The sequence below is a fragment of the Doryrhamphus excisus genome, linkage group LG18, assembly GCF_037039965.1.
Source record: "Doryrhamphus excisus strain RoL-2023G ecotype Guam linkage group LG18, RoL_Dexc_Guam_v1.1, whole genome shotgun sequence".
NCBI classification, from domain to species: domain Eukaryota; kingdom Metazoa; phylum Chordata; class Actinopteri; order Syngnathiformes; family Syngnathidae; genus Doryrhamphus; species Doryrhamphus excisus.
Window position 1 is genome coordinate 408,985 of NC_136374.1, and position 69,364 is coordinate 478,348.

Here is a 69,364-nt window from a genome sequence, read left to right on the forward strand (position 1 = left end):
GCTGGCCCTCTAAGGCTGGCCCTTTAAGCTGGCCCTTTAAGGCTGGCCCTTTAAGCTGGCCCTTTAAGGCTGGCCCTTTAAGGCTGGCCCTTTAAGCTGGCCCTTTAAGGCTGGCCCTTTAAGGCTGGCCCTTTAAGGCTTGCCCTTTAAGGCTGGCCCTTTAAGATGGCCCTTTAAGGCTGGCCCTTTAAGGCTGGCCCTTTAAGCTGGCCCTTTAAGGCTGGCCCTTTAAGCTGGCCCTTTAAGGCTGGCCCTTTGAGGCTGGCCCTTTGAGGCTGGCCCTTTAAGCTGGCCCCTTAAGGCTGGCCCTTTAAGCTGGCCCTCTAAGGCTGGCCCTTTAAGCTGGCCCTCTAAGGCTGGCCCTCTAAGGCTGGCCCTCTAAGGCTGGCCCTTTAAGGCTTGCCCTTTAAGGCTGGCCCTTTAAGCTGGCCCCTTAAGGCTGGCCCTTTAAGCTGGCCCTCTAAGGCTGGCCCTTTAAGCTGGCCCTTTAAGCTGGCCCTTTAAGGCTGGCCCTTTAAGGCTGGCCCTTTAAGGCTGGCCCTTTAAGGCTGGCCCTTTAAGGCTGGCCCTTTAAGCTGGCCCTTTAAGTTGGCCCCTTAAGGCTGGCCATCTAAGGCTGGCCCTTTAAGCTGGCCCTTTAAGGCTGGCCTTTTAAGCTGGCCCTTTAAGGCTGGCCCTTTAAGCTGGCCCTTTAAGGCTGGCCCTCTAAGGCTGGCCCTTTAAGACTGGCCCTTTAAGGCTGGCCCTTTAAGCTGGTCCCTTAAGGCTGGCCCTTTAAGGCTGGCCCTTTAAGGCTGGCCCCTTAAGGCTGGCCCTTTAAGCTGGCCCTCTAAGGCTGGCCCTTTAAGCTGGCCCTCTAAGGCTGGCCCTTTAAGGCTTGCCCTTTAAGGCTGGCCCTTTAAGCTGGCCCTTTAAGCTGGCCCTCTAAGGCTGGCCCTTTAAGCTGGCCCTTTAAGCTGGCCCCTTAAGGCTGGCCCTTTAAGCTGGCCCTCTAAGGCTGGCCCTTTAAGGCTGGCCCTTTAAGGCTGGCCCTTTAAGGCTGGCCCTTTAAGCTGGCCCTTTAAAGCTGGCCCTTTAAGCTGGCCCTTTAAGGCTGGCCCTTTAAGGCTGGCCCTTTAAGCTGGCCCTTTAAGGCTGGCCCTTTAAGCTGGCCCTTTAAGGCTGGCCCTTTGAGGCTGGCCCTTTAAGCTGGCCCTTTAAGGCTGGCCCTTTGAGGCTGGCCCTTTAAGCTGGCCCCTTAAGGCTGGCCCTTTAAGCTGGCCCTCTAAGGCTGGCCCTTTAAGCTGGCCCTCTAAGGCTGGCCCTTTAAGGCTTGCCCTTTAAGGCTGGCCCTTTAAGCTGGCCCCTTAAGGCTGGCCCTTTAAGCTGGCCCTCTAAGGCTGGCCCTTTAAGCTGGCCCTTTAAGCTGGCCCCTTAAGGCTGGCCCTTTAAGGCCGGCCCTTTAAGCTGGCCCTTTAAGGCTGGCCCTTTAAGCTGGCCCTTTAAGGCTGGCCCTTTAAGCTGGCCCTTTAAGGCTGGCCCTTTAAGGCTGGCCCTTTAAGCTGGCCCCTTAAGGCTGGCCCTTTAAGGCTGGCCCTTTAAGCTGGCCCCTTAAGGCTGGCCCTTTAAGCTGGCCCTCTAAGGCTGGCCCTTTAAGCTGGCCCTCTAAGGCTGGCCCTTTAAGGCTGGCCCTTTAAGCTGGCCCTTTAAGGCTGGCCCTCTAAGGCTGGCCCTTTAAGACTGGCCCTTTAAGGCTGGCCCTTTAAGGCTGGCCCTTTAAGCTGGCCCCTTAAGGCTGGCCCTTTAAGCTGGCCCTCTAAGGCTGGCCCTTTAAGCTGGCCCTTTAAGGCTGGCCCTTTAAGCTGGCCCTTTAAGGCTGGCCCTTTAAGCTGGCCCTTTAAGGCTGGCCCTTTAAGGCTGGCCCTTTAAGGCTTGCCCTTTAAGGCTGGCCCTTTAAGCTGGCCCTTTAAGGCTGGCCCTTTAAGCTGGCCCTTTAAGGCTGGCCCTTTAAGGCTGGCCCTTTAAGCTGGCCCTTTAAGGCTGGCCCTTTAAGCTGGCCCTTTAAGGCTGGCCCTTTAAGCTGGCCCTTTAAGGCTGGCCCTATAAGGCTGGCCCTTTAAGCTGGCCCCTTAAGGCTTGCCCTCTAAGGCTGGCCCTTTAACCTGGCCCTTTAAGGCTGGCCCTTTAAGGCTGGCCCTTTAAGCTGGCCCTTTAAAGCTGGCCCTCTAAGGCTGGCCCTTTAAGACTGGCCCTTTAAGGCTGGCCCTTTAAGGCTGGCCCTTTAAGCTGGCCCCTTAAGGCTTGCCCTTTAAGCTGGCCCTCTAAGGCTGGCCCTTTCAGCTGGCCATCTAAGGCTGGCCCTTTAAGGCTGGCCCTTTAAGCTGGCCCCTTAAGGCTGGCCCTTTAAGCTGGCCCTCTAAGGCTGGCCCTTTAAGGCTGGCCCTTTAAGCTGGCCCCTTAAGGCTGGCCCTCTAAGGCTGGCCCTTTAAGCTGGCCCTTTAAGGCTGGCCCTTTAAGCTGGCCCTTTAAGGCTGGCCCTTTAAGGCCGGCCCTTTAAGCTGGCCCTTTAAGGCTGGCCCTTTAAGCTGGCCCTTTAAGGCTGGCCCTCTAAGGCTGGCCCTTTAAGACTGGCCCTTTAAAGCTGGCCCTTTAAGGCTGGCCCTCTAAGGCTGGCCCTTTAAGGCTGGCCCTTTAAGGCTGGCCCTTTAAGGCTGGCCCTCTAAGGCTGGCCCTTTAAGACTGGCCCTTTAAGGCTGGCCCTTTAAGGCTGGCCCTTTAAGCTGGCCCCTTAAGGCTGGCCCTTTAAGCTGGCCCTCTAAGGCTGGCCCTTTAAGCTGGCCCTCTAAGGCTGGCCCTTTAAGGCTGGCCCTTTAAGGCTTGCCCTTTAAGGCTGGCCCTTTAAGCTGGCCCTTTAAAGCTGGCCCTTTAAGCTGGCCCTTTAAGGCTGGCCCTTTAAGGCTGGCCCTTTAAGCTGGCCCTTTAAGGCTGGCCCTTTAAGCTGGCCCTTTAAGGCTGGCCCTTTGAGGCTGGCCCTTTAAGCTGGCCCCTTAAGGCTGGCCCTTTAAGCTGGCCCTCTAAGGCTGGCCCTTTAAGCTGGCCCTCTAAGGCTGGCCCTTTAAGGCTTGCCCTTTAAGGCTGGCCCTTTAAGCTGGCCCCTTAAAGCTGGCCCTTTAAGCTGGCCCTCTAAGGCTAGCCCTTTAAGCTGGCCCTTTAAGCTGGCCCCTTAAGGCTGGCCCTTTAAGGCCGGCCCTTTAAGCTGGCCCTTTAAGGCTGGCCCTTTAAGCTGGCCCTTTAAGGCTGGCCCTTTAAGCTGGCCCTTTAAGGCTGGCCCTTTAAGGCTGGCCCTTTAAGCTGGCCCCTTAAGGCTGGCCCTTTAAGCAGGCCCTCTAAGGCTGGCCCTTTAAGCTGGCCCTTTAAGCTGGCCCTCTAAGGCTGGCCCTTTAAGGCTTGCCCTTTAAGGCTGGCCCTTTAAGCTGGCCCCTTAAGGCTGGCCCTTTAAGATGGCCCTTTAAGGCTGGCCCTTTAAGGCTGGCCCTTTAAGCTGGCCCTTTAAAGCTGGCCCTTTAAGGCAGGCCCTTTAAGGCTGGCCCTTTAAGCCCTCCCCCTTAAGGCTGGCCCTTTAAGCTGGCCCTTTAAGCTGGCCCTTTAAGGCTGGTCCTCTAAGGCTGGCCCTTTAAGACTGGCCCTTTAAGGCTGGCCCTTTAAGGCTGGCCCTTTAAGCTGGCCCCTTAAGGCTGGCTGTTTAAGCTGGCCCTCTAAGGCTGGCCCTTTAAGCTGGCCCTCTAAGGCTGGCCCTTTAAGGCTGGCCCTTTAAGGCTTGCCCTTTAAGGCTGGCCCTTTAAGCTGGCCCTTTAAGGCTGGCCCTTTAAGCTGGCCCTTTAAGGCTGGCCCTTTAAGGCTGGCCCTTTAAGCTGGCCCTTTAAGGCTGGCCCTTTAAGCTGGCCCCTTAAGGCTGGCCCTTTAAGCTGGCCCTCTAAGGCTGGCCCTTTAAGCTGGCCCTTTAAGGCTGGCCCTCTAAGGCTGGCCCTTTAAGACTGGCCCTTTAAGGCTGGCCCTTTAAGGCTGGCCCTTTAAGCTGGCCCCTTAAGGCTGGCCCTTTAAGCTGGCCCTCTAAGGCTGGCCCTTTAAGCATGCCCTTTAAGGCTGGCCCTTTAAGCTGGCCCTTTAAGGCTGGCCCTTTAAGGCTGGCCCTTTAAGCTGGCCCTTTAAGGCTGGCCCTTTAAGGCTGGCCCTTTAAGGCTTGCCCTTTAAGGCTGGCCCTTTAAGGCTGGCCCTTTAAGGCTGGCCCTTTAAGGCTGGCCCTTTAAGTTGGCCCCTTAAGGCTGGCCATCTAAGGCTGGCCCTTTAAGCTGGCCCTTTAAGGCTGGCCTTTTAAGCTGGCCCTTTAAGGCTGGCCCTTTAAGCTGGCCCTTTAAGGCTGGCCCTCTAAGGCTGGCCCTTTAAGACTGGCCCTTTAAGGCTGGCCCTTTAAGCTGGTCCCTTAAGGCTGGCCCTTTAAGGCTGGCCCTTTAAGGCTGGCCCCTTAAGGCTGGCCCTTTAAGCTGGCCCTCTAAGGCTGGCCCTTTAAGGCTTGCCCTTTAAGGCTGGCCCTTTAAGCTGGCCCCTTTAGGCTGGCCCTTTAAGCTGGCCCTCTAAGGCTGGCCTTTTAAGCTGGCCCTTTAAGCTGGCCCCTTAAGGCTGGCCCTTTAAGCTGGCCCTCTAAGGCTGGCCCTTTAAGGCTGGCCCTTTAAGGCTGGCCCTTTAAGGCTGGCCCTTTAAGCTGGCCCTTTAAAGCTGGCCCTTTAAGCTGGCCCTTTAAGGCTGGCCCTTTAAGGCTGGCCCTTTAAGCTGGCCCTTTAAGGCTGGCCCTTTAAGCTGGCCCTTTAAGGCTGGCCCTTTGAGGCTGGCCCTTTAAGCTGGCCCTTTAAGGCTGGCCCTTTGAGGCTGGCCCTTTAAGCTGGCCCCTTAAGGCTGGCCCTTTAAGCTGGCCCTCTAAGGCTGGCCCTTTAAGCTGGCCCTCTAAGGCTGGCCCTTTAAGGCTTGCCCTTTAAGGCTGGCCCTTTAAGCTGGCCCCTTAAGGCTGGCCCTTTAAGCTGGCCCTCTAAGGCTGGCCCTTTAAGCTGGCCCTTTAAGCTGGCCCCTTAAGGCTGGCCCTTTAAGGCCGGCCCTTTAAGCTGGCCCTTTAAGGCTGGCCCTTTAAGCTGGCCCTTTAAGGCTGGCCCTTTAAGCTGGCCCTTTAAGGCTGGCCCTTTAAGGCTGGCCCTTTAAGCCTGCCCCTTAAGGCTGGCCCTTTAAGCAGGCCCTCTAAGGCTGGCCCTTTAAGCTGGCCCTCTAAGGCTGGCCCTTTAAGGCTTGCCCTTTAAGGCTGGCCCTTTAAGCTGGCCCCTTAAGGCTGGCCCTTTAAGCTGGCCCTTTAAGGCTGGCCCTTTAAGGCTGGCCCTTTAAGCTGGCCCTTTAAAGCTGGCCCTTTAAGGCAGGCCCTTTAAGGCTGGCCCTTTAAGCCCTCCCCCTTAAGGCTGGCCCTTTAAGCTGGCCCTTTAAGCTGGCCCTTTAAGGCTGGTCCTCTAAGGCTGGCCCTTTAAGGCTGGCCCTTTAAGGCTGGCCCTTTAAGGCTGGCCCTTTAAGCTGGCCCCTTAAGGCTGGCTGTTTAAGCTGGCCCTCTAAGGCTGGCCCTTTAAGCTGGCCCTCTAAGGCTGGCCCTTTAAGGCTGGCCCTTTAAGGCTTGCCCTTTAAGGCTGGCCCTTTAAGCTGGCCCTTTAAGGCTGGCCCTTTAAGCTGGCCCTTTAAGGCTGGCCCTTTAAGGCTGGCCCTTTAAGCTGGCCCTTTAAGGCTGGCCCTTTAAGCTGGCCCCTTAAGGCTGGCCCTTTAAGCTGGCCCTCTAAGGCTGGCCCTTTAAGCTGGCCCTTTAAGGCTGGCCCTCTAAGGCTGGCCCTTTAAGACTGGCCCTTTAAGGCTGGCCCTTTAAGGCTGGCCCTTTAAGCTGGCCCCTTAAGGCTGGCCCTTTAAGCTGGCCCTCTAAGGCTGGCCCTTTAGGCTGGCCCTTTAAGCTGGCCCTTTAAGGCTGGCCCTTTAAGGCTGGCCCTTTAAGCTGGCCCTTTAAGGCTGGCCCTTTAAGGCTGGCCCTTTAAGGCTGGCCCTTTAAGCTGGCCCTTTAAGGCTGGCCCTTTAAGCTGGCCCTTTAAGCTGGCCCTTTAAGGCTGGCCCTTTAAGCTGGCCCCTTAAGGCTGGCCCTTTAAGCTGGCCCTGTAAAGCTGGCCCTCTAAGGCTGGCCCTTTAAGCTGGCCCCTTAAGGCTGGCCCTTTAAGCTGGCCCTCTAAGGCTGGCCCTTTAAGCTGGCCCTCTAAGGCTGGCCCTTTAAGCTGGCCCTCTAAGGCTGGCCCTTTAAGGCTGGCCCTTTAAGGCTGGCCCTTTAAGGCTGGCCCTTTAAGCTGGCCCTTTATGGCTGGCCCTTTAAAGCTGGCCCTTTAAGGCTGGCCCTTTAAGGCTGGCCCTTTAAGCTGGCCCTCTAAGGCTGGCCCTCTAAGGCTGGCCCTTTAAGGCTGGCCCTTTAAGCTGGCGCTCTAAGGCTGGCCCTTTAAGGCTGGCCCTCTAAGGCTGGCCCTTTAAGGCTGGCCCTTTAAGGCTGGCCCTTTAAGGCTGGCCCTTTAAGCTGGCCCCTTAAGGCTGGCCCTTTAAGCTGGCCCTCTAAGGCTGGCCCTTTAAGCTGGCCATCTAAGGCTGGCCCTTTAAGCTGGCCCTTTAAGCTGGCCCCTTAAGGCTGGCCCTCTAAGGCTGGCCCTTTAAGCTGGCCCTTTAAGGCTGGCCCTTTAAGGCTGGCCCTTTAAGCTGGCCCCTTAAGGCTGGCCCTTTAAGCTGGCCCTCTAAGGCTGGCCCTTTAAGCTGGCCATCTAAGGCTGGCCCTTTAAGCTGGCCCTTTAAGCTGGCCCCTTAAGGCTGGCCCTCTAAGGCTGGCCCTTTAAGCTGGCCCTTTAAGGCTGGCCCTTTAAGCTGGCCCTCTAAGGCTGGCCCTTTAAGCTGGCCCTTTAAGGCTGGCCCTTTAAGCTGGCCCTCTAAGGCTGGCCCTTTAAGCTGGCCCTTTAAGGCTGGCCCTTTAAGCTGGCCCTCTAAGGCTGGCCCTTTAAGGCTGGCCCTTTAAGCTGGCCCTTTAAGGCTGGCCCTTTAAGCTGGCCCTTTAAGGCTGGCCCTTTAAGGCTGGCCCTTTAAGGCTGGCCCTTTAAGCTGGCCCTTTAAGGCTGGCCCTCTAAGGCTGGCCCTTTAGGACTGGCCCTTTAAGGCTGGCCCTTTAAGGCTGGCCCTTTAAGCTGGCCCCTTAAGGCTGGCCCTTTAAGCTGGCCCTCTAAGGCTGGCCCTTTAAGCTGGCCCTCTAAGGCTGGCCCTTTAAGGCTGGCCCTTTAAGGCTTGCCCTTTAAGGCTGGCCCTTTAAGCTGGCCCTTTAAGGCTGGCCCTTTAAGCTGGCCCTTTAAGGCTGGCCCTTTAAGGCTTGCCCTTTAAGGCTGGCCCTTTAAGCTGGCCCTTTAAGGCTGGCCCTTTAAGCTGGCCCTTTAAGGCTGGCCCTTTAAGCTGGCCCTTTAAGGCTGGCCCTTTAAGGCTGGCCCTTTAAGCTGGCCCTTTAAGGCTGGCCCTTTAAGCTGGCCCTTTAAGGCTGGCCCTTTAAGGCTGGCCCTTTAAGCTGGCCCCTTAAGGCTGGCCCTTTAAGCTGGCCCTCTAAGGCTGGCCCTTTAAGCTGGCCCTCTAAGGCTGGCCCTCTAAGGCTGGCCCTTTAAGGCTTGCCCTTTAAGGCTGGCCCTCTAAGGCTGGCCCTTTAAGCTGGCCCTATAAGGCTGACCCTCTAAGGCTGGCCCTTTAAGCTGGCCCTTTAAGGCTGGCCCTTTAAGCTGGGCCTTTAAGGCTGGCCCTCTAAGGCTGGCCCTTTAAGGCTGGCCCTTTAAGCTGGGCCTTTAAGGCTGGCCCTCTAAGGCTGGCCCTTTAAGGCTGGCCCTCTAAGGCTGGCCCTTTCAGGCCAGAAACATGTAGCAACATGTCAGTCCACTTTACAAAATTTACCGGTAAATAATCCAACACTTATACATCCAATTCAAGATGGCCATCCTTCATAGTTGCAGTAAAAGTTCACTATTGGCATTCATCCCACTCTACTGTCTAGCAATGTGTTTAGCAGTTGAAATATGCATGTGCTGGAAATGGTGTGTTCCTAACGTCCGAGTGTACTCGGAAGATGAAAACTTGAGCTTCGTTGTCCTTCACATTGTCCCGGAACACATTGGGAGCGTTGTCTCCGTCAAAGGCAATATTAGCGACATCTGGTGGAAGAAGGAAGGCAAAGCAATCTCGCTACAACGAGTGAAAGACAGATCGCCATTACAAACAAAAATGCTTTAATTAGTTCATGTCATTAACAGTTCAATTGCTTGGTGGTCATTATATGCACAAGTTAGCGCCAAAATAACCAGTCCGTTTCAATGCGCGCTGTGACGTAAGATGCTCATGACGTCAGCGGTCACGTGATGAAATGGTCACCATTTGGAAGCAGTGTGACTCAGGAAGACTTGACACACTTCGAGGCTTCGGGCTCATTTCACCATCTCTACTAAAAACAAATAGTTGATGGAAAAGCAGAAATCATGAAAATAATGCGTGTAACATCTATTCGCCTTCTTACAGTGTGCATGTTCATCGTTTCGTCGCATGCTTGAGCTTCATGGCCAATTTTTACACGGATTTACGCACCACATTTCCCAAAACGGTGGAAACTTTGGGTCTTGGGAGTTAACTCGGAGTTATGAGGGTGTTAGCGGAGCAATGCTGTCACCTAGTGGCGTTATGGCAGTACTGCAGTGATTTCAAATTGTCACTTTGTTCCAACGATTGAGGGAAGGTTGTCATGTAGCTATGATACCTATTAAGTATCCTCCCTGCTGCGTTAGGAACCTTGGGGGCTGGTCTACAATTGGGTGTGGAGGGGGTGAGGGGTTTCCTTGGGGCTACTCCTTTGCCCTCGGCATGGTTCTGGCTCGGTCACCCTTCTATTTTAACCGCACTAGATACAGGCACGGGACCCACCATAGCCCAGCTGTCCTCCACCTTGAACTACTTGACCAACCCATATATTCATACCGTATATAAACCACATAGAGGCCAGCCCTTTGGAGTGGGTCTCTTTAGTTGACTTATTTTTTATTGCATAACATACACAATGCCATTTCATCACACACATGGGTGAGGCGGGCTTGGCTGGGGTTCCAAGCAGCAATTGAAGACAAGGACAATCCTCCATGTCCAAAGCAGGGATGTCAGAGAGCGGGCGGCAGCAAAGATACGTCCAACAGTTGAGAGTCAGTGAAAGGGCTGCTGGAGTACACGACATCCTCGTCTGAGTTTGCAGCAGAGTCGTACAGCATGGGGTCCACGTCGAGATCCAAATGAGTCTCTAGGGTGTCATCGCTCAGTCCTGAACCAACCACAAGAAAGACAGAGGAAGCAAAGTGCACAGTACGGGTCAAAGGTCACAACAACTAACCTTACATGAGACGTCAACACACGTTTGTCTCCATGAAGGTACAGTGCATCCGGAAAGTATTCACAGCGCTTCACTTTTTCTACATTTTGTCATGTTACATTCATGTTTTGAATATATTAAAAATAGAAAACCAAAAAAATCACATTTACATAAGTATTCACAGATCTTTCTACAGCTCAATTGGAGTCCACCTGCAGTAAATTCAGTTGATTGGACATGATTTGGAAATACAATAACTGTCTATATAAGGTCCCACAGTTGACTGTGCATGTCAGAGCACAAACGCCAAGCATGAAGTCAAAAGAACTGTCTGTAGACCTGCGAGACAGGATTGTCTTGAGGCACAAATCTGGGGAAGGATACAGAAACATTTCTGCTGCTTTGAAGGTCCCAATGAGCACAGTGGCCCCCATTATTCGACTAGTCAGGATAGAAGGAAAAATGAATGCAGCAATATATAGAGATATCCTGGATGAAAATATTGTGGGACCTTATATAGACAGTTATTATATTTTCCAAATCATGTCCAATCAACTGAATTTACTGCAGGTGGACTCCAATTACGCTGTAGAAAGATCTCAAGGATGATCAGTGGAAAAAAGATGCACCTGAGCTCAATTTTGAGCTTCATGGCAAAGGCTGTGACTACTTATGTAAATGTGATTTTTTGTTTTCTATTTTTAATAAATTCAAAAAAGTAAAAAAAAAACTTTTTCACATTGTCATAATGGAGTATTTTGAGGTAAGAGATTAAATTAATACAATTGGGAATGAGGCTGTAACTTGACAAAATGTGGAAAAAGTGAAGCGCTGTGAATACTTTCCGGATGTACTGTATGTGCCCTGGGATTGGCTGGCCACCGGTCCAGGGTGTACCCCGCCTCTCGCCCCAAATCAGGCTCCAGCATACCCCCACCCTAGTGAGGATAAGAGACATAGAAAATGAATGAATAACTAAACCATGTTGGTGTCATTCAACAGCTGTACTGTAATCTTACCTTGTCTAAGCTGTTGGGACCAAATTCTTGAGCGTCAACATCCTTCAGTATTCTGTTAAATGGATGGAGAATGCTGCACATGTAATTCATGTGGCAGCCAGAATATCTGTATTCATTAGTGCAGTCCAAAAAAGGAAAAGCAAGGCGATGGGGGCAGAAGGCATACCATGGAGCAGTCCAGAGACAAAAGAACTCCCAAAAACAGCTGGAGGAGGTCGCGGTCCACTGGGCAGTACACTGAAAAAAAATTTGGAGTGCCATTTACTTGAGAAAAGCTAGGTAACAATTTGCACGCACAATTCCCAAGCAACTTTTCCTTGGGAAATACTCTGGTCAAATTTACTTTTTTTGAATGAAAAAGGTACTCTTTGCTAGTAAATTTGACCCCAAACTACCTTTGAATCTACTTCAAAATCCATATAAATGTACTCGCTTTTCAGGATTGTTTAACTAGTTTTCCCTGACTTTATTTGAATATGATTGTGTAGTATTTTTTAAGATGGCCTTCTTTGAATGAAATGATCTTAACACATCTTCTACAAAACATTATTTCAAACCAGAACAGCTTCACTGCATTTGTACTAAAGCTGTATTTACTTCCAGATGACGGTGCACAAAAACGCAACACAGCCACAGGTTGAGGTACCTGTGAAATTAATTCAACATTTCATAACTAAACCAAAGACCTGGGATTTATTCCCTTAATTGGGAATCGTATTATTAGAATGATTATTTTTTGACTTCCACTTTCCTCATGCAGGTATGGACTTCCCACACTAGTGTGCCAGTCGCCTCCTTCTGGACTTTTGGTGTCTACTATACACTCAATTGGAGTCCACCTGCAGTAAATTCAGTTGATTGGACATGATTTGGAAATATAATAACCTTTTTCACATTGTCATAATGGAGTATTTTGAGCTAAGAGATTAAATTAATACAATTGGGAATGAGGCTGTAACTTGACAAAATGTGGAAAAAGTGAAGCGCTGTGAATACTTTCCGGATGCGCTGTATGTGCCCTGGGATTGGCTGGCCACCGGTCCAGGGTGTACCCCGCCTCTCGCCCCAAATCAGGCTCCAGCATACCCCCACCCTAGTGAGGATAAGAGACATAGAAAATGAATGAATAACTAAACCATGTTGGTGTCATTCAACAGCTGTACTGTAATCTTACCTTGTCTAAGCTGTTGGGACCAAATTCTTGAGCGTCAACATCCTTCAGTATTCTGTTAAATGGATGGTCAAATTTATATCTGGCCCTAACGAGCCCTAGCCAGCCCTAAAGAGCCCTGGCCCCAACTCGCCCTAGCCAGCCCTGGCCCCAACTCGCCCTAGCCCCAACTCGCCCTAGCCAGCCCTGGCCCCAACTCGCCCTAACTCGCCCTAGCCAGCCCTAAAGAGCCCTGGCCCCAACTCGCCCTAGCCAGCCCTGGCCCCAACTCGCCCTAGCCAGCCCTAACTCGGCCCTAAAACCCTCCTCCAACCATAGCCCTAAAACCCTAACCCAAACATTCAAACGAGATCTATGTTGACTACTTACCCAACGGCGCAGCGCAGACTACTCATGTTTCCTTCGGTTAGCTGGTCCGTTGATACCACCATTCTCTGCCAGTCTGTCTTCTTCCTCTTTTGTTTCAACGCTCCAAGGCGTATTACTGCCCTCCACAGGTTGGGCACAAGTGTAAGAAGGCTGGGGGGGCTGGGGCGAGGGAGTGGGGGGCTGGGGTGTGGGACGGGGGAGGCTGGGCCTAAATGTAGAAGGCTGGGGGGCTCGGGGACTGGGGTGTGGAAGGCTGGGCCCAAATGAGGAAGGCAGGGGGTGAGGGAGGGGGGAGGCTGCTATTTCTACTTGCTATGTACTGCCAACTAGGGGTCACTTTAAAGTAATGCTATTCTACTCGGTAAATACCACCATCTCGTGGTCACTTTAATGGACTGCTGCTTCCAACAATGCAATCTCAATGGGCGACGTTTTTCGCCAGTAACTCCCCAACGAAAGGTCGTATAAACATAGAACCGACTTCTGCCTACACAAATTCAGCTGCAAGCTTTCCGTTGAGACCCCCAAGCCAAACAAACTTGGGTGCCCTCATTCCATCCCAAGACCTGCAAAACATCCTTACCGCCAAAGGACAAAACCCCTGAGACTCCAGCGCTACCCCCTGGGTCAGCACCCAGCGCAAACGCACGAGGAAAGAGAAAAACCTTGACCAAGGTCAGCCACCGGGAGAGGAATCCGGCGATTACGGTGACCAGCTGTCCCTGCTCTTGGATCTGATGGCGCGAGGGGAATCGGTTCCCCCCACTCCCCCACCAACCCGGGCCACAGAGGCCCTTCGGCGTTGGGAGTCAGAATTCGCTTTCTGTTGAGAACCCTAAGAAATTGAAAAATAGAATCCAGGAATATGAACCTGTAAAACCTGTAAAACCTCATCCCAAGACCTGCAAAACATGCTTACCGCCGAAGGACAAAACCCCTGAGACTCCAGCGCTACCGCACGAGTAAAGAGAAAAACCTCGACCAAGGTCAGCCACCGGGAGAGGAATCCGACCATTACGGTGACCAGCTGTCCCTGCTCTTGGATCTGATGGCGCGAGGGGAATTGGTTCCCCCCACTCCCCCACCAACCCGGGCCACAGAGGCCCTTCGGCGTTGGGAGTCAGAATTCGCTTTCCGTTGAGAACCCTAAGAAATTGAAACCTGTGAAACCTGTGAAACCTGTGAAACCTGTGAAACCTGTGAAACCTGTGAAACCTGTGAAACCTGTGAAACCTGTGAAACCTGTGAAACCTGTGAAACCTGTGAAACCTGTGAAACCTGTAAAACCTGTGAAACCTGTGAAACCTGTGAAACCTGTAAAACCTGTAAAACCTGTAAAACCTGTAAAACCTGTAAAACCTGTAAAACCTGTAAAACCTGTAAAACCTGTAAAACCTGTAAAACCTGTAAAACCTGTAAAACCTGTAAAACCTGTAAAACCTGTAAAACCTGTAAAACCTGTAAAACCTGTAAAACCTGTAAAACCTGTAAAACCTGTAAAACCTGTAAAACCTGTAAAACCTTATCCCAAGACCTGCAAAACATCCTTACCGCCGAAGGACAAAACCCCTGAGACTCCAGCGCTACCGCACGAGTAAAGAGAAAAACCTCGACCAAGGTCAGCCACCGGGAGAGGAATCCGACGATTACGGTGACCAGCTGTCCCTGCTCTTGGATCTGATGGCGCGAGGGGAATCGGTTCCCCCCACTCCCCCACCAACCCAGGCCACAGAGGCCCTTCGGCGTTGGGAGTCAGAATTCGCTTTCCGTTGAGAACCCTAGAGAAATTGAAAAATAGAATCCAGGAATATGAACCCTGTGAACCCTGTAAAACCTGTAAAACCTGTAAATCCTCATCCCAAGACCTGCAAAACATCCTTACCGCCGAAGGACAAAACCCCTGAGACTCCAGCGCTACCGCACGAGGAAAGAGAAAAACCTCGACCAAGGTCAGCCACCGGGAGAGGAATCCGACGATTACGGTGACCAGCTGTCCCTGCTCTTGGATCTGATGGCGCGAGGGGAATCGGTTCCCCCCACTCCCCCACCAACCCAGGCCACAGAGGCCCTTCGGCATTGGGAGTCAGAATTCGCTTTCCGTTGAGAACCCTAGAGAAATTGAAAAATAGAATCCAGGAATATGAACCTGAATATGAACCGACATTGCTTCAAACAATATTATGTGTGTTAGCCTGTTAAACTATTCAATCTGCAACATTTTACACACACACACTGAATGTTGAACCTGAATTTGCCAACAAATAGTTTAACGTCTGTCACCCCCTTGTGACAGCTCTTAGTTTTCCTCAGTTCCTCGTTCATGCCCTTGTTTTGTATTTCCTTCCTGTGTTGCTCTGCTGTGTTTTCAGTTGATGTCCATTATCTCCCGCACCTGTTTCTCATTATTTGTGATGCCTATTTGGTTCAGGTGCGCGCTCCTTTCTTTGTTGGGTCATTGATGTTGTTTTCTCTGTTGAACATGCTAGTGCGTTGGTCTGCTGCATAGTATCAACAATAAATGCCTTTTTACCTGCTATTGGGTCCTCATCTCTGCATCCTGGGGTCGTGCCGTAAAGCTCCCAAGCCGGAATGTGACAACCTCTCTGTGCTAACCACAAAAAAGAAAAATAATTATCTAACCAGATCATTTAACTTTGAGACAGACAACATGTGGTGCTAAAGTTAGCTTTCTGCTTGTTTAAAGCATCGGCAGCTTACCGGAGCAAAGGTAGCTTAACACACAGCCAGTGCAATCCTAGCCTCAAGAGGCTGACACTGCACTTCCTGCAAGCCCTCCAAAATGCACGCCAGGTCCTCAACAACCAACCCCGCTGCAAATTAAAACAACCATGGCTGCGGTCACATGATGCACCGTCACCGGTACACGCCCAGTAATTTTATGCCTACCTTTCACATACGCTGCTGATGGCACGACAGACCAGAGCCCGCCACCGGAGCGCGCCAACACAGCCTCGACAGGTGAACAGCAAGGAACAATGAGCGCCCCGGTGACGCCAAGACCCATCAATAACCCTGGCACCGCCTCGCAATCGAGCCCCAACAGCTGATGCCAATTCAGGTGGAAGCGCAACAACGCTCAACCTACCAAAAATGCTGCACATGTAATTCATGTGGCAGCAAGAATATCTGTATTCATTAGTGCAGTTCATTAGTGGAGTGGAGTATTTTGAGGTAAGAGATTAAATTAATACAATTTGGAATGAGGCTGTAACTTGACAAAATGTGGAAAAAGTGAAGCGCTGTGAATACTTTCCGGATGCACTGTATGTGCCCTGGGATTGGCTGGCCACCGGTCCAGGGTGTACCCCGCCTCTCGCCCCAAATCAGGCTCCAGCATACCCCAACCCTAGTGAGGATAAGACATAGAAAAGAGTTTCTACCGGAGTGTCCACCAAACTTGACCTAAGAACCCAATGTAGCATGAAAACCAAATAAGACCTGAGACTAGTGTGCTTGGATATACGCAGCGCTCACTTTTGCATCACATCTGCCTCCCGTTTCTGCTGCTCAGTCGAGCGGTCGGAGTCTTTGGAAGTGAATTTAGCCTCATGATCACCACGAGGACATTTGCTCGGAATCAGCATCTGCAACAATTGCATGTGAAGTCTGGTGCGAGTTAAGACTAGAATGAGAGATCGCCTACCTTGAGTTCAGCTCGAAGAAGAATCTGACTCTCTGGGGAGGCGCCATCCAGATGGAACCACTGATCCAGGACCAGTTCTGGTTCCGAGAGCAGCTCTCTGATTGGGACGACTAAGGAACCCATGGGCAACGTCCAGCTGTGAGAGAGCTGGAGAAACAAAGTGTAAAGGTAGTAATACAAGTCAAGTTTGTTGATATCACATGGTGGAAATACTAAAAATAATATTGTTAACTTACCTTGACAACAACATTCTCTTCTCTAGGGTCATGAACCAGGAAGCAGAACGCCTCATTCCACTGAGGTGATGTCGTGCGATCACACACCTACAGCAAAGATGGACGTGTTAGTCCTGGATGCCAATACCCTGGTTATTATTTGGCTAGTTGCCACGCTTAGTAGTCTCACAGTAGTTTTGTGGGATGTTTTTCCAAGAAGCATATCCGCTCCCACTTTTGGCTCTTTTCCACTCTTTTCCACCTGTTGACACGCCACATGGGTCATAATAAAACACAGATCATGCCTCCTCAGTACCTCCTCGACTCACTTACTGGTAAACCATCTGCTTGTTCGATGAAGACAAACAAAAGTCCCACAGATGGAACGGCTTTGTTCTGGTAGGACTGCCTGGAGTAGAACTTGAGAATCTGAAGAGAATGGTTCGATATTAGTATTTTTTATAGTTGAATGAAGCATTAGTACGCTTTTTCTTCTTCTGGAAGCACCCCCCTTATCCAGTTGGTCTGCCTCCGAGGCTGTTGGAAGCCATTCCAGGATCAGGTGAACGCGACCTGACTTGACATCACTGAGCGTGTACTGATACACTGATACATAAAACACACACAATCCTTTGAATGCTTGAACAATTCAATGACAATAATATAAGCCGTTTCCATACCTGATCCGTGTACTGAGAATCAATTATGTCCTTCAGTTTGACCTTCAGCCTGCATGTTGAGAAACATGACAATTATTTCAACCACTTGATAATGGAATGGATTTCTTTTCTCTAATTCATGTTTATTTTTATTTATTTACACTGCAATATTTGATATTTATACATATATATTTAATATCATTTGCGTTCTACATGAATGTTCTAAATGATTCCAACCATATCAAATTCTACAACCTGTCTTTAATATACTGTAAGTGTGTGACATAATTTTTCTTGTGAATCGGACAATAAAGTGTAGATAAAGGAGGATGGCGGTGCTCTTCTCAATACTGGCATCGCTGCGCTGGAGGTAGTAAGCAGTATTATCAAGCAGTTGCAGTATGTGACAGTATCGATAATAACAACACTACTAATGTGTACTGGAAGCAGTACCTTCCCATAAAGTCATCCTTCATGTCCATGTCTTTATCAAACACCTCCAGATGTAACCTGATGGAGCAACAAAACTCATCATTTATCATCTGGTACATGTATTCATAATGTGACGAGTTGCTACTTTACTGTGGCCAGCAAGCTTTCTACAAATGGATTAAGGATTAAATATTCTAAAACAAAAGATGCAGATTGGGCATTGATACTTTTATGTTGAAAGAACTCAATTGTACATCAATAACTCCTGTAACCACAAATCTCACTCTCTCAATTTCTGCGGCAGTTTTTCCTTGTGTATGGAAGGCATCAGCTGTCATTCAATATATAAGAACGTAGATCCTTGTCCGTTTCCAATTTCAAACCAATCTTCGACTTGAAAAAAGGTTTTGACACTGTAAAGCATAGAATAACCTAAACCATGTTGGTGTCATTCAACAGCTGTACTGTAATCTTACCTTGTCTAAGCTGTTGGGACCAAATTCTTGAGCGTCAACATCCTTCAGTATTCTGTTAAATGGATGGAGAATGCTGCACATGTAATTCATGTGGCAGCCAGAATATCTGTATTCATTAGTGCAGTCCAAAAAAGGAAAAGCAAGGCGATGGGGGCAGAAGGCATACCATGGAGCAGTCCAGAGACAAAAGAACTCCCAAAAACAGCTGGAGGAGGTCGCGGTCCACTGGGCAGTACACTGAAAAAAAATTTGGAGTGCCATTTACTTGAGAAAAGCTAGGTAACAATTTGCACGCACAATTCCCAAGCAACTTTTCCTTGGGAAATACTCTGGTCAAATTTACTTTTTTTGAATGAAAGAGGTACTCTTTGCTAGTAAATTTGACCCCAAACTACCTTTGAATCTACTTCAAAATCCATATAAATGTACTCGCTTTTCAGGATTGTTTAACTAGTTTTCCCTGACTTTATTTGGAGCAATTTATAAGTAATATTTACATGATTTAAGCTACCACCTACACCACTTTTCTAATATGATTGTGTAGTATTTTTTTTAAGATGGCCTTCTTTGAATGAAATGATCTTAACACATCTTCTACAAAACATTATTTCAAACCAGAACAGCTTCACTGCATTTGTACTAAAGCTGTATTTACTTCCAGATGACGGTGCACAAAAACGCAACACAGCCACAGGTTGAGGTACCTGTGAAATTAATTCAACATTTCATAACTAAACCAAAGACCTGGGATTTATTCCCTTAATTGGGAATCGTATTATTAGAATGATTATTTTTTGACTTCCACTTTCCTCATGCAGGTATGGACTTCCCACACTAGTGTGCCAGTCGCCTCCTTCTGGACTTTTGGTGTCTACTATACACTCAATTGGAGTCCACCTGCAGTAAATTCAGTTGATTGGACATGATTTGGAAATATAATAACCTTTTTCACATTGTCATAATGGAGTATTTTGAGGTAAGAGATTAAATTAATACAATTTGGAATGAGGCTGTAACTTGACAAAATGTGGAAAAAGTGAAGCGCTGTGAATACTTTCCGGATGCGCTGTATGTGCCCTGGGATTGGCTGGCCACCGGTCCAGGGTGTACCCCGCCTCTCGCCCCAAATCAGGCTCCAGCATACCCCCACCCTAGTGAGGATAAGAGACATAGAAAATGAATGAATAACTAAACCATGTTGGTGTCATTCAACAGCTGTACTGTAATCTTACCTTGTCTAAGCTGTTGGGACCAAATTCTTGAGCGTCAACATCCTTCAGTATTCTGTTAAATGGATGGTCAAATTTATATCTGGCCCTAACGAGCCCTAGCCAGCCCTAAAGAGCCCTGGCCCCAACTCGCCCTAGCCAGCCCTGGCCCCAACTCGCCCTAGCCCCAACTCGCCCTAGCCAGCCCTGGCCCCAACTCGCCCTAACTCGCCCTAGCCAGCCCTAAAGAGCCCTGGCCCCAACTCGCCCTAGCCAGCCCTAACTCGGCCCTAAAACCCTCCTCCAACCATAGCCCTAAAACCCTAACCCAAACATTCAAACGAGATCTATGTTGACTACTTACCCAACGGCGCAGCGCAGACTACTCATGTTTCCTTCGGTTAGCTGGTCCGTTGATACCACCATTCTCTGCCAGTCTGTCTTCTTCCTCTTTTGTTTCAACGCTCCAAGGCGTATTACTGCCCTCCACAGGTTGGGCACAAGTGTAAGAAGGCTGGGGGGGCTGGGGCGAGGGAGTGGGGGGCTGGGGTGTGGGACGGGTGAGGCTGGGCCTAAATGTAGAAGGCTGGGCCCAAATGAGGAAGGCAGGGGGTGAGGGAGGGGGGAGGCTGCTATTTCTACTTGCTATGTACTGCCAACTAGGGGTCACTTTAAAGTAATGCTATTCTACTCGGTAAATACCACCATCTCGTGGTCACTTTAATGGACTGCTGCTTCCAACAATGCAATCTCAATGGGCGACGTTTTTCGCCAGTAACTCCCCAACGAAAGGTCGTATAAACATAGAACCGACTTCTGCCTACACAAATTCAGCTGCAAGCTTTCCGTTGAGACCCCCAAGCCAAACAAACTTGGGTGCCCTCATTCCATCCCAAGACCTGCAAAACATCCTTACCGCCAAAGGACAAAACCCCTGAGACTCCAGCGCTACCCCCTGGGTCAGCACCCAGCGCAAACGCACGAGGAAAGAGAAAAACCTTGACCAAGGTCAGCCACCGGGAGAGGAATCCGGCGATTACGGTGACCAGCTGTCCCTGCTCTTGGATCTGATGGCGCGAGGGGAATCGGTTCCCCCCACTCCCCCACCAACCCGGGCCACAGAGGCCCTTCGGCGTTGGGAGTCAGAATTCGCTTTCTGTTGAGAACCCTAAGAAATTGAAAAATAGAATCCAGGAATATGAACCTGTAAAACCTGTAAAACCTCATCCCAAGACCTGCAAAACATGCTTACCGCCGAAGGACAAAACCCCTGAGACTCCAGCGCTACCGCACGAGTAAAGAGAAAAACCTCGACCAAGGTCAGCCACCGGGAGAGGAATCCGACCATTACGGTGACCAGCTGTCCCTGCTCTTGGATCTGATGGCGCGAGGGGAATTGGTTCCCCCCACTCCCCCACCAACCCGGGCCACAGAGGCCCTTCGGCGTTGGGAGTCAGAATTCGCTTTCCGTTGAGAACCCTAAGAAAGTGAAACCTGTGAAACCTGTGAAACCTGTGAAAACCTGTGAAAACCTGTGAAAACCTGTGAAAACCTGTGAAAACCTGTGAAAACCTGTGAAAACCTGTGAAACCTGTAAAACCTGTAAAACCTGTAAATCCTTATCCCAAGACCTGCAAAACATCCTTACCGCCGAAGGACAAAACCCCTGAGACTCCAGCGCTACCGCACGAGTAAAGAGAAAAACCTCGACCAAGGTCAGCCACCGGGAGAGGAATCCGACGATTACGGTGACCAGCTGTCCCTGCTCTTGGATCTGATGGCGCGAGGGGAATCGGTTCCCCCCACTCCCCCACCAACCCAGGCCACAGAGGCCCTTCGGCGTTGGGAGTCAGAATTCGCTTTCCGTTGAGAACCCTAGAGAAATTGAAAAATAGAATCCAGGAATATGAACCTGTAAAACCACCCGCACAAAACGAAGATCCGCCACCGACAAACCCTGACATCCAAGGATTGGAACAAGATTTGGAGGAACCCTCCACCTCTGGGAACCCTCCACCTCTGGGACGCCGGAAGGCCATCCATCCCAACCACTTCTCTTCGTTCTCGGCTCGATCCAACAGTTGCCGGGGCCTGCCTGGATGCCGGTATCCAAACAGAACCAGAGGTATCCTCATCCCAAGACCTGCAAGACCTGCAAAACATCCTTACCGCCGAAGGACAAAACCCCTGAGACTCCAGCGCTACCCCCTGGGTCAGCACCCAGCGCAAACGCACGAGGAAAGAGAAAAACCTCGACCAAGGTCAGCCACCGGGAGAGGAATCCGACGATTACGGTGACGAGCTGTCCCTGCTCTTGGATCAGATGGCGCGAGGGGAATCGGTTACCCCCCGGTCCCCTACCAACTCGGACCACATAGGCCCTTTGCTGTTGGGAGTCAGAATTTGCTTGACGACGCCCCACTACTTACGCCACCAAGGGAGTCACCTGCGGAAAAAGGCCAATGGGAAGATATACTGGCGGACATCAGCTTCGACAGTTCTATGTCCGGCTCAATCGGCGGGAGCCAAAAGCAACTGGTCCAGCGTCATCGGCACACCACCAGGAAAATGGTTGATTGGCAACTTGCCGTGCGGAAGAGATTCGTCATCCTGGGAGATTCCAGTTTCCACCAAATGACTTCCCAGACCTGCAGGTGGACAGCTTTCCGGGGGACACCTTCAGGAATGCCAAGGATCTTCTTGCCAACGCAATCGTTCCCACAAAGGTGGAAAAACTGGTGTTGTCCTTCGGGATCAACAGAAGAACCTGGAAGCACAAACACCCCACCTTTGCTAACTTGTGACTATTGTCAGGAGAAGACAGCATGAACATTTCAGTGCATCCTAACCCTTCCATTGGTTAAGACGGGGAGAAGAACCCAGAGTTGAAGCTGCAGATACTGTTTTTGCCCCACAGGCCTGGTGTGAGTGGAGAGCGCTAGCAAGGCTGGCCTTCATCCAGCCTGTAGAAGACAGCACAAACACTTCAGTTCATCCTAACCCCTGACTCCAACCCCGGACCCTAACCCTGGTTGTCAACGGGGGATCATCACTTGTGGTTAATACAAAAATATATATAATTATATTATATATTTATAGATATATAAATACAAAAATAGGGGTCACTGTAATCTACTGCTGTTTCTACTTGGTATGTACCGCCAACTAGTGGTCATCATGCACGTCACATGGCCTACTACAATTTGAGCTTGCAAGTGCAGTAATATCAGAACTGAAAATGACAGATGAGCACAAACTGACAACATGTACATTGTGCAAATGTGGCAAACTAATACATTTCAATGACTCGCGTGGCAAAGAACACTTTCTGGCAGTGTGATCTGGACAATTCTAAATGGGACAGGAAGACAATGGTTGAGAGAAGTTAACAAGGGACACTTCCTATAATTATTGTTTTTGCACAGGTAAATGCTTTGTGGTCAACATTCACCCACCAACTGTAAAATACAATTTCAGGTCAAATTCACAATTTTAGCACAAACTATATACTAGCTATGACTGTACAGCCAGCATAGATGTTCAACAATGGGTGACTTTTTCTCTCCTAAGACTCCTAACTCTCTTCTAAGTTATGACATATGCACTCACACACATCAACTGATGAGATGATAATTAAACTCATTGAATCCCTGAAAGCAACACATCAAGCTGTTGAGTAACACTATCATAAACAAGACCAAAAAAAATGTCCCTACTTAAATGACTGGGGTCAATATCTGGCACCATAGTACTACTGCACCTTTGTTTATTTAACTAACTAAACCAGGTTTAACTAACTATAAACGTTAGCTAAACCATTTGTTAGCTAGAAGGTTAGCCAAAACACTTGTTAGCTAGAACATTAGCACAGTTCAAACAGGCACTTTTGCAAATTTACCATTGGCTTAGCTCACAATACGTCTGTGGTAATGTTGGTTTAATACGAGAATATTACATGATAGAGATAAAGACATGCTACTCACCAGTGACGAAAGCGCACTGCTGCCGTCGGCGGGGTTTGAAAGAAATTCAAAATAAAAGCGCGCGCGCTAAAAATGTACAATAACGTCATACCATTTGTCAACAACATTCCAGCACATGAGGAGCAAATTGCCAGCACATGTCAACAACAACAAAATATAATCATTCACAAAAACAGGACTGGGGCTGCTCTTGGATCAGCTCACCTTGTACAGTATCTACAGTTAATGTCTATAGATACCGTGTTATTAGGAAAATATAGCCAGCCGAAAGCATGTTGATTGTGAGTATGCTCAAAGACAATGTCACTAGAAAAGTCTGATGCAAGACTCCCTTGGTGCACTCTACTTTTATGGCGTTCAATGAAGAGTAGACATTTGTGCTAACTCTAGCACCATGTGTTGTGTCTATTTAAAAGTTAAATGATCTGGTTAGATAATTATTTTATATACTATACCTCTGTCTCGTTCTTTTTTAAGTGTGATCTTATGTGACTGAGGAGTACAGACTGAAAATGGTTGCTCAGATGTGCATAAAGGACACTAAAAAGTCACAATTAAGTATGATATCTTGACAGGTGACTACTCAGTGCACCAAGTGTCTGAAATGTGCACATGCAATCATCATGGAGGCATGGGAGGGGGCTCATTTTTGAAAAGTGGTTGTGCTGCAATCTACAGTGTTTAAATAGATGTTCTAGTGGTAAAAAAAAAAGCTGAACAGAACTTACAGTGCCGAGTCACGTTCGTTGCAGCAACCTGAAAACACATACACAAAATATTAGACAGGGCACCACTTTTGAAGTTTAAACCTCTGTCAGAGCTAGCAAAGTACAACAGAACACACCGACATTGCTTCAAACAATATTATGTGTGTTAGCCTGTTAAACTATTCAATCTGCAACATTTTACACACACACACTGAATGTTGAACCTGAATTTGCCAACAAATAGTTTAACGTCTGTCACCCCCTTGTGACAGCTCTTAGTTTTCCTCAGTTCCTCGTTCATGCCCTTGTTTTGTATTTCCTTCCTGTGTTGCTCTGCTGTGTTTTCAGTTGATGTCCATTATCTCCCGCACCTGTTTCTCATTATTTGTGATGCCTATTTGGTTCAGGTGCGCGCTCCTTTCTTTGTTGGGTCATTGATGTTGTTTTCTCTGTTGAACATGCTAGTGCGTTGGTCTGCTGCATAGTATCAACAATAAATGCCTTTTTACCTGCTATTGGGTCCTCATCTCTGCATCCTGGGGTCGTGCCGTAAAGCTCCCAAGCCGGAACGTGACAACCTCTCTGTGCTAACCACAAAAAAGAAAATTAATTATCTAACCAGATCATTTAACTTTGAGACAGACAACATGTGGTGCTAAAGTTAGCTTTCTGCTTGTTTAAAGCATCGGCAGCTTACCGGAGCAAAGGTAGCTTAACACACAGCCAGTGCAATCCTAGCCTCAAGAGGCTGACACTGCACTTCCTGCAAGCCCTCCAAAATGCACGCCAGGTCCTCAACAACCAACCCCGCTGCAAATTAAAACAACCATGGCTGCGGTCACATGATGCACCGTCACCGGTACACGCCCAGTAATTTTATGCCTACCTTTCACATACGCTGCTGATGGCACGACAGACCAGAGCCCGCCACCGGAGCGCGCCAACACAGCCTCGACAGGTGAACAGCAAGGAACAATGAGCGCCCCGGTGACGCCAAGACCCATCAATAACCCTGGCACCGCCTCGCAATCGAGCCCCAACAGCTGATGCCAATTCAGGTGGAAGCGCAACAACGCTCAACCTACCAAAAATGCTGCACATGTAATTCATGTGGCAGCAAGAATATCTGTATTCATTAGTGCAGTTCATTAGTGGAGTGGAGTATTTTGAGGTAAGAGATTAAATTAATACAATTTGGAATGAGGCTGTAACTTGACAAAATGTGGAAAAAGTGAAGCGCTGTGAATACTTTCCGGATGCACTGTATGTGCCCTGGGATTGGCTGGCCACCGGTCCAGGGTGTACCCCGCCTCTCGCCCCAAATCAGGCTCCAGCATATCCCAACCCTAGTGAGGATAAGACATAGAAAAGAGTTTCTACCGGAGTGTCCACCAAACTTGACCTAAGAACCCAATGTAGCATGAAAACCAAATAAGACCTGAGACTAGTGTGCTTGGATATACGCAGCGCTCACTTTTGCATCACATCTGCCTCCCGTTTCTGCTGCTCAGTCGAGCGGTCGGAGTCTTTGGAAGTGAATTTAGCCTCATGATCACCACGAGGACATTTGCTCGGAATCAGCATCTGCAACAATTGCATGTGAAGTCTGGTGCGAGTTAAGACTAGAATGAGAGATCGCCTACCTTGAGTTCAGCTCGAAGAAGAATCTGACTCTCTGGGGAGGCGCCATCCAGATGGAACCACTGATCCAGGACCAGTTCTGGTTCCGAGAGCAGCTCTCTGATTGGGACGACTAAGGAACCCATGGGCAACGTCCAGCTGTGAGAGAGCTGGAGAAACAAAGTGTAAAGGTAGTAATACAAGTCAAGTTTGTTGATATCACATGGTGGAAATACTAAAAATAATATTGTTAACTTACCTTGACAACAACATTCTCTTCTCTAGGGTCATGAACCAGGAAGCAGAACGCCTCATTCCACTGAGGTGATGTCGTGCGATCACACACCTACAGCAAAGATGGACGTGTTAGTCCCGGATGCCAATACCCTGGTTATTATTTGGCTAGTTGCCACGCTTAGTAGTCTCACAGTAGTTTTGTGGGATGTTTTTCCAAGAAGCATATCCGCTCCCACTTTTGGCTCTTTTCCACTCTTTTCCACCTGTTGACACGCCACATGGGTCATAATAAAACACAGATCATGCCTCCTCAGTACCTCCTCGACTCACTTACTGGTAAACCATCTGCTTGTTCGATGAAGACAAACAAAAGTCCCACAGATGGAACGGCTTTGTTCTGGTAGGACTGCCTGGAGTAGAACTTGAGAATCTGAAGAGAATGGTTCGATATTAGTATTTTTTATAGTTGAATGAAGCATTAGTACGCTTTTTCTTCTTCTGGAAGCACCCCCCTTATCCAGTTGGTCTGCCTCCGAGGCTGTTGGAAGCCATTCCAGGATCAGGTGAACGCGACCTGACTTGACATCACTGAGCGTGTACTGATACACTGATACATAAAACACACACAATCCTTTGAATGCTTGAACAATTCAATGACAATAATATAAGCCGTTTCCATACCTGATCCGTGTACTGAGAATCAATTATGTCCTTCAGTTTGACCTTCAGCCTGCATGTTGAGAAACATGACAATTATTTCAACCACTTGATAATGGAATGGATTTCTTTTCTCTAATTCATGTTTATTTTTATTTATTTACACTGCAATATTTGATATTTATACATATATATTTAATATCATTTGCGTTCTACATGAATGTTCTAAATGATTCCAACCATATCAAATTCTACAACCTGTCTTTAATATACTGTAAGTGTGTGACATAATTTTTCTTGTGAATCGGACAATAAAGTGTAGATAAAGGAGGATGGCGGTGCTCTTCTCAATACTGGCATCGCTGCGCTGGAGGTAGTAAGCAGTATTATCAAGCAGTTGCAGTATGTGACAGTATCGATAATAACAACACTACTAATGTGTACTGGAAGCAGTACCTTCCCATAAAGTCATCCTTCATGTCCATGTCTTTATCAAACACCTCCAGATGTAACCTGATGGAGCAACAAAACTCATCATTTATCATCTGGTACATGTATTCATAATGTGACGAGTTGCTACTTTACTGTGGCCAGCAAGCTTTCTACAAATGGATTAAGGATTAAATATTCTAAAACAAAAGATGCAGATTGGGCATTGATACTTTTATGTTGAAAGAACTCAATTGTACATCAATAACTCCTGTAACCACAAATCTCACTCTCTCAATTTCTGCGGCAGTTTTTCCTTGTGTATGGAAGGCATCAGCTGTCATTCAATATATAAGAACGTAGATCCTTGTCCGTTTCCAATTTCAAACCAATCTTCGACTTGAAAAAAGGTTTTGACACTGTAAAGCATAGAATAACCTAAACCATGTTGGTGTCATTCAACAGCTGTACTGTAATCTTACCTTGTCTAAGCTGTTGGGACCAAATTCTTGAGCGTCAACATCCTTCAGTATTCTGTTAAATGGATGGAGAATGCTGCACATGTAATTCATGTGGCAGCCAGAATATCTGTATTCATTAGTGCAGTCCAAAAAAGGAAAAGCAAGGCGATGGGGGCAGAAGGCATACCATGGAGCAGTCCAGAGACAAAAGAACTCCCAAAATCAGCTGGAGGAGGTCGCGGTCCACTGGGCAGTACACTGAAAAAAAATTTGGAGTGCCATTTACTTGAGAAAAGCTAGGTAACAATTTGCACGCACAATTCCCAAGCAACTTTTCCTTGGGAAATACTCTGGTCAAATTTACTTTTTTTGAATGAAAAGGGTACTCTTTGCTAGTAAATTTGACCCCAAACTACCTTTGAATCTACTTCAAAATCCATATAAATGTACTCGCTTTTCAGGATTGTTTAACTAGTTTTCCCTGACTTTATTTGGAGCAAATTATAAGTAATATTTACATGATTTAAGCTACCACCTACACCACTTTTCTAATATGATTGTGTAGTATTTTTTTAAGATGGCCTTCTTTGAATGAAATGATCTTAACACATCTTCTACAAAACATTATTTCAAACCAGAACAGCTTCACTGCATTTGTACTAAAGCTGTATTTACTTCCAGATGACGGTGCACAAAAACGCAACACAGCCACAGGTTGAGGTACCTGTGAAATTAATTCAACATTTCATAACTAAACCAAAGACCTGGGATTTATTCCCTTAATTGGGAATCGTATTATTAGAATGATTATTTTTTGACTTCCACTTTCCTCATGCAGGTATGGACTTCCCACACTAGTGTGCCAGTCGCCTCCTTCTGGACGTTTGGTGTCTACTATACACTCAATTGGAGTCCACCTGCAGTAAATTCAGTTGATTGGACATGATTTGGAAATATAATAACCTTTTTCACATTGTCATAATGGAGTATTTTGAGCTAAGAGATTAAATTAATACAATTTGGAATGAGGCTGTAACTTGACAAAATGTGGAAAAAGTGAAGCGCTGTGAATACTTTCCGGATGTGCTGTATGTGCCCTGGGATTGGCTGGCCACCGGTCCAGGGTGTACCCCGCCTCTCGCCCCAAATCAGGCTCCAGCATACCCCCACCCTAGTGAGGATAAGAGACATAGAAAATGAATGAATAACTAAACCATGTTGGTGTCATTCAACAGCTGTACTGTAATCTTACCTTGTCTAAGCTGTTGGGACCAAATTCTTGAGCGTCAACATCCTTCAGTATTCTGTTAAATGGATGGTCAAATTTATATCTGGCCCTAACGAGCCCTAGCCAGCCCTAAAGAGCCCTGGCCCCAACTCGCCCTAGCCAGCCCTGGCCCCAACTCGCCCTAGCCCCAACTCGCCCTAGCCAGCCCTGGCCCCAACTCGCCCTAGCCAGCCCTAAAGAGCCCTGGCCCCAACTCGCCCTAGCCAGCCCTAACTCGGCCCTAAAACCCTCCTCCAACCATAGCCCTAAAACCCTAACCCAAACATTCAAACGAGATCTATGTTGACTACTTACCCAACGGCGCAGCGCAGACTACTCATGTTTCCTTCGGTTAGCTGGTCCGTTGATACCACCATTCTCTGCCAGTCTGTCTACTTCCTCTTTTGTTTCAACGCTCCAAGGCGTATTACTGCCCTCCACAGGTTGGGCACAAGTGTAAGAAGGCTGGGGGGGCTGGGGCGAGGGAGTGGGGGGCTGGGGTGTGGGACGGGGGAGGCTGGGCCTAAATGTAGAAGGCTGGGGGGCTCGGGGACTGGGGTGTGGAAGGCTGGGCCCAAATGAGGAAGGCAGGGGGTGAGGGAGGGGGGAGGCTGCTATTTCTACTTGCTATGTACTGCCAACTAGGGGTCACTTTAAAGTAATGCTATTCTACTCGGTAAATACCACCATCTCGTGGTCACTTTAATGGACTGCTGCTTCCAACAATGCAATCTCAATGGGCGACGTTTTTCGCCAGTAACTCCCCAACGAAAGGTCGTATAAACATAGAACCGACTTCTGCCTACACAAATTCAGCTGCAAGCTTTCCGTTGAGACCCCCAAGCCAAACAAACTTGGGTGCCCTCATTCCATCCCAAGACCTGCAAAACATCCTTACCGCCAAAGGACAAAACCCCTGAGACTCCAGCGCTACCCCCTGGGTCAGCACCCAGCGCAAACGCACGAGGAAAGAGAAAAACCTTGACCAAGGTCAGCCACCGGGAGAGGAATCCGGCGATTACGGTGACCAGCTGTCCCTGCTCTTGGATCTGATGGCGCGAGGGGAATCGGTTCCCCCCACTCCCCCACCAACCCGGGCCACAGAGGCCCTTCGGCGTTGGGAGTCAGAATTCGCTTTCTGTTGAGAACCCTAAGAAATTGAAAAATAGAATCCAGGAATATGAACCTGTAAAACCTGTAAAACCTCATCCCAAGACCTGCAAAACATGCTTACCGCCGAAGGACAAAACCCCTGAGACTCCAGCGCTACCGCACGAGTAAAGAGAAAAACCTCGACCAAGGTCAGCCACCGGGAGAGGAATCCGACCATTACGGTGACCAGCTGTCCCTGCTCTTGGATCTGATGGCGCGAGGGGAATTGGTCCCCCCCACTCCCCCACCAACCCGGGCCACAGAGGCCCTTCGGCGTTGGGAGTCAGAATTCGCTTTCCGTTGAGAACCCTAAGAAATTGAAACCTGTGAAACCTGTGAAACCTGTAAAACCTGTGAAACCTGTAAAACCTGTAAAACCTGTAAAACCTGTAAAACCTGTAAAACCTGTAAAACCTGTAAAACCTGTAAAACCTGTAAAACCTGTAAAACCTGTAAAACCTGTAAAACCTGTAAAACCTGTAAAACCTGTAAAACCTGTAAAACCTGTAAAACCTGTAAAACCTGTAAAACCTGTAAAACCTGTAAATCCTGTAAATCCTGTAAATCCTGTAAATCCTGTAAATCCTTATCCCAAGACCTGCAAAACATCCTTACCGCCGAAGGACAAAACCCCTGAGACTCCAGCGCTACCGCACGAGTAAAGAGAAAAACCTCGACCAAGGTCAGCCACCGGGAGAGGAATCCGACGATTACGGTGACCAGCTGTCCCTGCTCTTGGATCTGATGGCGCAAGGGGAATCGGTTCCCCCCACTCCCCCACCAACCCAGGCCACAGAGGCCCTTCGGCGTTGGGAGTCAGAATTCGCTTTCCGTTGAGAACCCTAAGAAATTGAAAAATAGAATCCAGGAATATGAACCCTGTGAACCCTGTGAACCCTGTAAAACCTGTAAAACCTGTAAAACCTGTAAATCCTCATCCCAAGACCTGCAAAACATCCTTACCGCCGAAGGACAAAACCCCTGAGACTCCAGCGCTACCGCACGAGTAAAGAGAAAAACCTCGACCAAGGTCAGCCACCGGGAGAGGAATCCGACGATTACGGTGACCAGCTGTCCCTGCTCTTGGATCTGATGGCGCGAGGGGAATCGGTTCCCCCCACTCCCCCACCAACCCAGGCCACAGAGGCCCTTCGGCGTTGGGAGTCAGAATTCGCTTTCCGTTGAGAACCCTAAGAAATTGAAAAATAGAATCCAGGAATATGAACCCTGTGAACCCTGTGAACCCTGTAAAACCTCATCCCAAGACCTGCAAAACATCCTTACCGCCGAAGGACAAAACCCCTGAGACTCCAGCGCTACCGCACGAGGAAAGAGAAAAACCTCGACCAAGGTCAGCCACCGGGAGAGGAATCCGACGATTACGGTGACCAGCTGTCCCTGCTCTTGGATCTGATGGCGCGAGGGGAATCGGTTCCCCCCACTCCCCCACCAACCCAGGCCACAGAGGCCCTTCGGCATTGGGAGTCAGAATTCGCTTTCCGTTGAGAACCCTAGAGAAATTGAAAAATAGAATCCAGGAATATGAACCTGAATATGAACCGACATTGCTTCAAACAATATTATGTGTGTTAGCCTGTTAAACTATTCAATCTGCAACATTTTACACACACACACTGAATGTTGAACCTGAATTTGCCAACAAATAGTTTAACGTCTGTCACCCCCTTGTGACAGCTCTTAGTTTTCCTCAGTTCCTCGTTCATGCCCTTGTTTTGTATTTCCTTCCTGTGTTGCTCTGCTGTGTTTTCAGTTGATGTCCATTATCTCCCGCACCTGTTTCTCATTATTTGTGATGCCTATTTGGTTCAGGTGCGCGCTCCTTTCTTTGTTGGGTCATTGATGTTGTTTTCTCTGTTGAACATGCTAGTGCGTTGGTCTGCTGCATAGTATCAACAATAAATGCCTTTTTACCTGCTATTGGGTCCTCATCTCTGCATCCTGGGGTCGTGCCGTAAAGCTCCCAAGCCGGAACGTGACAACCTCTCTGTGCTAACCACAAAAAAGAAAAATAATTATCTAACCAGATCATTTAACTTTGAGACAGACAACATGTGGTGCTAAAGTTAGCTTTCTGCTTGTTTAAAGCATCGGCAGCTTACCGGAGCAAAGGTAGCTTAACACACAGCCAGTGCAATCCTAGCCTCAAGAGGCTGACACTGCACTTCCTGCAAGCCCTCCAAAATGCACGCCAGGTCCTCAACAACCAACCCCGCTGCAAATTAAAACAACCATGGCTGCGGTCACATGATGCACCGTCACCGGTACACGCCCAGTAATTTTATGCCTACCTTTCACATACGCTGCTGATGGCACGACAGACCAGAGCCCGCCACCGGAGCGCGCCAACACAGCCTCGACAGGTGAACAGCAAGGAACAATGAGCGCCCCGGTGACGCCAAGACCCATCAATAACCCTGGCACCGCCTCGCAATCGAGCCCCAACAGCTGATGCCAATTCAGGTGGAAGCGCAACAACGCTCAACCTACCAAAAATGCTGCACATGTAATTCATGTGGCAGCAAGAATATCTGTATTCATTAGTGCAGTTCATTAGTGGAGTGGAGTATTTTGAGGTAAGAGATTAAATTAATACAATTTGGAATGAGGCTGTAACTTGACAAAATGTGGAAAAAGTGAAGCGCTGTGAATACTTTCCGGATGCACTGTATGTGCCCTGGGATTGGCTGGCCACCGGTCCAGGGTGTACCCCGCCTCTCGCCCCAAATCAGGCTCCAGCATACCCCAACCCTAGTGAGGATAAGACATAGAAAAGAGTTTCTACCGGAGTGTCCACCAAACTTGACCTAAGAACCCAATGTAGCATGAAAACCAAATAAGACCTGAGACTAGTGTGCTTGGATATACGCAGCGCTCACTTTTGCATCACATCTGCCTCCCGTTTCTGCTGCTCAGTCGAGCGGTCGGAGTCTTTGGAAGTGAATTTAGCCTCATGATCACCACGAGGACATTTGCTCGGAATCAGCATCTGCAACAATTGCATGTGAAGTCTGGTGCGAGTTAAGACTAGAATGAGAGATCGCCTACCTTGAGTTCAGCTCGAAGAAGAATCTGACTCTCTGGGGAGGCGCCATCCAGATGGAACCACTGATCCAGGACCAGTTCTGGTTCCGAGAGCAGCTCTCTGATTGGGACGACTAAGGAACCCATGGGCAACGTCCAGCTGTGAGAGAGCTGGAGAAACAAAGTGTAAAGGTAGTAATACAAGTCAAGTTTGTTGATATCACATGGTGGAAATACTAAAAATAATATTGTTAACTTACCTTGACAACAACATTCTCTTCTCTAGGGTCATGAACCAGGAAGCAGAACGCCTCATTCCACTGAGGTGATGTCGTGCGATCACACACCTACAGCAAAGATGGACGTGTTAGTCCCGGATGCCAATACCCTGGTTATTATTTGGCTAGTTGCCACGCTTAGTCTCACAGTAGTTTTGTGGGATGTTTTTCCAAGAAGCATATCCGCTCCCACTTTTGGCTCTTTTCCACTCTTTTCCACCTGTTGACACGCCACATGGGTCATAATAAAACACAGATCATGCCTCCTCAGTACCTCCTCGACTCACTTACTGGTAAACCATCTGCTTGTTCGATGAAGACAAACAAAAGTCCCACAGATGGAACGGCTTTGTTCTGGTAGGACTGCCTGGAGTAGAACTTGAGAATCTGAAGAGAATGGTTCGATATTAGTATTTTTTATAGTTGAATGAAGCATTAGTACGCTTTTTCTTCTTCTGGAAGCACCCCCCTTATCCAGTTGGTCTGCCTCCGAGGCTGTTGGAAGCCATTCCAGGATCAGGTGAACGCGACCTGACTTGACATCACTGAGCGTGTACTGATACACTGATACATAAAACACACACAATCCTTTGAATGCTTGAACAATTCAATGACAATAATATAAGCCGTTTCCATACCTGATCCGTGTACTGAGAATCAATTATGTCCTTCAGTTTGACCTTCAGCCTGCATGTTGAGAAACATGACAATTATTTCAACCACTTGATAATGGAATGGATTTCTTTTCTCTAATTCATGTTTATTTTTATTTATTTACACTGCAATATTTGATATTTATACATATATATTTAATATCATTTGCGTTCTACATGAATGTTCTAAATGATTCCAACCATATCAAATTCTACAACCTGTCTTTAATATACTGTAAGTGTGTGACATAATTTTTCTTGTGAATCGGACAATAAAGTGTAGATAAAGGAGGATGGCGGTGCTCTTCTCAATACTGGCATCGCTGCGCTGGAGGTAGTAAGCAGTATTATCAAGCAGTTGCAGTATGTGACAGTATCGATAATAACAACACTACTAATGTGTACTGGAAGCAGTACCTTCCCATAAAGTCATCCTTCATGTCCATGTCTTTATCAAACACCTCCAGATGTAACCTGATGGAGCAACAAAACTCATCATTTATCATCTGGTACATGTATTCATAATGTGACGAGTTGCTACTTTACTGTGGCCAGCAAGCTTTCTACAAATGGATTAAGGATTAAATATTCTAAAACAAAAGATGCAGATTGGGCATTGATACTTTTATGTTGAAAGAACTCAATTGTACATCAATAACTCCTGTAACCACAAATCTCACTCTCTCAATTTCTGCGGCAGTTTTTCCTTGTGTATGGAAGGCATCAGCTGTCATTCAATATATAAGAACGTAGATCCTTGTCCGTTTCCAATTTCAAACCAATCTTCGACTTGAAAAAAGGTTTTGACACTGTAAAGCATAGAATAACCTAAACCATGTTGGTGTCATTCAACAGCTGTACTGTAATCTTACCTTGTCTAAGCTGTTGGGACCAAATTCTTGAGCGTCAACATCCTTCAGTATTCTGTTAAATGGATGGAGAATGCTGCACATGTAATTCATGTGGCAGCCAGAATATCTGTATTCATTAGTGCAGTCCAAAAAAGGAAAAGCAAGGCGATGGGGGCAGAAGGCATACCATGGAGCAGTCCAGAGACAAAAGAACTCCCAAAATCAGCTGGAGGAGGTCGCGGTCCACTGGGCAGTACACTGAAAAAAAATTTGGAGTGCCATTTACTTGAGCAAAGCTAGGTAACAATTTGCACGCACAATTCCCAAGCAACTTTTCCTTGGGAAATACTCTGGTCAAATTTACTTTTTTTGAATGAAAAAGGTACTCTTTGCTAGTAAATTTGACCCCAAACTACCTTTGAATCTACTTCAAAATCCATATAAATGTACTCGCTTTTCAGGATTGTTTAACTAGTTTTCCCTGACTTTATTTGGAGCAAATTATAAGTAATATTTACATGATTTAAGCTACCACCTACACCACTTTTCTAATATGATTGTGTAGTATTTTTTTAAGATGGCCTTCTTTGAATGAAATGATCTTAACACATCTTCTACAAAACATTATTTCAAACCAGAACAGCTTCACTGCATTTGTACTAAAGCTGTATTTACTTCCAGATGGCGGTGCACAAAAACACAACACAGCCACAGGTTGAGGCACCTGTGAAATTAATTCAACATTTCATAACTAAACCAAAGACCTGGGATTTATTCCCTTAATTGGGAATCGTATTATTAGAATGATTATTTTTGACTTCCACTTTCCTCATGCAGGTATGGACTTCCCACACTAGTGTGCCAGTCGCCTCCTTCTGGACGTTTGGTGTCTACTATACACTCAGTTGGAGTCCACCTGCAGTAAATTCAGTTGATTGGACATGATTTGGAAATATAATAACTGTCTATATAAGGTCCCACAGTTGACTGTGCATGTCAGAGCACAAACGCCAAGCATGAAGTCAAAAGAACTGTCTGTAGACCAGCGAGACAGGATTGTCTTGAGGCACAAATCTGGGGAAGGATACAGAAACACTTCAGCTGCTTTGAAGGTCCCAATGAGCACAGTGGCCTCCATCCCTACAGTGAAGCATGGTGGTGGCAGCATCATGCAGCAGCAGCAGGAACTGGCAGACTAGTCAGGATAGAAGGAAAAATGAATGCAACAATATATAGAGATATCCTGGATGAAAATATTGCTGCATTCATTTTTCCTTCTATCCTGGCTAGTCGAATAATGGGGGCCACTGTGCTCATTGGGACCTTCAAAGCAGCAGAAATGTTTCTGTATCCTTCCCCAGATTTGTGCCTCAAGACAATCCTGTCTCGCAGGTCTACAGACAGTTCTTTTGACTTCATGCTTGGCGTTTGTGCTCTGACATGCACAGTCAACTGTGGGACCTTATATAGACAGTTATTATCTCAAGGATGATCAGTGGAAAAAAGATGCACCTGAGCTCAATTTTGAGCTTCATGGCAAAGGCTGTGAATACTTATGTAAATGTGATTTTTTTGTTTTCTATTTTTAATAAATTCAAAAAAGTAAAAAAAAAAAACTTTTTCACATTGTCATAATGGAGTATTTTGTGTAGAATTTTGAGCTAAGAGATTAAATTAATACAATTGGGAATGAGGCTGTAACTTGACAAAATGTGGAAAAAGTGAAGCGCTGTGAATACTTTCCGGATGTACTGTATGTGCCCTGGGATTGGCTGGCCACCGGTCCAGGGTGTACCCCGCCTCTCGCCCCAAATCAGGCTCCAGCATACCCCCACCCTAGTGAGGATAAGAGACATAGAAAATGAATGAATAACTAAACCATGTTGGTGTCATTCAACAGCTGTACTGTAATCTTACCTTGTCTAAGCTGTTGGGACCAAATTCTTGAGCGTCAACATCCTTCAGTATTCTGTTAAATGGATGGAGAATGCTGCACATGTAATTCATGTGGCAGCCAGAATATCTGTATTCATTAGTGCAGTCCAAAAAAGGAAAAGCAAGGCGATGGGGGCAGAAGGCATACCATGGAGCAGTCCAGAGACAAAAGAACTCCCAAAATCAGCTGGAGGAGGTCGCGGTCCACTGGGCAGTACACTGAAAAAAAATTTGGAGTGCCATTTACTTGAGAAAAGCTAGGTAACAATTTGCACGCACAATTCCCAAGCAACTTTTCCTTGGCAAACACTCTGGTCAAATTTACTTTTTTTGAATGAAAAAGGTACTCTTTGCTAGTAAATTTGACCCCAAACTACCTTTGAATCTACTTCAAAATCCATATAAATGTACTCGCTTTTCAGGATTGTTTAACTAGTTTTCCCTGACTTTATTTGGAGCAAATTATAAGTAATATTTACATGATTTAAGCTACCACCTACACCACTTTTCTAATATGATTGTGTAGTATTTTTTTTAAGATGGCCTTCTTTGAATGAAATGATCTTAACACATCTTCTACAAAACATTATTTCAAACCAGAACAGCTTCACTGCATTTGTACTAAAGCTGTATTTACTTCCAGATAGCGGTGCACAAAAACACAACACAGCCACAGGTTGAGGCACCTGTGAAATTAATTCAACATTTCATAACTAAACCAAAGACCTGGGATTTATTCCCTTAATTGGGAATCGTATTATTAGAATGATTATTTTTTGACTTCCACTTTCCTCATGCAGGTATGGACTTCCCACACTAGTGTGCCAGACGCCTCCTTCTGGACATTTGGTGTCTACTATACACTCAATTGGAGTCCACCTGCAGTAAATTCAGTTGATTGGACATGATTTGGAAATATAACAACTGTCTATATAAGGTCCCACAGTTGACTGTGCATGTCAGAGCACAAACGCCAAGCATGAAGTCAAAAGAACTGTCTGTAGACCTGCGAGACAGGATTGTCTTGAGGCACAAATCTGGGGAAGGATACAGAAACATTTCTGCTGCTTTGAAGGTCCCAATGAGCACAGTGGCCCCCATTATTCGACTAGCCAGGATAGAAGGGAAAAATGAATGCAGCAATATTTTCATCCAGGATATCTCTATATATTGCTGCATTCATTTTTCCTTCTATCCTGACTAGTCTGCCAGTTCCTGCTGCTGAAAAACATCCCCACAGCATGATGCTGCCACCACCATGCTTCACTGTAGGGATGGAGGCCACTGTGCTCATTGGGACCTTCAAAGCAGCAGAAATGTTTCTGTATCCTTCCCCAGATTTGTGCCTAAAGACAATCCTGTCTCGCAGGTCTACAGACAGTTCTTTTGACTTCATGCTTGGCGTTTGTGCTCTGACATGCACAGTCAACTGTGGGACCTTATATAGACAGTTATTATCTCAAGGATGATCAGTGGAAAAAAGATGCACCTGAGCTCAATTTTGAGCTTCATGGCAAAGGCTGTGAATACTTATGTAAATGTGATTTTTTTGTTTTCTATTTTTAATAAATTCAAAAACGTAAAAAAAAAAAACCTTTTTCACATTGTCATAATGGAGTATTTTGAGCTAAGAGATTAAATTAATACAATTGGGAATGAGGCTGTAACTTGACAAAATGTGGAAAAAGTGAAGCGCTGTGAATACTTTCCGGATGTACTGTATGTGCCCTGGGATTGGCTGGCCACCGGTCCAGGGTGTACCCCGCCTCTCGCCCCAAATCAGGCTCCAGCATACCCCCACCCTAGTGAGGATAAGAGACATAGAAAATGAATGAATAACTAAACCATGTTGGTGTCATTCAGCAGCTGTACTGTAATCTTACCTTGTCTAAGCTGTTGGGACCAAATTCTTGAGCGTCAACATCCTTCAGCATTCTGTTAAATGGATGGAGAAATCATTTCAATTATGGCAACTACAAAATCTAAAATCATCACAATGGTTAGTAGTCCAAACGACAAAGCTGCTTGACAATATTTGTTGGGTTTTTTTTTTTTTTTTTTTTTTTTTAAACAAAACACTCAAAATCAACTTAGTTCTTAACCCTAAGATGCATGAGTGACTGGACCCTACACTCTTCCATAAGAGTCCATATTTCTTGAAATGTATAAAAGCTAAGTTAAAAATTTGAATGGTATTATATTGAAAACATGTTTTTTTTCGGAATAACTGGAATATGAAATGATAAAAAAAAAATTCATTATGAAGATATTTCAAGAAAACAACCTGACTGGGTCATTTTTGACCCACTTATGCATCTACGGGTTAATACACATTTTTCATCTGTGTCTTGAAACCTAACCTAAACAAAACTCTTTTTTCCTCACAACGGGATATCGTTGAGGAACTCCATTATCCAACTCTTTAAATCAATAAAACTTAAAAGGCTAAACTGCCATTTCCAGATTCAAATAACCATATACATATTGTAATGTTACCTTCTGTAGGGGTTGGCCACCTTGACCCCGGCGGCGGCCTCTCTGTGGCGCGTCCTTCACCCCAGGTGTCTAGAGATGGTGTATGTGTATAGGTGAAATTAAAGTTCCAAAATTCACTTCCATGGAATACTTGTCACAAACAAAAACTCCCGCTCCCCGACGGTATCCACAAGACTCAGGTCGCTAGCATACTTCAACAAATGTTTGCGCTACACGCGGTTCCCATGGCTTAGAGGACACTGCTGCTGCCAAAATAATCACATAACATATATAAAAGGGACGAATCCTTACACATTTAATAAACATAAAAATCTCCTGTTCTGCAACCGAAAACAGCTCGCAGTTGATAGCGAGCTAGCTAGCTAGCTAGCTAGCTGGCTGGCAGGCTAAAGGTAAGCTAATGCTAACGTCGCGTATGTCACATTATGACACTGACGTAAACATTGAACAGGAACAGGAAAGGTGACAGAAAACAAGTCAGATAAGCATATGACCTACCCATATGGCTCCACATCGATGAATTTCCTTGTTAAACGACTGTCCACGTCGTCTTCCATCGTCTTCCATTGTCTTCCCGTGAAAACATGGCGCCCTCGAACTTCGCCTTGGGAAGTCTGAGCTCAAACGATCCTCTGACGCATGCGCAGAATGGCATGGCACAAGGTGGCCATGTTCACTGTGAGTAGCTGCTGCAATCAATTACAGGTGTGACCGGTGGACCAGCCTCCTGCCATAGAAGGGAGTTCTGTAAAACAAAAAAAGGAGGGAAAGCGCAGTCAATATGCTTTCAAACTATATAGAATTCAGCCTGCTGTCTGCTTTAGTTTTTTGAATATGAGCCTCTGACGTTGAAGGCCGTGTGCTACTTAAGCTAGCTCAATGTATGCCGTTTAAAGGTCACTTAAAGCCATTTAACAATTATAATGTTTTAATAGCGTGTACAAAGAGTACAGAGAGTTTGCGTACTTACTACTCACACTTGTTCAATTTTCTTCAAAGTGCGTAAGAAGCAGGTTGCCCTCAGGCCGTCCCTCTTTTATTTGAAACCGCTCTATAGCGTGCCGGGCGGGGCTTCCGGCCGTCCGTGCTTCATCTGAATGTTGCGACCATCGTTTCCGGAAAGTGCGTCATGGCCCTTTAAGAAAAATGGCATTGTGGGAAGTCTGTGTGCTGTAGTTCTGCGTTTTTGGCACTAGGTGTCTCTGTTCTGCTTGTACACAGTGTGAACGCACTTAAGTGCAAGTATGCAAGTGTATGTTAAAAGTTAGCTTCTGCATGCATGTGCTTCTACCATATAAGACCATTCACTCGGGAAAGAGACGCCCACAGGAGGACTGAGGCTTCCAAAAGAAGACTTTGACTTTGTACCGCCCATAAGCGAGATAGGTCAGAGTCATCCAAGCTCTCGTCCACCTGTTATTTTTGGAGAAAAGGTCTCTGATTTGCTGTGCTAACCCACTGTTCTTTTAAGGAGAAGGACCTTTGGTCAAGCAACTTTTTCCTACGGAGCGACAAATTTTTGGAACTCCGCACCAAGTGCCTGATCTACCCACTATTGCTTCATTTTCCAAGCATCTTCAACTTTGGAAAATCAAACCCGTTGCCACTGATTGTGATCATTTTTAACTTGTCCACTGCTGCTGATTTGTTGTGTGTTATTATCTATTGTATGTTATAATGTTGCATTTTTACATAGTTGGGTAGCCACAAATTATAACTGCTAATTCATTATTGTAGTATGTCATAAGTCTGTAATTCTGTCATCATTTATCTTTTATTCTTAGGCAGGAGAGCAACGTGCAATTCAACAAGCACTTTATATTTCTGTTCTATACACTCTAAAAAAAAATATAGTGGCTCAGCTTAATTCAATGAAGGTAACAATTTGCGTCAATCTTTTTAAGAAATTCCAACTAAAACCTTTCAGTAAATCCAACAAGTCTTTTAATGTTAGAAACTAAGTTATTTAAGGACAACCGACATGATTTACTTCATCCTGCAAACAGTTAATTAAGGTGAACCAACTTCATTTTAATAAAATGGTTCAAGTTCAATTCAGGTGAACCAACTCAATTTTAATAAAATGGTTCAAGTTCAATGAAGTTGTCAATATAATTAATTTAAGCTATTCCAGCTCATTTGTTTTTCATTCCTCATCACAAATATTTCAAATTGTTTTCTCAATTGTTTTTTTTATCAATAACATTAATTTTATGAACATAAATACAGTTCAGTCAGTTTAATGGTCAAACTTGTTTATTACATATAATCAGTGGTGGAAAGTAACGGAGTAAATTTACTTGAGTACAGATTTTAAGGATTTGTACTTTACTCGAGTAGAAAATTGATTTCATACTCTTACTCGAGTAACATTTTGACAGAGCTACTTTTACTTGTAGTGGAGTAAATTTGACAAGGAGGATTTGTACTCTTACTCAAGTACTGAAGTCGTGTACTCACTCCACCACTGCATATAATGGCCAACTTGTCCAACTGTTTACCATCAAATAAACATGGAGGAGCTCCAAATGAAGACATGAAATCAAATATTACATATTATACATATTTCTTCCTGAAGAATATTGAAACATATTTTACATAGCAGTCATACTTCTTCCAAAAAAGAACACAGAATATATCAAATGTGTACGTATGTATGTAGGTCTAAATATTGACAGCTAACAGCTCAAAAGTAAAAAAAAAAAATGACAAACTAGTCTTCAAAATGATCCTTCAAAGAAATGACTTGTATTAAACTGCATTAAACATAACAGTGAAATTAGAATGCAGCCTAATTTTCAGTGCAGCAGTTTAGCTTTTAGAGACATTACCTTGGGACTTGCTCTCAGAGCATCCAGCTCAAGGAATATCTTTTGAAATACCTCAAAAGTGCTTTTCAGGTAACTCTTTTGGGTAACTCAGGTTGAGTGCATACATTAGTCCCATGAGCAAGGCACATGCTCTTGGGACAGTCAGGCCATCCAGGACTTCTGCTCCCTCAATCACCACTGTTGCGTTGGCTGGTTCAGATGCCCCTCTGCTCACAACAATCTTCATCACTTCATCACCATTCTGGCATAAGTAGATCAGAGTCAACATCAGTGTTTTTTGTCTTATGTAAAAACAAGAATAATGTACAGTGAATCTGCACTTGGGTTAACTTCAGGATTTAACGTGGGCTTTGGGGACGGCTGTTTAGTAGCAAAACAAACATTTTTAATGACATACTTTTGACAAACAAACGCTGCCCATAAAGTTCTGATAAAACGTAGAAAACTTTCACTTTTCACCAAACTTCCTGAATATATCACTGATGGTCCTGATTTTGGTTCCTATCATTCAGTTGCACCCAGTCATTCAGTCTGCCACCCCTAAATACTGCCCAGGTTAAATCCTTGAAGTTGAAGTGTTGGATTACTTAGCAGCTGTTCTTTAAAGAGATCCTCCTCCTGTTCTCTCAGGTACACGATTAGGCTACGGATTGCAGCTTCTCTCCTACTTTCTACCGACTGGTCCTGTAAATAAAATAATACAAGAAAATGAAACAATCTTTAAAAAGATGAATTTATGATTTATTGATTGAAATATTTATTTAACTAACCCATCAACACCTCCTAAAAATAAAGTGATTTTTTTTTCTATTTGAAATGAACCTTGTTACATTTATTTATACCTCTAGCAGCATGTTCTTTATGTGCTGAATCTCCTCCTCTTGAGGACACCAGTGCCATTATTTTTGGGGTATACTGGTCCAGTTTTGCCATGAATGTTCTCTCAAGGCAACCAGCGGTGATCCTTCTGAATTCTTCATTTATCTGTATAAAATACAAATAAAAAGGTGCAATTTGTTCATGTAGTAAATTGACTGACATAGCACATACTGCAAACCATTTTATAAAACAATATTAACCTGAGTTGCATCGAAAAGAGCCGGCCATCGGTCTCTTATGTCACAGATTTGTGGTGCTTGTGGTGCAACTTCCTGCCTGCGAATGGAGAAAGTCTTTGCCATTTTCTCACTGATGACCTGGCAGTTGTTCCTCTTCTTTACTTCATCAAGGAGCTCCAAAGTTCCTTCTGTTTCTCCTTGTGGGTGAGGAGGTAAATAGTTCACCTCTGCCTGCCCTTCTTGGCTTTTTTTTTGGATATTCTTTGCAGGGGCTTTCTCATGCTCTATGCTCGCTTCTTTCTGAGAGAGTTCACATCAAGCTCAGGGCATCCTAGCCCTCTCCATTTAGATCTATAGCTGGCCATTTTATGTTTTAGTCTTTGTTGCCATGCGTAGCATCCATTATATGACCCTGGTTCTTTAAGGCAAGGATGCTTCTGAATCAGTGCCTCAGCAACATGGTTAAACTGCGCACTAGTGGGGTAAGATGCTTTCAGCCAGCTTCTCAAGGATGTCTGGAGGCAAAGGATTGTGGCAAAGTTGAGCTGAATTCCATCCTTCTTGAAAACTTCATTTCCTGAGGCCAGCACAAGCTCTGTGTCGTAAGCAAAATTAGGTACAGGAAATGTAGTGGGCCAACACTGTGTACGGTGAGTAACCTGTTCAGGTGATGAAAGTGTGATCAGTGTGTCCTGCGATCCAGAGGAACAGCTGCTGCTAGCAGGATGGACAGAGGTCTCAGAATTAGGGAGCGAGGCTACTGATGCACTTTCAAAGGAACTGTCAGTACCCATCAGTAAAGGTCAGAGTAACTGTAGGAGGTTCAACAATGTGAACCACCTTAATGGTATCCTTGTCCTTGGTGTCACTTGTTGAGGTAAGAGAAAAATATTCCTCTCCAAAGTCAGCATCCTTATAATGCAAGGTAAAGTTCCCATCAAGCCCAAATTTCTCCCTCACAATAGACTCAAGTTCATCAGGGATTCCATCCGGTAAGTCCAGTTTGCCAATTTCACGGTCCTGAAGAATGATCCCAAGTTTGGCTTGAGGAGACATCAGGGTATCTATTAGAGAAAACATGACATCAGTTTGGGTTCTAGAATACATGCAGACACATCATATAATCATCATCATTCAGTATGGGAGAAGAATATGACCACTAAAAATGACTCTAGATAAATAAAAGCTTTGGACTTTGAATTTTCATCACATTTATCATATAGTAAACTAGTATGCTGACAAGTACTGGTTGATTCAGTCTCCAAGAAATTTGACATCACACATCCGTGACATTTCCTCATCATCAAACTTCACACCAAGTCTTAGATTTGTGTCCATAAGTATACTTCTACAAAAGCCAATGCAAAGAATCCTATATGCCTGCTTATACTATGATTAAATGTTGAAGACTTTTATTTCTGTGGCAAAGACAAGGATAGGAACAAAGCTTTGTTCACTTGAACATTTCCCCCTGAAGAATAATGTCATAAAAGTCAAACTACAAAGATCTTGTACCATCTTGTTGTCCATCTCGTGTCAGTATTATGGAGCTCATATTTACAACTACTACTAATCATAATTTCAGATCTCCATATTGGCATAGTCATCAAGAGCCTAACATCCTCTCCTCAGCGAGAATCAGTGTGGTCTGGGTTTAAAAGTCTTACCATGCTTCTGGCAAATTGACAAACTAATATTGTCTCATGTTTGATTATAGGTTGAACATTATCACACTTCATCACAAAAATATGATTGGAATACACACATTCAAGGAGTTGTATATTCTCACTACACCTGCAAGTGAAAATGATCATTTGTGCTCAAGTGTGGGGCAAGCACGTTCATTGAAAAAAAACAACAACTTTGTTTTTGTAATGAGACAGTAACCCCATATACAGAGAGGATGATGCCATTTTTGAGGTCTCTCCTATAAACTCAAACAAATGATGAGTTATACTGACCCCTTTGCAATCTATGGTACATTCATGTAGCACTTCTGGGTCACCATACGCTTCCCTGCAACACCGTATGCTGCCATGGGGAAGATGTCAAACAACTCACGAGGCTCAATGAGCTTGAAAACACTTGTTGTGTTTCTAAGATGCTCAATATACCATGAATTGAAACATTTGACAATGAAGCCAACCTTGCCATTTATGACAACAAGCTGCATCAATTCTACAAAATCTGGCAGACCACCTGTTGAACCACGTGCCAAGATCATGCCAGTGGAATAACTGGTGCCACTGTAGCACACTGTGTTTGCCATGTGGACAAATGATTCACCAGGGAATTTTCATTCCACTGCTTTCTTAATGTCTTCCCTCAGCACAGTCAAATCCACTGTTGACACTTTTGCTACTTGTAGAGACTGAACAATTTTACTGCCATGTAGATGGTATGCAATCATTAACTGATGCTTCACTGCAAGAGACAACAGAATGTTTCGGAAGCTATGCGTATGTCTGACCACACGCTTCAAAAAGCTGTGCTTAGCTTCAAAGCGCATAGTCCACAAAGTGAACCAAATGAACCAAGTGGACCAAAAGCTTTCATCTGGCTGGTGTGGGTAGTGTTCAAGAAAATGATGCTTTCCTGAGGGAAAACCTCCAGGAATCTGTGCCGATGCTCAGAAATCTTGCTTTCAAGGAAACAAACAGCGAGGTCTGTGTGAACAGGAGAAAGGACAAGTTCAACTATGTCCTTAAGGTTCAGAAGGATCAGCCATGCTGGTTCATTCTCAGGGATTCTTTCTCCAACTATCAGGGGAAGGAGGCGAAGCAAAGCCCAGTTTTCATGGGCATTTCCACCAACAGTTTTTCTTGCAGCAAAAGTCAGTGGAACTGGTTGCGGTGCATCCGTTCTATCTGTCCATCTGTATGGGAACTCTTTGATTCATTGATTTCATTCCTCGAGTGTGAAATATTTCTCTTTGATGAACACATTTAGGCATAGTGCTAACTCTAAAGGCACAACGCCTTCAAAGAGATCATGTAGCAAATCAGGTGGATAGCCAGATAAAACATTGAAATATTTGAGTTTGTCAGTCAGTGGGCACTGTCTCTTTACTCCATAACAATGAGAAGAATGCACTTGTATCTCTCTGTGCTGTCTGAACATGCAACCTGTGCTCTTGTGTTGTTCCTGTTTTAACTTCACTCACCTGGAATTGAGATCTTTCTCCAAGACAGAACCTGCAGGTGTGTGTACTTGTGAGACGTGAGAAGCTCTCCACAAACCCTCCAATAGAGTGGGCACCAAGGTTATCTGCAACGACACAATACACAGTACCTTTGACTCGTAGACCTATTGAAGGAATGTAAAGTCCTTCTTCTTCTAGGCTGGCAAGGAAGGTCCTTAAGCAGTGGTTCTAACACAGCACTATAGCCAGACTTTTGAACATCATCAGCCTTGCAGAGAATGGCAAGGTAGATTGATGTGAGCGAGGATCTGAGCAATGGTGGCACATTGGCTAAAACCCAATACACAGCAGTCATTTTGTGTTTTTTTCTTGATGTGCCAAGTGGATTACACACTTCAAAATCATCCACATACAGAATGAGAGAAATGGCTGGATTCTTTTCTCATAGCAATTTATTGTTTTTCAAATGTATGCCATCATGAAATGAATTGTAGTGAGTGTCAGAGCTGCTGTCTGCTTCAGAGCTATGTTTGAGCAAATCCTGGATCTCTTTTTTTCTTCAAAACCTCATGCAAGGACTTTCAAATTGGTACATGTTGGAAACTTTTCTTCTCCCTGAGAAGAACTGAGAAGACATGATTAGATATTCTGTAGGTTCCACCATGGAAAAATGCTCCCTTCTTTTGTAGGTGGAAAGGTGGAAAGAGGAGCAGTATGTCCTAGAGCTAATGTCATTGGCTTAGACTTGCACAGATAGGTCTGTCGCCATCTCTGAGATGATCACATCATCAACTTTTCATCAACAATTATGCCTCTTTAAGCATGACTGTAAAATATCTTTCAAAAGAGGACCTGAAGCTGATGAAGAAATAAAGTGCAGTTCTTCCACTAACTCATGAATACACCTTTGTGGTACATTGAATATGCTTTCCATTTTCAACAGCAGGTGGGCTACATTTTTTTCAATGAAGTTGCAGTGGCAGTTCTCTCATTTCTTCATCTTCAGGATCTTCACTCACTGTAACCTCCATATCCTCGTCAAAAGGATCATATCAAAAGGACCCCTGTATTTGAAAGATGAACATACAGTACCTCTGCAGGAGCTCAGGCTTGAAGTCATCCAGGGAATGAGGAGTGTGTTTCCGGCTCCTATGAGAGGCAAATGTTCCAGAAATGTTTGTTTTGAGAGCAAGAGCAATTTTCAAAAACACAAGACACTGTTTCCTGCTTTTTTAAATGACGGCCAATGTGTTCAAAGTATTCTCTTTCTGTGGAGATGGTGTTTAAAGAGCAACATGAACATTTCAAAGACAGAACTTCTCTGCGTGTCCCTGTCTCACGAGTTGAATGGCTTCTTGACAGACGGGTTCTCAGGCTGCCCCATGTTTTAAACGAGCAATAACGCTCCCAATAACGCTCCCAATGGAGGCAAGGGAGAAGTTCTCCACCATGGCCACCATGGTCTAAGCCTATAATGCTTTCAAAGATCACTTTTTCTTGACACAAGTTTACAGGTCCAATTCATTTTTAAAACTAAACAAAGCTCTATTTAAACGGCTTTGAATTTTTTCATGACATTTGGAATTGTTTAGTGATTCATAGCTTTAGTGCTTACAGCGTGTGCAGCATGACTTGGAAAAATATATTGCCTATGATGTGTTTCTAAATTGAAGATGGAAAAAGTGTGAAAAATGTGCTTGCAACCAACTGCACAAAAATGATCCTTTGTCTTGGGTTCTAAAGGATTTGAAATATGGTTGAACTGCTTCACAATATTTTGGACTTTTAAAGTGAGCTAAATGAGAAAAAAAAAACACTACACACCACTATACACACATTTTGTGTGTATACATTCATTCCTAACTTCAGAAAATGCCACCTGTCTCAATAGCAAAAGAGAAAAATAGCCAGGCCTACTGCAGCCTTACTAAAAGGAAACTTGTTCTATGGCGTATCTACAACTAATGTGGGTGCCTTAACCTCTCATAGACACACACCAACACGTCACTTAAAACAGAAACTACTAGCTGGCCAAACTTCATCAATGTAGTCCAAACTTGGAAAAAATGTGAACAAAACAATACACTCATTTCTCTTACCTTGATAAGAGTGATATACTAACTAACGTTTACCGCTAATTCAAATCGTTCGGCTGCCACAGACGTCTTTGTCTGACGATAAACGGTCGAGGGGCGGCGCTGGGCGAGAGAGCGCGGGCAAAAGGACATTTATGAACAGCTTCAGTTCTAAAGTTTTGTAACATGCAGTTATAGGCAGCTATGAAGCTACCATTTTACAAAATGGCTACATTAGCTTCATTTCAATGATGTCTGCGTTAACACGAATTAGTGCAACATTTGCTGATACAGTTAGTAGCCGTTATGAACAAAATAAAGCAAAAACAGTTACTTACCTCGTATTGCTCCATAGAAACTCTTGTTTTTTTCTTGGGATTTTGGGGATTTTCCAACAGGCATTAATAGCAGTCGCAGTCTGGCTCCTCTCTGTACGTGATTGCAGGATAAAACCAGAAGCAGGAGCAGGAGCAGAGCAGCTTCTGAAAGCTGTTGAACATTTGGCTCTAGCTGTGGGAATATGTCATTTCATCAAGTTTTAACAACCTTTTAAGTGAGAATGTGACCCTGTAGCTTACCTTCATCCAGAAAATTCGGAGAAACGTTTGGTCCTGACATCTCGGAGACATCGTACAATAGAACGTCTTCCCTGATTTTTTCAAAATAAAAGCTCCCATTACTATGAACATGAAACATGAGCGGTGCTCTTGTTTTGAAACGGCATGTTTAATGTGGCCTTTGAATTACCCCTGGGGACAGATAAAGTTTTTGTATTTGAATTTGTTCAAAAGTTTGCTTCAAAATATACATACATATTTAAGTTAACATTTCTATTTTTCTATTTTCAGCTGGGCCAACTTCTTCAAATAAGTTAACAACTTGTTTTAATAAGTCAGTGACACAAGTTTATCGTTTTATGTTGAAAAAGCTCTTGATTTTAACTCAACTCAACTAACTAAGCCCATATTTTCAGCTGGACCAACTTCTTCAAATAAGTTACCAACTTGTTATAATAAGTCCATGTAACAACCTTATTCTTTTATGTTGAAAAAGCTCTTGATTTTAAGCTCAACTAACTAATCCCATGAATCATTTTTAGAGTCTAGTTCTCTCAGTATTATAAAATGACCATTGTTGGTATTTCATGATTGTAAAATGTTTGGAGAATTGTCAAATGAAAATAGCACTTTACAGCATCTAGTGTGCACTTGGGCAAGTTGCAATATAGTAATACGCATGAAACACATAACCTTGCATGTTTTATGAATAATGTGATTTATATGTTCAAAACCAAGCTGCCAATGGGAAGTGCAAATTAGCCATACGGCTATCATCTCCCATGTCCCATTTTTTCAAAAATCAATCAATCTACACATTTCTTACATATAGTACCTTTAAGACTGACAGCACTCAGTCTGTGACCATCGCTGTCTATGGTCCTGAAGTCTCAGACAGGTCACAGCCCAGAAGGTCCTACAATCAAACACATAGGATTTCTGAACATTTACACCTCTGATCACAACAGTCATAGTACATAGTACATAGTACATAGTACATAGTACATAGTACGGCTGACTTGGGGGCGAGAGGCGGGGTACACCCTGGACCGGTGGCCAGTACACCACAACGGTAATGTATTACAGTAAGTATTACAATATCAAATTGCATTTTGTGAAAATGTAGCATATACGTATGAGAAATGCAAGAAAAGGTCAAGATGAATTAAATACAAGTACGGACTAGCTCAGAAGATCTATGCTCGGCTCTAGGGAGGTTGAGGTACAGTAATATCACACAAGACACAAAATGTACTTTTAAGTGGCTTGGTGCCTTATTATTTGCTTTAAGTGCAAACAGTGACAAATTATTGACAATATTTACAAACGGCAGTAAAATGGTATAGAGGTTTTGGGAATTCCTATAGCTGTTTGATGAAGTGCACTTCAGTCTTTCAATCTAGTTCATTTGTTTCTTACAAATAAAGAAATCACAATTCAACAGTGGCTCAGCACAGTCCAGGGTGTAAACGCCCTTCAAATCACACAAAGCACAAAATCACAGTATTCACAATAAAGGGTCAGTGGCCACAACAATGTGTGGAGCGAATGTCCATCTCATAGGAACCCAGAGTCCATGGTATATGTGGAAATTGTCCATGATCGCGCGCAACAGAGTTCATATGTGAACAGATAAAGTGACCAGTGCATAGGTGGGAGAGAACTGGCTGCCAACACCCCTACCAGACCGCAGGAGGATGTTGAAGTGGTTCGGTTCTCTTTGGGTCTAGCTCGCCTCGGGGTCCCCAACCAGGCACACCTGGCCTGTATATCACAGACAGGACCACTATCAGTAAATCAGTCATAATTATCATCAGCTAGCTCAGTGTACACAAATCAATGAATCAGTATGCAAAATCAGAATATAAAAATACATTTTCAATGATCAACCCCGGTTTAGCTTTAAAGAGGATTGTTTTAAAATGCAATTTAAGGTGCATAACATTCAGAATACACAGTAATCAAAAGCAGTGGCTCAATATTTAAACAGTTAATCAAGTTAAAAAGTTTGATTATCGTTTTGGGGGTTAGCATAACAATGAATCGCATTACAGCAGCGAAGTTGGTTGCCGATCGCATTGATATGCTAACGCTACATAAGCTAACCACACGCAACAATAGCATCCAGACTCACCGATTCCCTCGTAATTCAGTCCCCGCTAGAACCCAGATGTCTGCAGCGACGGCACGCGGCTTCTACAAGTTTTATAATGCACAAAGTTTTAGAGAACGATCAACAATATATATAAGTTGAAGTAGTTTGTTCGAGACTAACCGTGTTAGCAGCGTCCTGTAGCCTGTCTCCTCACCAGTGTGTGTGAGGGAGAGCGCACCGGTGTATTTGATTGCGGCCCTGGCGAACCTGATTGGCTGAGACGCAGCGCAAGCGGAAGAACGTTCCGTCTTCCGTCATGTGACTGGGTTGCATTCACGGACGTTATAAAAGACCGGGGAATATTTTTATATGATAGAAATATTCATCATCATCATTTGATTATAAAATATATTTTCATTATTTTCCAAGGATGCATAACTTCCATGTGGGTTACAAAAACAAACTAAATGATGCTGTAAATAGTACAGGCTATAGACATTAAGCAAAACATCACATTAAAACATAACCATCTCAAATGATCCTTACTAATAACAATTCATGATTGGCAATGTTTACAAACATTAGGCCTAGCGTGCTGGAGGCTCCTAGCGTACTGCATAAGAGAGAAAAATGCAACATGGACATGTTTGACAATCTAGCGGACTCAAAGGTAGCACCAAACCAGTGGTATTATATGAATCTTGAGATTTCAACCAATCCATTGACACCAAATACATCATGCTTGCTGACCGGGAAAGGAGTGAAAAGTTGTTGCAAAGTTGAACTGTTTTACCGCGACGTGACCATAGACTTTTATTTCAACTGTATGTGGTGCAGCTAATTGTTTTGGAGTATCATGCTGTATAAGAGGAAAAAAATACAAGAGTGACACTTTTGACAATATAGCGGACTGAGCTTTAAAACTACTGCCAAACCATCATATATCTTGAGATTTCAATGAATTCATCCATACAAAATACATCATGCTGACTTACCGGGAAATGAGTGAAGCTTTACGCAAACCCGGAAGACACCGGACTATTATTATTATTATTATTTACCCCCCCTCAAATCACTGACTAGTGAAACGAGAATGCCTAGTGGGAGAAGCAATACACGGGACAAAGATAAGGACACGGCAGCAGCTGACGACATGGAAGAGATTAAAAAAGCATTGAATTTTATGTCTGGTGAGCTTGCAAAGCTAACATCACAACAGGAACGACTAATTGGACTGGTGGAGGAAGTAAAAACCTTGAAGGCTATGCTAATGGAAAAAGACAGAAGGATTATTGTGCTGGAGCAGAGGGTGGACGAATTGGAACAATACACGAAAAGAGACAACTTGGTACTAACAGGTCTGGAAACGCGACACCGAACTTACGCACGAGCTACAGCTAACTTGGAGACAACAGAAGATGCACCACGGGAAGAACTACTGACACTGGAGCAACAAGTAGTGGGATTTCTGCACAGTAAGAACATAAGCATTCAAAGTGCTGATATATCTATCTGTCACGTATTACCCAGAAAGACAGAGAAGGAGAAACCGGCTATCATCATAAGATTTATCAGTAGAAAGCATAGGAATGAACTGTTAATGCAAGCAAAGAAACTTAAAGGTACAAATGTATACTTAAATGAGCACTTGACAAAGAAAAATGGGGACATTGCACGAGAGGCAAGGATACTAAGAAAACAAAAAAGCATTTTCGCAACATGGACCAGAAATGGCAACATATGGATAAGAGAACAAGAAGGGTCACAGCCGAGGATGATAAGAGACTTGAAAGACCTTGAACAACTTAGAAGAAGGAAATGAACAATTGTTGTTATAATTGATTGAAAGACAGGCTATGGACAATATGTTGTGGTGGGATATAGAAAATGGGCATATATTAGAACATGGATGCATATATAAATATAGATATTGATATTATGAGTGAAATATATGAGGTAAATGAGGGTATGAACAAAAGTGCATTTATCCCAAATTATAACTGTGTTTATATGATACACTATGATGCCAATAATGGAACTGAACAATGAATATAGACTTCCCTTCAGTGATTTAGACGATGATGGACTGATTGAGACTGTGGCAGACAGCGTGAGCAGTGAACATCATGATTTAGAACAGCTGAATTTGGAAACTTTTGCATACACTGAACACAAGATGTATGATATAGACAATAGTATTGATTCAGAAAATCATCATTATAACACAATTAACTGTAGCTGTGACTACTACACAGATGAGACATTTACAGAAAAAAAATTAATGGATGGAACCTTTTCAGTCATACACTTCAACAGCAGAAGTTTGAGTAGAAACTTCACCAAAATCAGGGACTATTTAAAACAAATTCCTACCTTTAACGTGATTGCAATATCAGAGACTTGGTTGGACAGTGAGAAAGAAGCTGATGTTAGTTTAGATGGGTATGAATTATTTACCACAAATCGGAGCAATAAGAAGGGAGGAGGAGTTGCCCTATTTGTGAGCAGTGATTTAAAGTATAAAAAAATTGAGCATATGTCAGTGCAAATAGAAAACATCATGGAATGTGTCACAATAGAAATAGATATGGGGAAAACCAGTAACATAATAATAAGTTGCATCTACAGAACACCAGGATCTTGTATAGATGTATTTAATGATAAACTTATTGAAATGTATCATAAGATGAATGATAGAAAAATGGTAATTGTCTGTGGTGACTTTAACATAGATCTATTAAACCCACATAAACACAATAAGACAAAAAGCTATATTGAATCACTGTACAGTGTAAATTTATTTCCTACCATATTAAAACCTAGTAGAATAACAACAGACACTGCAACACTAATAGATAATATATTTACCAATGCAATGGAGAAAAAAATAGTAAGTGGACTTCTTCTTAATGACATCAGTGACCATTTACCTGTATTCATAACAGTACAATGTTCATATGACACCCAAACACAGGCAAACTCTGATACCTACAACATAAGATATAGAACAACTGAATCCATAGAAGCACTTAAGAAGGACTTAAAAGAGCAAAGATGGACAGGTATTTACTCAAACAATGACCCTAATAAAGCATACGAAGAATTTCTGGCAACTTTTACCAAATTATATGATAAACATTGTCCCATTACAACAAAAAAGAAGAAAATACAATGTGAAAAGCCTTGGATGACAAGGGGTTTGGAAAATGCGTGTAAAAAGAAAAACCTACTTTACAAACAGTTTCTGCAGTCAAGAACAAAGGAAGCTGAGAATAAATATAAAAAATATAAAAATAAATTAATTAGCATATTGAGAACCAATAAGAAGGATTACTATCATAGACAATTAGAAGAGCACAAAAATGACACACAGAGTTTATGGAAAGTGCTTAATACTATTATTAAAAAAGGAGTTACTAAATTATATTATCCTAATTACTTTACTAAAGAGAATCAGCCACATATAACCAAAGCTAATGAAATTACAAATGGCTTTAACAACTATTTTGTGAATATGGGCCATGACTTGTCAAAAGAAATTGTACACCCAACAGCAACTCAAGATGTAGATGAGAATATTATTAAGGTAAATCCAAATACCATCTTCCTCAAGAAAATAACTGAAAGAGAACTTGTGGATGTGGTAAATACATGTAAAAACAAAAAATCAGTTGACTATACTGGCATTGATATGCAATTAGTAAAAGAAGTTGTAGATTGTATAGCTACACCTCTGACCCATATTTGCAACCAGTCATTTCAAACAGGCATATTTCCTAATCAAATGAAAATAGCAAAAGTCATTCCAATATATAAAACCGAAAATAAACATATATTCGCTAATTATAGACCCATCTCTATACTTCCACAATTCTCCAAAATTTTAGAGAAACTTTTTAACCATAGACTTGATCACTTTATAGAAACACAAAAAGTACTAACTGAACATCAATATGGGTTCAGATCAAAGCGATCTACGACATTAGCAGTCATGGAACTTACAGAAAAAATAGCGACAGCAATAGATAATAAGGAATATGCAATTGGTATTTTTATGGACTTACAAAAAGCATTCGATACTATTGACCACAACTTATTAATAAAGAAGCTGGAAAGATATGGGATCAGAGGTATAGCACTAAGGTGGTTACAAGATTATTTAAATAATAGACAACAATATGTGCAACTAAATGATAATAAATCTGATCTACTGAATGTGACATGCGGGGTACCACAAGGTTCTGTGCTGGGTCCTAAATTATTTATTATATATATGAATGACATCTGTAAAGTGTCTAAGCTGTTACATTTTGTTTTGTTTGCCGATGACACAAATGTATTATGTACTGGTGGGGATCTGGAACATCTCCTGGTTACAGTGCAGAGGGAGCTCGGAACCATAAAAAGATGGCTCGCCACAAATAAATTATCATTAAACCTACATAAAACCAAATATATTATATTTGGAAACTATAAAAAAATAAAACAAACACAAATTAAAATAGAGAATACGGAAATTGAACGCGTAAAGGAAAGCAAATTTTTAGGAATTATTGTAGATGACAAACTCAACTGGAAATCACATATAAATCATATAAAAAACAAAATATCAAAAGTAATCGCAATACTATATAAACTAAAGTATATCCTCAATAAACACTCTCTACAATTACTATATCGAACTTTTATAGAGCCATATATTGTCTATGGCATTGAAATCTGGGGACACACCTACAAAACCATTGCAAAACCAATTTACATGATGCAAAAGAGAATAATAAGGATAATCAATCAAGCTGCTTACCAAGCACCAACAAGTAAATTCTTTTTACATTCACAAATTGTAAAATTTTATGACCTAGTTGATTTCAAAACTGCGCAAATGATGTTTAAGGTAAATAAAAACATGCTCCCAAATGTTGTCCAGGGGATGTTTCAGATTCGTACTAGTCAATATGACCTACGAGGAATGAGTGTGTATACAAAAGGGAAAGTACGAACAAATGTAAAGCAAAGATGTATGTCAATCAACGGAGTAGATATATGGAATAATTTAGATTTAAAGATGAAAACTTGTGATACGCTAAATAGATTTAAACAACTATTTATAAACAATCTTATGAGTAAATATGAAAGGGAATCATGAGTACCAGAAAGCAAATTGTAAACCGCATTGTATAGATTACATAACAGTTGCTGTGAGCCAAGTTGCAACAAATCCAGTTGTTATGTTTACATCATGGTAACATCATTTATAGGCAGACAACATGAGGGGGGGGTGATGTCGGGCATCTAGGTGAAGCTCTGGGAAGGGCGGGAGTGTGCTGTGGCCTCGTAAAGTGGACCCTGCCTTGTCTGGCCTCCCCTGGCTACTGGGGGTGTGAGTCTGGGTCTCAGGTGCTTCAGCAGCTGCTTGCTGCTCTCTGGCGGGGCTGGGGCCTCAATAGCCGCAGATGGCGCTGTGGGCGCCCGGGCTTGGTGGGTGCTTCTTATGGGAGCATTCCGTGTGGCCTCACAATAATGAGGTAAATGATGGTTGGACATCGGGTGTCACGTTGACCACATGTTGGTAACATGTCTGTGGCACGAGGAAGAGGTCTGTTGGATAACAGAACAAACAATCCATCCAAATGTAGGCCCGCCCAGGGATCACACATACTTGTGGGTTCAGCCAAAATGGCGTCTTATTGGAGGGCAGCGGGGTGTGCGGGGACTGCTGGGGTGCTGGGCACTCGGTGGGTGCACTCAGGGGCTAGGGGGGTCGGGGCCAGGTGGGTTGACTGGCGGGGTTGGTGGTGTGCTTCAGCAATGTTCTGGGGTTTTGCTGGGGTGTCCGATGTTCCCACTCTTCTTTTGTTGTTTTGTCATAAGTGTGGAATAAAAAAGCAAAAAAAAAAAAAAAAAAACTTATTGAATTGGTAACTGCTATGGCGTGGAGAAGGGGTAGGATTTAATAAGCTTTGCTTCTTCCTGCTCCTTTTCAGACATGTGTAGTAATGAGGTGTTGTGTGTATGCATGTATGTGTATGTGTATATATGTATATATGTATGTATGTAGATATTTGTGTATGTATATGTATGTATATATTTGTGTATGTATATATATATATATATATATATATATAAATAGATATTGTAAGTGCATATGTGAGAAAGAATAATGTAACATAGTATTCATGTCTGAAATAAATTAAGAAGAAGAAGAAGAAGAAGGGCCAGCTTAAAGGGCCAGCCTTAAAGGGCCAGCTTAAAAGGCCAGCCTTAGAGGGCCAGCTTTACAGGGCCAGCTTAAAGGGCCAGCCTTAAAGGGCCAGCTTAAAGGGCCAGCCTTAAAGGGCCAGCCTTAAAGGGCCAGCTTAAAGGGCCAGCCTTAAAGGGCCAGCCTTAAAGGGCCAGCTTACAGGGCCAGCCTTAAAGGGCCAGCTTAAAGGGCCAGCCTTAGAGGGCCAGCCCTAAGGGGCCAGCCTTAAAGGGCCAGCCTTAAAGGGCCAGCCTTAAAGGGCCAGCCTTAGAGGGCCAGCTTAAAGGGCCAGCCTTAAAGGGCCAGCTTAAAAGGCCAGCCTTAGAGGGCCAGCTTTACAGGGCCAGCTTAAAGGGCCAGCCTTAAAGGGCCAGCTTAAAGGGCCAGCCTTAGAGGGCCAGCCTTAAAGGGCCAGCTTAAAGGGCCAGCCTTAAAGGGCCAGCTTAAAGGGCCAGCCTTAAAGGGCCAGCTTAAAGGGCCAGCCTTAGAGGGCCAGCCTTAAAGGGCCAGCTTAAAGGGCCAGCCTTAAAGGGCCAGCTTAAAGGGCCAGCCTTAAAGGGCCAGCTTAAAGGGCCAGCCTTAGATGGCCAGCCTTAAGGGGCCAGCTTAAAGGGCCAGCCTTAAAGGGCCAGCCTTAAAGGGCCAGCCTTAAAGGGCAAGCCTTAAAGGGCCAGCCTTAGAGGGCCAGCTTAAAGGGCCAGCCTTAGAGGGCCAGCTTAAAGGGCCAGCCTTAAGGGGCCAGCTTAAAGGGCCAGCCTTAGAGGGCCAGCTTAAAGGGCCAGCCTTAAGGGGCCAGCTTAAAGGGCCAGCCTTAAAGGGCCAGCCTTAAAAGGCCAGTCTTAAAGGGCCAGCCTTAGAGGGCCAGCCTTAAAGGGCCAGCTTAAAGGGCCAGCCTTAAAGGGCCAGCTTAAAGGGCCAGCCTTAAAGGGCCAGCTTAAAGGGCCAGCCTTAGATGGCCAGCCTTAAGGGGCCAGCTTAAAGGGCCAGCCTTAAAGGGCCAGCCTTAAAGGGCCAGCCTTAGAGGGCCAGCCTTAAAGGGCCAGCCTTAAAGGGCCAGCCTTAAAGGGCCAGCCTTAGGGGGCCAGCCTTAAAGGGCCAGCTTAAAGGGCCAGCCTTTGAGGTCCAGCCTTAGAGGCCCAGCCTTAAAGGGCCAGTTTAAAGGGCCAGACTTAGATGGCCAGCCTTAAAGGGCCAGCCTTAGAGGGCCAGCCTTAAAGGGCCAGCCTTAAAGGGCCAGCCTTAAAGGGCCAGCCTTAAAGGGCCAGCCTTAGGGGGCCAGCCTTAAAGGGCCAGCTTAAAGGGCCAGCCTTTGAGGTCCAGCCTTAGAGGCCCAGCCTTAAAGGGCCAGTTTAAAGGGCCAGACTTAGATGGCCAGCCTTAAAGGGCCAGCTTAAAGGGACAGCCTTAAAGGGCAAGCCTTAAAGGGCCAGCCTTAAAGGGCCAGCCTTAGAGGGCCAGCTTAAAGGGCCAGCCTTAGAGGGCCAGCTTAAAGGGCCAGCCTTAAGGGGCCAGCTTAAAGGGCCAGCCTTAAAGGGCCAGCCTTAAAGGGCCAGTCTTAAAGGGCCAGCCTTAGAGGACCAGCCTTAAAGGGCCAGCTTAAAGGGCCAGCCTTAAAAGGCCAGCTTAAAGGGCCAGCCTTAAAGGGCCAGCTTAAAGGGCCAGCCTTAGATGGCCAGCCTTAAGGGGCCAGCTTAAAGGGCCAGCCTTAAAGGGCCAGCCTTAAAGGGCCAGCCTTAAAGGGCCAGCCTTAAAGGGCCAGCCTTAAAGGGCCAGCCTTAAAGGGCCAGCTTAAAGGGCCAGCCTTAAGGGGCCAGCTTAAAGGGCCAGCCTTAAAGGGCAAGCCTTAAAGGGCCAGCCTTAGAGGGCCAGCTTAAAGGGCCAGCCTTAGAGGGCCAGCTTAAAGGGCCAGCCTTAAGGGGCCAGCTTAAAGGGCCAGCCTTAAAGGGCCAGCTTTAAAGGGCCAGCTTAAAGGGCCAGCCTTAAAGGGCCAGCTTAAAGGGCCAGCCTTAAGGGGCCAGCTTAAAGGGCCAGCCTTAGAGGGCCAGCTTAAAGGGCCAGCCTTAGAGGGCCTGCTTAAAGGGCCAGCCTTAAGGGGCCAGCTTAAAGGGCCAGCCTTAAAGGGCCAGCCTTAAAGGGCCAGCTTAAAGGGCCAGCCTTAAAGGGCCAGCTTAAAGGGCCAGCCTTAAAGGGCCAGCTTAAAGGGCCGGACTTAAAGGGCCAGCCTTAAAGGGCCAGCTTAAAGGGCCAGCCTTAAAGGGCCAGCTTAAAGGGCCAGCCTTAGAGGGCCAGCCTTAAGGGGCCAGCTTAAAGGGCCAGCCTTAAAGGGCCAGCCTTAGAGGGCCAGCTTAAAGGGCCAGCCTTAAAGGGCCAGCTTAAAGGGCCAGCCTTAGAGGGCCAGCTTTACAGGGCCAGCGTAAAGGGCCAGCTTAAAGGGCCAGCCTTAGAGGGCCAGCTTAAAGGGCCAGCCTTAAGGGGCCAGCTTAAAGGGCCAGCCTTAAAGGGCAAGCCTTAAAGGGCCAGCCTTAGAGGGCCAGCCTTAGAGGGCCAGCTTAAAGGGCCAGCCTTAGAGGGCCAGCTTAAAGGGCCAGCCTTAAGGGGCCAGCTTAAAGGGCCAGCCTCAAAGGGCCAGCCTTAAAGGGCCAGCTTAAAGGGCCAGCCTTAAAGGGCCAGCCTTAAAGGGCCAGCCTTAAAGGGCCAGCCTTAAAGGGCCAGCCTTAAAGGGCCAGCTTAAAGGGCCAGCCTTAAAGGGCCAGCTTAAAGGGCCAGCCTTAAGGGGCCAGCTTAAAGGGCCAGCCTTAGAGGGCCAGCTTAAAGGGCCAGCCTTAGAGGGCCTGCTTAAAGGGCCAGCCTTAAGGGGCCAGCTTAAAGGGCCAGCCTTAAAGGGCCAGCCTTAAAGGGCCAGCCTTAAAGGGCCAGCTTAAAGGGCCAGCCTTAAAGGGCCAGCTTAAAGGGCCAGCCTTAAAGGGCCAGCTTAAAGGGCCGGACTTAAAGGGCCAGCCTTAAAGGGCCAGCTTAAAGGGCCAGCCTTAAAGGGCCAGCTTAAAGGGCCAGCCTTAGAGGGCCAGCCTTAAGGGGCCAGCTTAAAGGGCCAGCCTTAAAGGGCCAGCCTTAGAGGGCCAGCTTAAAGGGCCAGCCTTAAAGGGCCAGCTTAAAGGGCCAGCCTTAGAGGGCCAGCTTTACAGGGCCAGCGTAAAGGGCCAGCTTAAAGGGCCAGCCTTAGAGGGCCAGCTTAAAGGGCCAGCCTTAAGGGGCCAGCTTAAAGGGCCAGCCTTAAAGGGCAAGCCTTAAAGGGCCAGCCTTAGAGGGCCAGCCTTAGAGGGCCAGCTTAAAGGGCCAGCCTTAGAGGGCCAGCTTAAAGGGCCAGCCTTAAGGGGCCAGCTTAAAGGGCCAGCCTCAAAGGGCCAGCCTTAAAGGGCCAGCTTAAAGGGCCAGCCTTAAAGGGCCAGCCTTAAAGGGCCAGCCTTAAAGGGCCAGCCTTAAAGGGCCAGCTTAAAGGGCCAGCCTTAAGGGGCCAGCTTAAAGGGCCAGCCTTAAAGGGCAAGCCTTAAAGGGCCAGCCTTAGAGGGCCAGCTTAAAGGGCCAGCCTTAGAGGGCCAGCTTAAAGGGCCAGCCTTAAAGGGCCAGCCTTAAAGGGCCAGCTTAAAGGGCCAGCCTTAAAGGGCCAGCCTTAGAGGGCCAGCTTAAAGGGCCAGCTTTAAAGGGCCAGCCTTAAAGGGCCAGCCTTAAAGGGCCAGCCTTAAAGGGCCAGCCTTAAAGGGCCAGCCTTAAAGGGCCAGCTTAAAGGGCCAGCCTTAAAGGGCCAGCTTAAAGAGCCAGCCTTAAAGGGCCAGCCTTAAAGGGCCAGTTTAAAGGGCCGGCCTTAAAGGGCCAGCCTTAAAGGGCCAGCTTAAAGGGCCAGCCTTAAAGGGCCAGCTTAAAGGGCCAGCCTTAGAGGGCCAGCCTTAAGGGGCCAGCTTAAAGGGCCAGCCTTAAAGGGCCAGCCTTAGAGGGCCAGCTTAAAGGGCCAGCCTTAAAGGGCCAGCTTAAAGGGCCAGCCTTAGAGGGCCAGCTTTACAGGGCCAGCGTAAAGGGCCAGCTTAAAGGGCCAGCCTTAGAGGGCCAGCTTAAAGGGCCAGCCTTAAGGGGCCAGCTTAAAGGGCCAGCCTTAAAGGGCAAGCCTTAAAGGGCCAGCCTTAGAGGGCCAGCCTTAGAGGGCCAGCTTAAAGGGCCAGCCTTAGAGGGCCAGCTTAAAGGGCCAGCCTTAAGGGGCCAGCTTAAAGGGCCAGCCTCAAAGGGCCAGCCTTAAAGGGCCAGCTTAAAGGGCCAGCCTTAAAGGGCCAGCCTTAAAGGGCCAGCCTTAAAGGGCCAGCCTTAAAGGGCCAGCCTTAAAGGGCCAGCTTAAAGGGCCAGCCTTAAAGGGCCAGCTTAAAGGGCCAGCCTTAAGGGGCCAGCTTAAAGGGCCAGCCTTAGAGGGCCAGCTTAAAGGGCCAGCCTTAGAGGGCCTGCTTAAAGGGCCAGCCTTAAGGGGCCAGCTTAAAGGGCCAGCCTTAAAGGGCCAGCCTTAAAGGGCCAGCCTTAAAGGGCCAGCTTAAAGGGCCAGCCTTAAAGGGCCAGCTTAAAGGGCCAGCCTTAAAGGGCCAGCTTAAAGGGCCGGACTTAAAGGGCCAGCCTTAAAGGGCCAGCTTAAAGGGCCAGCCTTAAAGGGCCAGCTTAAAGGGCCAGCCTTAGAGGGCCAGCCTTAAGGGGCCAGCTTAAAGGGCCAGCCTTAAAGGGCCAGCCTTAGAGGGCCAGCTTAAAGGGCCAGCCTTAAAGGGCCAGCTTAAAGGGCCAGCCTTAGAGGGCCAGCTTTACAGGGCCAGCGTAAAGGGCCAGCTTAAAGGGCCAGCCTTAGAGGGCCAGCTTAAAGGGCCAGCCTTAAGGGGCCAGCTTAAAGGGCCAGCCTTAAAGGGCAAGCCTTAAAGGGCCAGCCTTAGAGGGCCAGCCTTAGAGGGCCAGCTTAAAGGGCCAGCCTTAGAGGGCCAGCTTAAAGGGCCAGCCTTAAGGGGCCAGCTTAAAGGGCCAGCCTCAAAGGGCCAGCCTTAAAGGGCCAGCTTAAAGGGCCAGCCTTAAAGGGCCAGCCTTAAAGGGCCAGCCTTAAAGGGCCAGCCTTAAAGGGCCAGCTTAAAGGGCCAGCCTTAAGGGGCCAGCTTAAAGGGCCAGCCTTAAAGGGCAAGCCTTAAAGGGCCAGCCTTAGAGGGCCAGCTTAAAGGGCCAGCCTTAGAGGGCCAGCTTAAAGGGCCAGCCTTAAAGGGCCAGCCTTAAAGGGCCAGCTTAAAGGGCCAGCCTTAAAGGGCCAGCCTTAGAGGGCCAGCTTAAAGGGCCAGCTTTAAAGGGCCAGCCTTAAAGGGCCAGCCTTAAAGGGCCAGCCTTAAAGGGCCAGCCTTAAAGGGCCAGCCTTAAAGGGCCAGCTTAAAGGGCCAGCCTTAAAGGGCCAGCTTAAAGAGCCAGCCTTAAAGGGCCAGCCTTAAAGGGCCAGTTTAAAGGGCCGGCCTTAAAGGGCCAGCCTTAAAGGGCCAGCTTAAAGGGCCAGCCTTAAAGGGCCAGCTTAAAGGGCCAGCCTTAGAGGGCCAGCCTTAAGGGGCCAGCTTAAAGGGCCAGCCTTAAAGGGCCAGCCTTAAAGGGCCAGCCTTAGAGGGCCAGCTTAAAGGGCCAGCTTAAAGGGCCAGCCTTAGAGGGCCAGCCTTAAGGGGCCAGCTTAAAGGGCCAGCCTTAAAGGGCCAGCCTTAAAGGGCCAGCCTTAAAGGGCCAGCCTTAGATGGCCAGCTTAAAGGGCCAGCTTAAAGGGCCAGCCTTAGAGGGCCAGCTTAAAGGGCCAGCCTTAAGGGGCCAGCTTAAAGGGCCAGCCTTAAAGGGCCAGTCTTAAAGGGCCAGCCTTAGAGGGCCAGCCTTAAAGGGCCAGCTTAAAGGGCCAGCCTTAAAGGGCCAGCTTAAAGGGCCAGCCTTAGATGGCCAGCCTTAAGGGGCCAGCTTAAAGGGCCAGCCTTAAAGGGCCAGCCTTAAAGGGCCAGCTTTAAAGGGCCAGCTTAAAGGGCCAGCCTTAAAGGGCCAGCCTAAAGGGCCAGCCTTAAAGGGCCAGCCTTAAAGGGCCAGCCTTAAAGGGCCAGCTTAAAGGGCCAGCCTTAAAGGGCCAGCCTTAAAGGGCCAGCTTACAGGGCCAGCCTTAAAGGGCCAGCTTAAAGGGCCAGCCTTAGAGGGCCAGCCCTAAGGGGCCAGCTTAAAGGGCCAGCCTTAAAGGGCCAGCCTTAAAGGGCCAGCCTTAGAGGGCCAGCTTAAAGGGCCAGCCTTAAAGGGCCAGCTTAAAAGGCCAGCCTTAGAGGGCCAGCTTTACAGGGCCAGCTTAAAGGGCCAGCCTTAAAGGGCCAGCTTAAAGGGCCAGCCTTAGAGGGCCAGCTTAAAGGGCCAGCCTTAAGGGGCCAGCTTAAAGGGCCAGCCTTAAAGGGCAAGCCTTAAAGGGCCAGCCTTAAAGGGCCTGCCTTAAAGGGCAAGCCTTAAAGGGCCAGCCTTAAAGGGCCAGCCTTAGAGGGCCAGCTTAAAGGGCCAGCCTTAGAGGGCCAGCTTAAAGGGCCAGCCTTAGAGGGCCAGCTTAAAAGGCCAGCCTTAAGGGGCCAGCTTAAAGGGCCAGCCTTAAAGGGCCAGCCTTAAAAGGCCAGTCTTAAAGGGCCAGCCTTAGAGGGCCAGCCTTAAAGGGCCAGCTTAAAGGGCCAGCCTTAAAGGGCCAGCTTAAAGGGCCAGCCTTAAAGGGCCAGCTTGAAGGGCCAGCTTAAAGGGCCAGCCTTAAAGGGCCAGCTTAAAGGGCCAGCCTTAAAGGGCCAGCCTTAGAGGGCCAGCCTTAAAGGGCCAGCCTTAAAGGGCCAGCCTTAGAGGGCCAGCCTTAAAGGGCCAGCTTAAAGGGCCAGCCTTTGAGGTCCAGCCTTAGAGGCCCAGCCTTAAAGGGCCAGCTTAAAGGGCCAGCCTTAAAGGGCCAGCTTAAAGGGCCAGCCTTAAAGGGCCAGCCTTAAAGGGCCAGCTTAAATGGCCAGCCTTAAAGGGCCAGCTTAAAGGGCCAGCCTTAAAGGGCAAGCCTTAAAGGGCCAGCCTTAAAGGGCCAGCCTTAGAGGGCCAGCTTAAAGGGCCAGCCTTAGAGGGCCAGCTTAAAGGGCCAGCCTTAAGGGGCCAGCTTAAAGGGCCAGCCTTAAAGGGCCAGCCTTAAAAGGCCAGTCTTAAAGGGCCAGCCTTAGAGGGCCAGCCTTAAAGGGCCAGCTTAAAGGGCCAGCCTTAAAGGGCCAGCTTAAAGGGCCAGCCTTAAAGGGCCAGCTTAAAGGGCCAGCCTTAGATGGCCAGCCTTAAGGGGCCAGCTTAAAGGGCCAGCCTTAAAGGGCCAGCCTTAAAGGGCCAGCCTTAGAGGGCCAGCCTTAAAGGGCCAGCCTTAAAGGGCAAGCCTTAAAGGGCCAGCCTTAAAGGGCCAGCCTTAGAGGGCCAGCTTAAAGGGCCAGCCTTAGAGGGCCAGCTTAAAGGGCCAGCCTTAAGGGGCCAGCTTAAAGGGCCAGCCTTAAAGGGCCAGCCTTAAAAGGCCAGTCTTAAAGGGCCAGCCTTAGAGGGCCAGCCTTAAAGGGCCAGCTTAAAGGGCCAGCCTTAAAGGGCCAGCTTAAAGGGCCAGCCTTAAAGGGCCAGCTTAAAGGGCCAGCCTTAGATGGCCAGCCTTAAGGGGCCAGCTTAAAGGGCCAGCCTTAAAGGGCCAGCCTTAAAGGGCCAGCCTTAGAGGGCCAGCCTTAAAGGGCCAGCCTTAAAGGGCCAGCCTTAAAGGGCCAGCCTTAGGGGGCCAGCCTTAAAGGGCCAGCTTAAAGGGCCAGCCTTTGAGGTCCAGCCTTAGAGGCCCAGCCTTAAAGGGCCAGTTTAAAGGGCCAGACTTAGATGGCCAGCCTTAAAGGGCCAGCTTAAAGGGCCAGCCTTAAAGGGCAAGCCTTAAAGGGCCAGCCTTAAAGGGCCAGCCTTAGAGGGCCAGCTTAAAGGGCCAGCCTTAGAGGGCCAGCTTAAAGGGCCAGCCTTAAGGGGCCAGCTTAAAGGGCCAGCCTTAAAGGGCCAGCCTTAAAGGGCCAGTCTTAAAGGGCCAGCCTTAGAGGGCCAGCTTAAAGGGCCAGCCTTAGAGGGCCAGCTTAAAGGGCCAGCCTTAAGGGGCCAGCTTAAAGGGCCAGCCTTAAAGGGCCAGCCTTAAAGGGCCAGTCTTAAAGGGCCAGCCTTAGAGGGCCAGCCTTAAAGGGCCATCTTAAAGGGCCAGCCTTAAAGGGCCAGCTTAAAGGGCCAGCCTTAAGGGGCCAGCTTAAAGGGCCAGCCTTAGAGGGCCAGCTTAAAGGGCCAGCCTTAGAGGGCCTGCTTAAAGGGCCAGCCTTAAGGGGCCAGCTTAAAGGGCCAGCCTTAAAGGGCCAGCCTTAAAGGGCCAGCCTTAAAGGGCCAGCTTAAAGGGCCAGCCTTAAAGGGCCAGCTTAAAGGGCCAGCCTTAAAGGGCCAGCCTTAAAGGGCCAGCTTAAATGGCCAGCCTTAAAGGGCCATCTTAAAGGGCCAGCCTTAAAGGGCAAGCCTTAAAGGGCCAGCCTTAAAGGGCCAGCCTTAGAGGGCCAGCTTAAAGGGCCAGCCTTAGAGGGCCAGCTTAAAGGGCCAGCCTTAAGGGGCCAGCTTAAAGGGCCAGCCTTAAAGGGCCAGCCTTAAAAGGCCAGTCTTAAAGGGCCAGCCTTAGAGGGCCAGCCTTAAAGGGCCAGCTTAAAGGGCCAGCCTTAAAGGGCCAGCTTAAAGGGCCAGCCTTAAAGGGCCAGCTTAAAGGGCCAGCCTTAGATGGCCAGCCTTAAGGGGCCAGCTTAAAGGGCCAGCCTTAAAGGGCCAGCCTTAAAGGGCCAGCCTTAGAGGGCCAGCCTTAAAGGGCCAGCCTTAAAGGGCCAGCCTTAAAGGGCCAGCCTTAGGGGGGCAGCCTTAAAGGGCCAGCTAAAAGGGCCAGCCTTTGAGGTCCAGCCTTAGAGGCCCAGCCTTAAAGGGCCAGTTTAAAGGGCCAGACTTAGATGGCCAGCCTTAAAGGGCCAGCTTAAAGGGCCAGCCTTAAAGGGCAAGCCTTAAAGGGCCAGCCTTAAAGGGCCAGCCTTAGAGGGCCAGCTTAAAGGGCCAGCCTTAGAGGGCCAGCTTAAAGGGCCAGCCTTAAGGGGCCAGCTTAAAGGGCCAGCCTTAAAGGGCCAGCCTTAAAGGGCCAGCCTTAAAGGGCCAGTCTTAAAGGGCCAGCCTTAGAGGACCAGCCTTAAAGGGCTAGCTTAAAGGGCCAGCCTTAAAAGGCCAGCTTAAAGGGCCAGCCTTAAAGGGCCAGCTTAAAGGGCCAGCCTTAGATGGCCAGCCTTAAGGGGCCAGCTTAAAGGGCCAGCCTTAAAGGGCCAGCCTTAAAGGGCCAGCCTTAAAGGGCCAGCCTTAAAGGGCCAGCCTTAAAGGGCCAGCCTTAAAGGGCCAGCTTAAAGGGCCAGCCTTAAGGGGCCAGCTTAAAGGGCCAGCCTTAAAGGGCAAGCCTTAAAGGGCCAGCCTTAGAGGGCCAGCTTAAAGGGCCAGCCTTAGAGGGCCAGCTTAAAGGGCCAGCCTTAAGGGGCCAGCTTAAAGGGCCAGCCTTAAAGGGCCAGCTTTAAAGGGCCAGCTTAAAGGGCCAGCCTTAAAGGGCCAGCTTAAAGGGCCAGCCTTAAGGGGCCAGCTTAAAGGGCCAGCCTTAGAGGGCCAGCTTAAAAGGCCAGCCTTAGAGGGCCTGCTTAAAGGGCCAGCCTTAAGGGGCCAGCTTAAAGGGCCAGCCTTAAAGGGCCAGCCTTAAAGGGCCAGCCTTAAAGGGCCAGCTTAAAGGGCCAGCCTTAAAGGGCCAGCTTAAAGGGCCAGCCTTAAAGGGCCAGCCTTAGAAGGCCGGCCTTAAAGGGCCAGCCTTAAAGGGCCAGCTTAAAGGGCCAGCCTTAAAGGGCCAGCTTAAAGGGCCAGCCTTAGAGGGCCAGCCTTAAGGGGCCAGCTTAAAGGGCCAGCCTTAAAGGGCCAGCCTTAGAGGGCCAGCTTAAAGGGCCAGCCTTAAAGGGCCAGCTTAAAGGGCCAGCCTTAGAGGGCCAGCTTTACAGGGCCAGCGTAAAGGGCCAGCTTAAAGGGCCAGCCTTAGAGGGCCAGCTTAAAGGGCCAGCCTTAAGGGGCCAGCTTAAAGGGCCAGCCTTAAAGGGCAAGCCTTAAAGGGCCAGCCTTAGAGGGCCAGCCTTAGAGGGCCAGCTTAAAGGGCCAGCCTTAGAGGGCCAGCTTAAAGGGCCAGCCTTAAGGGGCCAGCTTAAAGGGCCAGCCTCAAAGGGCCAGCCTTAAAGGGCCAGCTTAAAGGGCCAGCCTTAAAGGGCCAGCCTTAAAGGGCCAGCCTTAAAGGGCCAGCCTTATAGGGCCAGCCTTAAAGGGCCAGCTTAAAGGGCCAGCCTTAAGGGGCCAGCTTAAAGGGCCAGCCTTAAAGGGCAAGCCTTAAAGGGACAGCCTTAGAGGGCCAGCTTAAAGGGCCAGCCTTAGAGGGCCAGCTTAAAGGGCCAGCCTTAAAGGGCCAGCTTAAAGGGCCAGCCTTAAAGGGCCAGCCTTAAAGGGCCAGCCTTAAAGGGCCAGCCTTAAAGGGCCAGCTTAAAGGGCCAGCCTTAAAGGGCCAGCCTTAGAGGGCCAGCTTAAAGGGCCAGCTTTAAAGGGCCAGCCTTAAAGGGCCAGCCTTAAAGGGCCAGCCTTAAAGGGCCAGCTTAAAGGGCCAGCCTTAAAGGGCCAGCTTAAATGGCCAGCCTTAAAGGGCCAGCCTTAAAGGGCCAGTTTAAAGGGCCGGCCTTAAAGGGCCAGCCTTAAAGGGCCAGCTTAAAGGGCCAGCCTTAAAGGGCCAGCTTAAAGGGCCAGCCTTAGAGGGCCAGCCTTAAGGGGCCAGCTTAAAGGGCCAGCCTTAAAGGGCCAGCCTTAAAGGGCCAGCCTTAGAGGGCCAGCTTAAAGGGCCAGCCTTAAAGGGCCAGCTTAAAGGGCCAGCCTTAGAGGGCCAGCCTTAAGGGGCCAGCTTAAAGGGCCAGCCTTAAAGGGCCAGCCTTAAAGGGCCAGCCTTAAAGGGCCAGCCTTAGATGGCCAGCTTAAAGGGCCAGCCTTAGAGGGCCAGCTTAAAGGGCCAGCCTTAGAGGGCCAGCTTAAAGGGCCAGCCTTAAGGGGCCAGCTTAAAGGGCCAGCCTTAAAGGGCCAGTCTTAAAGGGCCAGCCTTAGAGGGCCAGCCTTAAAGGGCCAGCTTGAAGGGCCAGCCTTAAAGGGCCAGCTTAAAGGGCCAGCCTTAGATGGCCAGCCTTAAGGGGCCAGCTTAAAGGGCCAGCCTTAAAGGGCCAGCCTTAAAGGGCCAGCTTTAAAGGGCCAGCTTAAAGGGCCAGCCTTAAAGGGCCAGCCTAAAGGGCCAGCCTTAAAGGGCCAGCCTTAAAGGGCCAGCCTTAAAGGGCCAGCTTAAAGGGCCAGCCTTAAAGGGCCAGCCTTAAAGGGCCAGCTTACAGGGCCAGCCTTAAAGGGCCAGCTTAAAGGGCCAGCCTTAGAGGGCCAGCCCTAAGGGGCCAGCTTAAAGGGCCAGCCTTAAAGGGCCAGCCTTAAAGGGCCAGCCTTAAAGGGCCAGCTTAAAGGGCCAGCCTTAAAGGGCCAGCTTAAAGGGCCAGCCTTAAAGGGCCAGCCTTAAAGGGCCAGCTTAAATGGCCAGCCTTAAAGGGCCAGCTTAAAGGGCCAGCCTTAAAGGGCAAGCCTTAAAGGGCCAGCCTTAAAGGGCCAGCCTTAGAGGGCCAGCTTAAAGGGCCAGCCTTAGAGGGCCAGCTTAAAGGGCCAGCCTTAAGGGGCCAGCTTAAAGGGCCAGCCTTAAAGGGCCAGCCTTAAAAGGCCAGTCTTAAAGGGCCAGCCTTAGAGGGCCAGCCTTAAAGGGCCAGCTTAAAGGGCCAGCCTTAAAGGGCCAGCTTAAAGGGCCAGCCTTAAAGGGCCAGCTTAAAGGGCCAGCCTTAGATGGCCAGCCTTAAGGGGCCAGCTTAAAGGGCCAGCCTTAAAGAGCCAGCCTTAAAGGGCCAGCCTTAGAGGGCCAGCCTTAAAGGGCCAGCCTTAAAGGGCCAGCCTTAAAGGGCCAGCCTTAGGGGGGCAGCCTTAAAGGGCCAGCTTAAAGGGCCAGCCTTTGAGGTCCAGCCTTAGAGGCCCAGCCTTAAAGGGCCAGTTTAAAGGGCCAGACTTAGATGGCCAGCCTTAAAGGGCCAGCTTAAAGGGCCAGCCTTAAAGGGCAAGCCTTAAAGGGCCAGCCTTAAAGGGCCAGCCTTAGAGGGCCAGCTTAAAGGGCCAGCCTTAGAGGGCCAGCTTAAAGGGCCAGCCTTAAGGGGCCAGCTTAAAGGGCCAGCCTTAAAGGGCCAGCCTTAAAGGGCCAGTCTTAAAGGGCCAGCCTTAGAGGACCAGCCTTAAAGGGCCAGCTTAAAGGGCCAGCCTTAAAAGGCCAGCTTAAAGGGCCAGCCTTAAAGGGCCAGCTTAAAGGGCCAGCCTTAGATGGCCAGCCTTAAGGGGCCAGCTTAAAGGGCCAGCCTTAAAGGGCCAGCCTTAAAGGGCCAGCCTTAAAGGGCCAGCCTTAAAGGGCCAGCCTTAAAGGGCCAGCCTTAAAGGGCCAGCTTAAAGGGCCAGCCTTAAGGGGCCAGCTTAAAGGGCCAGCCTTAAAGGGCAAGCCTTAAAGGGCCAGCCTTAGAGGGCCAGCTTAAAGGGCCAGCCTTAGAGGGCCAGCTTAAAGGGCCAGCCTTAAGGGGCCAGCTTAAAGGGCCAGCCTTAAAGGGCCAGCTTTAAAGGGCCAGCTTAAAGGGCCAGCCTTAAAGGGCCAGCTTAAAGGGCCAGCCTTAAGGGGCCAGCTTAAAGGGCCAGCCTTAGAGGGCCAGCTTAAAAGGCCAGCCTTAGAGG

At 46.9% G+C, this 69,364-nt stretch overlaps 1 protein-coding gene and 4 long non-coding RNA genes across 5 annotated transcripts; all 5 read right to left on the bottom strand.

The window, feature by feature from the left end:
• Window positions 1–9,152: 9,152 nt before the first annotated feature.
• On the bottom strand, window positions 9,153–15,923 carry LOC144902026 (uncharacterized). The gene is made up of 8 exons (XM_078798458.1): window positions 15,914–15,923; window positions 15,678–15,824; window positions 15,509–15,618; window positions 15,284–15,380; window positions 10,640–10,710; window positions 10,474–10,546; window positions 9,476–10,392; window positions 9,153–9,406 (listed from the first exon to the last, which is right to left on the bottom strand). The coding sequence occupies exons 2-7, from the start codon at window positions 15,798–15,800 to the stop codon at window positions 10,231–10,233; spliced, it is 636 nt and encodes a 211-aa protein (XP_078654584.1). The 5' UTR covers window positions 15,801–15,824; window positions 15,914–15,923; the 3' UTR covers window positions 9,153–9,406; window positions 9,476–10,230.
• A 5,055-nt stretch (window positions 15,924–20,978) lies between these two features.
• Window positions 20,979–23,935, bottom strand: LOC144902033 (uncharacterized). Its single transcript, XR_013630266.1, has 3 exons — window positions 23,867–23,935; window positions 21,517–23,406; window positions 20,979–21,434 (listed from the first exon to the last, which is right to left on the bottom strand). It is a non-coding gene; the product is annotated as an uncharacterized LOC144902033 (long non-coding RNA).
• A 1,519-nt stretch (window positions 23,936–25,454) lies between these two features.
• On the bottom strand, window positions 25,455–25,935 carry LOC144902047 (uncharacterized). Its single transcript, XR_013630284.1, has 3 exons — window positions 25,896–25,935; window positions 25,549–25,644; window positions 25,455–25,477 (listed from the first exon to the last, which is right to left on the bottom strand). It is a non-coding gene; the product is annotated as an uncharacterized LOC144902047 (long non-coding RNA).
• A 391-nt stretch (window positions 25,936–26,326) lies between these two features.
• On the bottom strand, window positions 26,327–32,346 carry LOC144902046 (uncharacterized). The gene is made up of 6 exons (XR_013630283.1): window positions 32,247–32,346; window positions 32,078–32,187; window positions 31,853–31,949; window positions 26,949–27,019; window positions 26,783–26,855; window positions 26,327–26,384 (listed from the first exon to the last, which is right to left on the bottom strand). It is a non-coding gene; the product is annotated as an uncharacterized LOC144902046 (long non-coding RNA).
• A 351-nt stretch (window positions 32,347–32,697) lies between these two features.
• On the bottom strand, window positions 32,698–37,746 carry LOC144902060 (uncharacterized). Its single transcript, XR_013630303.1, has 10 exons — window positions 37,645–37,746; window positions 36,088–36,158; window positions 35,922–35,994; window positions 35,744–35,840; window positions 34,192–34,262; window positions 34,026–34,098; window positions 33,571–33,627; window positions 33,139–33,187; window positions 32,792–32,887; window positions 32,698–32,720 (listed from the first exon to the last, which is right to left on the bottom strand). It is a non-coding gene; the product is annotated as an uncharacterized LOC144902060 (long non-coding RNA).
• Window positions 37,747–69,364: the final 31,618 nt, after the last annotated feature.

What these genes read in the sequence shown, in the direction of transcription:
- LOC144902026 (XM_078798458.1), bottom strand. Translation starts at nt 15,800, where the DNA reads ATGGGTTCCTTAGTCGTCCCAATCAGAGAGCTGCTCTCGGAACCAGAA. An exon ending in TTCTTCGAGCTGAACTCAAG is followed by an intron (nt 15,619 to 15,677) that starts GTAGGCGATCTC and finishes CAATTGTTGCAG; the next exon opens with ATGCTGATTCCGAGCAAATG. An exon ending in ACATACAGTGCATCCGGAAA is followed by an intron (nt 10,711 to 15,283) that starts GTATTCACAGCG and finishes ATTTTTTTTCAG; the next exon opens with TGTACTGCCCAGTGGACCGC.